This window comes from Lampris incognitus, chromosome 5 (assembly GCF_029633865.1).
Source record: "Lampris incognitus isolate fLamInc1 chromosome 5, fLamInc1.hap2, whole genome shotgun sequence".
Taxonomy (NCBI): domain Eukaryota; kingdom Metazoa; phylum Chordata; class Actinopteri; order Lampriformes; family Lampridae; genus Lampris; species Lampris incognitus.
This window is the reverse complement of record NC_079215.1, coordinates 29,177,507-29,238,454: the sequence shown is the minus strand read 5'-3', so window position 1 is coordinate 29,238,454 and position 60,948 is coordinate 29,177,507. Positions and strand designations below refer to the sequence as shown.

At 44.1% G+C, this 60,948-nt stretch overlaps 2 protein-coding genes across 2 annotated transcripts; one reads left to right on the top strand and one right to left on the bottom strand.

The window, feature by feature from the left end:
• Nucleotides 1-15,629: 15,629 nt before the first annotated feature.
• Nucleotides 15,630-35,975, bottom strand: LOC130112940 (bMERB domain-containing protein 1-like). The gene is made up of 6 exons (XM_056280462.1): nt 35,961-35,975; nt 35,637-35,791; nt 22,084-22,157; nt 20,092-20,206; nt 19,482-19,552; nt 15,630-15,745 (listed from the first exon to the last, which is right to left on the bottom strand). Exons 1-6 carry the CDS (start codon nt 35,973-35,975, stop codon nt 15,630-15,632), a joined length of 546 nt encoding a protein of 181 aa, XP_056136437.1.
• A 6,523-nt stretch (nt 35,976-42,498) lies between these two features.
• Nucleotides 42,499-44,671, top strand: LOC130113452 (uncharacterized). The gene is made up of 4 exons (XM_056281062.1): nt 42,499-42,714; nt 43,246-43,688; nt 43,804-44,120; nt 44,291-44,671. The coding sequence occupies exons 1-4, from the start codon at nt 42,631-42,633 to the stop codon at nt 44,590-44,592; spliced, it is 1,146 nt and encodes a 381-aa protein (XP_056137037.1). The 5' UTR covers nt 42,499-42,630; the 3' UTR covers nt 44,593-44,671.
• Nucleotides 44,672-60,948: the final 16,277 nt, after the last annotated feature.

Below are 60,948 nucleotides of genomic sequence, written 5' to 3'. Positions count from 1 at the left end.
GGTCGGGGCGCCTGTTCGGTGGGAAGGGGGAATAGCGTGACCCTCTTACACGCTACGTCTCCCTGGCGAAACTCCTCTCTGTCAGATGAAAAGAAGCGGCTGGCGACTCCACATGTATCGGAGGAGGCATGTGGTAGTCTGCAGCCCTCCTCGATCAGCAGAGGGGGTGGAGCAGCGACCGGGACGGCTCGGAAAATAGGGTAATTTGCCAAGTACAATTGGGTAGAAAAAAAAGCGGGGGGGGGGATGCTGGGAAACAAGACTAGAGATGAAGAGGGGCAGGAAGAATTATTTTAAATGCTGGACCTTGTCTGGATACAGTCCAGTCTGCAAACCCATTCAATAAATTTCTCAACTCTCAAAGGCCACCTGGATGTGCAATTCTTGCAACAGAATGTTTTGAAATCAGTTGGTTGTATGCAGAGTAAAGGCAATTACATACCAAAAGATGGGAAGCCCACTACCCCCCACCAGAACACACACACACACACACACACACACACACACACACACACACACACACACACACACACACACACACACACACACACACACACACACACACACACACACACACACACAGAGTTCATCACCCAAGCTGTCTATTATTATTTTTATTCTTATTTTTTTGGCATGAACTCATAACCTCTAGCAACAGTGTATGAATTATAAGTGGGTGCAAGAGCTCTTCATCCTAAATGATAGACCTCCCGCTCTGTGGTAACTACCTTGCTTGGCAGCGGGCTTATAAATATTGCATTCTTGTGAGCAAGCCCACGTTTGCATGAAGTTGTTGTTAACATAATGAGAAGGCGATAAGCAGGAAGGCAGACTGAAGACCTGGCACCTTCTTGCATCCTAATCATCTGATTACTCAGCTGGACACATGCTGAGGGCTATTTCGGGGATGCACTGGACGGGCAGAGATGAAAGAAGCAAATGAGAGACGCAGTGGAATAAGAATATAAGAGGGGGGGAATAAGAGTTGGATGACTCAGAGTTTCATCTTTTTAAAAAGCCAGCGTCCGTCTGGTTCTTTTTTTATTTGAGTATAGGAGAGTGTGAATGGAGCCTGGAAACCTGCCTCAGACTTGACCGAGTGCTTTCCACACACCAAGTACCACTGGTTGCAGTTTGGAACGAGAGACGTCTGGGCCACAGAAAAGTTGACGCATTACCATGGACCAAAAAAAGCTATAAATGAAAATGGACAGAGACATTGTCTGTTCATCAGAGAAATACCAAAAGGAAGGGGGAAATGATGAAAGAAATCAAAATGGCGAGGGAAAGGTACAGGAGATTTACAATACATGCATTCTTTTATCATCATCATTATTAGGGGTCATTATCAACCATCCCCATCACTACTTTCTTCTGTATCACAACTGTTATTATCACGGTCATCTTCAACCATTAAAAAGTGCATACAAAACACACATCTGATTCCATCTCATTACAGACATGAAAGCATTGAAAGCAGCCCCCAGCTATCAGAGTATCAGAAGTTGGCACGTTCACAGATCAGTTGCCAGCTGATTGCTAATTAGCTAGGACAGACAGTGTTCAAACACCTCCAGTCAGCGTGGGGATGAACAGTGATAGTGCCACCAGACGTTATCAAAGTCTACTCCTGTATATTAAAATATTCTGGGCTCTACATTTGTTGGTGCGTTGTGTGCTGATCCCCCTACTTTATGCACTGTGCACACATGACTGCCAACCCATCCACAACTCAAACACTATTGTTAAGTTTGTGGATGATAGGACAGTCATCAGGCTCATATCAGACAACAACGAAGTGGCATACAGGGAGGAGGGTTCAGAACCTGACAACGTGGTGTGCTAACAACAATCAGGTCTTAAACAACAAAAAGACCAAGGAGATTATCATGGACTTTAGGGCCTCCAACTAGATCACACAGTTCTGTCCACGTCGACAGAGAGGCTGCAGAGAGTCCCCATCTCCAGGTTCCTGGGAGTCACCATCACAGAGGATCTCTCCTGGGCAGACAACACCTCAGCAGTGGTGAGTAAGGCACAACATTGCCTTTATTTTCTGAGGAGGCTAAGGAGAGCCAATCTCCCCCAAAAGCTGCTTGTCAACTTATATAGATGCTCCATCAAGAGCATCCTAACAAACTGCATGACAGCCTGGTACAGCAGCTGCACCAAAGCTGACAAAAAAGCCCTCCGGCATGTTGTGGAAACAGCACAGGACATTGTTGGCATTGAGCTGCCCTCTAGAACATCTTCACAGCACTCGCTGTGTGAGCAGGGCTAAGAACATTATAAACGATATCACACACCCTGGACAAATTTTTGATATTGGGCTATATAAATAAAATTGACTTGACTTGACACTGTCTGTTTCAGCCCCTCCCATCAGGTAGGCGCTTCAGATCAATCTGCACACACACAGACTGAAACAACAGCTTCTTTCCAAAAGCTGTGGCACTAATGAACTCAGACATCGCCTCAGTCTGACAAGACTGATGTGCCGCCACCATTGGGCACATGCAATATTTGTAATATTTACTCATATGTCAATTTAAGCCACATCATATCTGTCCACCGCACCTTTACTGAATTTTTACAGATGATGTTTTTGCACCTCATAAGTTGTATTTTATCATTAACTGTATTAGAATAAGTGGCTTGGATAATGGATGGATGTATTGTGTTTTATACCTTATACTGCTTATATTTTGCATTTATGTTTAGACTATACTTATTATTGCTGATTTCATATTTTCTTATCTCTTTTATGTATGCACCATTTTGAGGTTGACACAATTACAATTTCATTGTGGTTGGCACAATGACAATAAAGTTCTTGAATCTGAACACATTCATTGGTCCTGGGCTGTTAAATGATATAAAGTAATGATAATGCTGGAAATACTCATGGCTTGTCTGAAAACAATTATTACCGGCAGCCATACCAACATGTACCCTGGCTCTGCCAAATGACAGAAGCTAAGCAGGTACGGGCTTGGCTAGGTGCTTGGATGGAAGACTCCCAGGAAAACTGAAGTGGTGTTGGTGGGCCAGTAGGGGACAGTCTTCCCTATGGTTCTAAAAAAAAAGAAAAAGAATATAGATATATATATATATCTCAGTGTAGTGACAGGGACACTTTGCTGTAGGAGGTGCCGATGAGACGTTAAACCGAGGTCCCGACTCACTGTGGGCATTAAAGATCCCATGGCAGTTATCGCAGAGTAGGGGGTCCCCCCGGTGTCCTGGCAAAATTCCCAACTTGGCTCTCTCCATCTGGCCACCTAATCACCCACCTGTGTAATTCGCTCAATAATGCCTCCCTCTCAAGCTGATGTGTGGTGAGCGTTCTGGTGCAAAATGGCTTCTGTGCATCACCCATGTGGGTGCTACACAGTAGTGGTGGTTGAAGTGAGTTACCCCCTTCAATGTGAAGCGCTTTGGATGTCAAGATAAAGCGCTCTATAATTGTAATCCATTATTAATATTATTGTCACTGTATTGTTAAGGTAAAAATGGTGACAACATGGACACCGGAAACACTGTCTTCAAAGTTTTATTTGCATTGTTTTTTGTCATTTATTCAACATTATTACTGTTCCTCTATTTCAATGATCTGTTCTGTGTTGTCAGTATGAGTTCTGTAGAGATTTAATTGTAGCAGTGTTTACCTCCTGTGCTAAGGAAGACAGTGACAGCTGTTACTAATATTTGAACCGACATTGACTTTACGTTACTGACTTAGCACAGTAATACATAAAACACATGGGTCTGGTAGGTTTAACATAGAGAGTCATGCAATTTGACTGTACTTTAAGAAATATTTAGATTAATTCTTAAATAACAAAAATATCACTGTGTAGTACATAAAATCAACATATCAATCAAAAACGACTATGAAACAACAATACATACGGTGTTTATGGACAATTATTACCCTGAAATATATAGCGTATACCCAGTCATACTTCCAAAATAAAAACAAGTACACGCACACACACACACAACCACACACACACACACGAACAAGTGCATTGTGGTATGCAGGTTTGTTGCGTAGCAGCAAAACATTTAAAGAAGGAACAAATTTGAAAGGCGATTGCTGGATTCACTGACTATTTAAACATATAAAGCAAGGGTGGGGTGGTGGCACAAAAAGGATAACAGCAGGCAGCGGTGGAAAAGAAGGAAAGACTTTCATTGTGATGGAATGTAATGAAAACCAATCCTGGGCACTCATTTAATATACGGGCCTTGCTATCTAATCTGATGTTTGAAATGTGTGGAGTAGAAATCCACATCAATTTCTTCTTTTAAAATCCTCTTTTTCAAATGGTCTAAACCTGACAGCAGAGCTCTAAACTTGAGTTTATATGCATGCACAGTACGGCAAACTTGATTAAAAATGTGACAAGTCAGGTCAAGTCAATTCTATATGTATAGCCCAATATCACACATTACAAATTTGCCTCAGAGGGCTTTACAGCAACACAACGTTGATGAATGACATTAAATGTTAGAAACATTAGCCCAAAAGAATTAAGCATGTAAATGTATTTTGATATGAGATGGCAGATTTAATCTATAAACATTTTTGGTTAGTTTTCATTAATCAGGCCCCTGGATGTTATCTGCAGCAAAATAACATCCGGGCCTACATGAACCGATATGCTTCCCTCACATGCACGCTATGTACTTGTGTATGCATGCAAACATCACTGTGCAAATTGCAACGAGTGCACGTTGAAGCCTTACGACCTCATGGCATCGTCAGCGTCCAACCGGTTGGCTCGGGCCTAACTTCAGTGATCTGTGTTGCATGTTGTTCCCTCTCTCTCCACCCTGTGCTTGGTGGTTATTCCCTGTCAAATCTAACAAAAGCATCAGATCTAGAAAAAGAAAAGATTTGTCATATCCTTTCATAAGTTTGTACTAAAATTGACATACCCCCCCCCCCGCTTTTTTATTTTATTTTATTTCCCCCCTTTTTCTCCATAATTTTATCCGGCCAATTATCCCCCTCTTCTGAGCTATCCCAGTCACTATTCCACCCCCTCTGCCGATCCGGGGAGGGGGAGGGCCACATGCCTCCTCCGATACATGTGGACTCGCCAACCGCTTCTTTTCACCTGACAGTGAGGAGTTTCGCCAGGGGGATATAGCGCATGGGAGGATCACACTATTCCACCCAGTTCCCCCTCCCCTCTGAACAGGTGCCCCGACCGACCAGAAGAGGCGACCAGGACATACACCCACATCCGCCTTCCCACCCGTAGACACAGCCGATTGTGTCTGTAGGGACGCCCGACCAAGCTGGAGGTAACACGGGGATTCCAACCGCCGATCCCCGTGTTGGTAGGCAACAGAATAGACTGCTACGCAACCCGGATTCCCAACATACCCCTTTATCAGTAATCTGCTGTGCACTCCAAAAAAAGAAACGTTGGATTTACTTAAAAATTTTATGTAAGTGGTTCCACACGCCTGTGTTAAGTAACAATTAAGCAGCTTGATTTCTCAGTAAGTGCTCAAGGAGTTAGAATTTACTCAACCTAGTTGCATGGAACAACCTGGCATAACATTTTTAAGTAAATCCACCATATCCATTTTTTTTAAGTGTACATGTAGTTCCAGCAAATTTCCAACAAAAACCTGAAAAAATATTTCTTTCGGGCTCCAAAGTACGTTTGGATTAAAAAGAATTGCATTTGTAATGGCTGAGCCAAACGTACCACCAGAGAGTAGGTATGCCATCAAATCGCCTCAGAGGTAACCATGGTAACAAAGAGATGACGGTTACTTGTCAGCTGCATGTCACATTTTTTTTTTCAAGAAAAAAGAAAACGACACAGACACATAAACACAAGCCTATGTGCACACACACGCACACTCTCCCTCTCTCTCACACACACACACACACACACACACACACACACACACACACGCTACAACTCTGGGTCTGTGTAGCATTCTCAGTGGATTATGTTGTGTGACTGACAGACTTGCCCTTTTTCTCTTTTGTTCACCAAGGACTGGCTTGATAGAAACTCAGTGTTCCTTCCACAGATGACTCATAGTGAATATTAGATCTCTTGACACCTCCTCTTTTTATGAGCCCCCCCTTTCCTAAAATCCGCCTTTTTCTCTGTCTCTCTCTTCTATCTGTCTCTCTCCTCTATCTGTCTCTCTCCTCTATCTGTCTCTCCATCCCTCTCTACCCATCTCTCTTAAGATCATTCTCTCTCCCTCTTTCTGTCATTGTTTTTCTCTCATCTCTTTCTGCCTCTCTTCCTTTTCACTTCCTGCCTTTGAATTACCTCCTTTCTCTTCCTTTCTCTCCCATGCTGCCTCTTTCTCTCCCTCCCGTCTGTGTCTCAGTTCTTAGCTGGTAAAAAAACTACTGCCATGTCTCTGAGGACACTCCCTAGAAAGGCCTTGATTAGAGTTAAACTGGTATCCGTTCCCTGTCACTGGCCTTCCCAAACCCAACCTATCAGATCTCAACGCCAAAGCCATCACACGCAAAGCAAACACTATAGTGCATGACCCCAGCCCCCCCCACCCCAATCTTTAATCTACTCCCATCTGGTCACAGAAACAGCTCGACCCTCTGCCATTGCAGCTTTAAATAAAGTACTCTGGCCTGGGGATAGTTTTCCTCCATGTGTGTACACATGTCCCATATAAACATCATACACGTTTGTATGTAGGGTGCAGTAGTACCTGGGAAACTGTGTCTAACTGTATTAAGGGACATACTGTGTATATATAGTGTGTAATATAAAAGTGTACTAGAAGAACCCCGCTACAATGTAGCGGTTTGGTTATCCACCCGTCTAAATCTCCCTCCTCTTCATCCTGCCAGCTAACTGCCTTCCCCCTGCCCCTAAACCCCCCCCCACTCCAACTCCCTCCCTCCAAATGCTCAGAATCATCTGAAATGCCGAGAAAAGTGGTTTTTAGCCATTTTTAGAAAATGCATGTTTTGCATAATTATGCATAATTATTATAATTATTTTAATTTTCTGCTATTTTTCTGGTCCTCTCTGGAACAATACCTACCACCTCCAAAAAAAAAAATTAGGATCATAAGTGCATTTTTGCAAAAATGCCAAAACATTTCAGTCCCAGAACATTTTTTTTATATAGGTGAAAAAACCAGAGATGCTCAGAATCATCTGAAATGCCGAGAAAAGTGGTTTTTAGCCATTTTTAGAAAAATGCATATTTTGCATAATTATGCATAATTATGCATAATTTTAATTTTTCTGGGATTTTTCCCTTACTCTCTGAGACAATACCTACCACCTCCAAAAAGAATTAGGATCATAAATGCTTTAGTTTTCGGTCCCGCTATCTACACTAACTAACACACACACACACACACACACACACACACACACACACACACTACCACACACACACACATTACGAAAATATATGAGTAGATTAAAATGAGCCTGAATTTGCCATGAAGGGGGTTAGGAACATGGAAATTTCTTGTTGAAGCATTGTGTATGCCTCCAGAACATTCTAAAATGACCAAATTAATTCCGCATATTTTTTGCATATTCCACATATTTTATGCATATTCCGCATATTATGCATTTTTAATTTTCTGCTATTTTTTATAGGTGCCCCTGATCATCCCCAATAACCTCCAAAAAGAATCAAGGCCCCAAGTGCTTTAGTTTGGCCGTTTAGAGACTCTCACACAGACACACACCACACACCAGACACACATTGTGAAAATACAGGAGTAGATATGAAGGTGAACTTGCATTCTTTTGTTAAGAACTTGTATCTTGATGTTTGGAAGTGGACTTGTGTTTTGATCTAGTCTGTGGCAACTAATTTCCTCTTGTACGACAATAAAGAATGTATGTATGTATGTATGTATGTATGTATCTATCTATCTATCTATCTATCTATCTATCTATCTATCTATCTATCTATCTATCTATCTATCTATCTATCTATCTATCTATCTATCTATCTATCTATCTATCTATCTATCTATCTATCTATCTACCTAACATAACACAGACATATAGGGGTGGATGGGAAGGGGGGTTATGAGAGGGAGAAGCGGTAGCTACACACGACGCCAGCAGTACTCGCCAACTTAAAGGACAAGAAAAACAAAAAAAGACAGCACCGTAGACGATGATTTTCTGTAGGGGTTTACTTCCGTAGCCTATTCCTCTATATGTGGAAGATCTCGAGCGTGTGCCCCCAAAGACAAGAGGACGAAGTTGTGTGAGTGTGATGTGATCTGCATCTCTTCACTCTGTATAGGTGTGGGTCTTTCTATAGAGGTTGCTATGGCAACATTTCTCTTGGCAACACAGAGAACTGCATACTATCTGCAGTTCGAAAGCTATCCCAGTGGCAAAAACACAATTTTAAGCTCCCTGAGTGACTTAAGGCCATTTGGGGACAATATTATCTTTACTGCAAATCAAAACTTGGGGTTTCAGATTTTTTTTGTTTTTTGTTAATGCCGCACAATCTGCCTCTCTGCCAAATGTAAGGCAGATCGATGCCGTCTTGGAAAAGAGTAAAAATCATGATGATTTTTATGTTGCAATTTTTTTGTTTTGTTGATTTTTTCCCCTCCCTTTTTTGCCCCAATTGTATCCAGCCAATTACCCTATTCTTTTGAGCTGTCCCGGTCGCTGCTCCACCCCCTCTGCTGATCCGGGCAGGGCTGCAGACTACCACATGCTTCCACTGATACATGTGGAGTCGCCAGCCGCTTCTTTTCACCTGACAGTGAGGAGTTTCGTCAGGGAGACGTAGCGCATGGGAGGATCACGCTATTCCCCCCAGTCCCCCCCCCCGAACAGGCGCTCCGACCAACCAGAGGAGGCGCTAGTGCAGCAACCAGGACACACACCCACATCCAGCTTCCCACCCACAAACACGGCCAATTGTGTCTGTAGGGACGCCTGACCAAGCTGGAGGTAACACGGGGATTCGATTCAGTGATCCTCATGTTGGTAGGCAACGGAATAGACTGCTATGCTACCTGGACACCCTTGGTTGCAATTTTTGATTATCGATTTTGTTCATCTTGACCTATGCGTCATAGGCCAGCACATCTTACATCCCTCAGTTCTCTTAAATTATTCGTTGTGCTGCCACTTACTAGTATCCAGTAGGCTATACATGGAGCAAGTTGTTTAAAACATGCAATTAGCCAACACTCGTTAGTTTGTTAGAAGTGCAACTCTCTTAGACATGGCTGGTGTCCGTTGTGGTGCGATATCTAGGACCCTGAAGAGTAAGCGTATGCAAAAATCCCCCAAGAGGAGATTTTACTGCATGTGTGTTTATTTTTCCATCGGAAAACACCAAACTACTTGGTTTGAGCAAGATCCCTTTTGCAGTAGCCATTTCCTGAATTCAATTCTGCTTTTTTTTTCCTCAGTACTTTTTGCAAAGAATGTGAAGCTGGCACAAAATTGACATTCCTTCAACCAACTACTACTACTACTACTACTTTCGGCTGCTCCCGTTAGGGGTCGCCACAGCGGATCATCCGTTTCCATTTCTTCCTGTCTTCTGCGTCTTCCTCTGTCACACCAGCCACCTGCATGTCTTCCCTCACCACATCCATAAACCTCCTCTTTGGCCTTCCTCTTCTCCTCTTCCCTGGCAGCTCCATATTTAGCATCCTTCTCCCAATATACTCAGCATCTCTCCTCCACACATGTCCAAGCCATCTCAATCTTGCCTCTCTTGCTTTGTCTCCAAACCGTCCAACCTGAGCGGTCCCTCTAATATAATCGTTCCTAATCCTGTCCTTCTTCATTACTCCCAGTGAAAATCTTAGCATCTTCAACTCTGCCACCTCCAGCTCCGCCTCCTGTCTTTTCGTCAGTGCCAATGTCTCCAAACCATATAACATAGCTGGTCTCACAACCATCTTGTAAACTTTCCCTTTAACTCTTGCTGATACCCTTCTGTCGCAAATCACTCCTGACACACTTCTCCACCCACTCCAACCTGCCTGCACTCTCTTTTTCACCTCTCTACTGCACTCCCCGTTACTTTGGACAGTTGACCCCAAGTATTTAAACTCAAATGCCTTTGTCACCTCCACTCCTTGCATCCTGACCATTCCACTGTCCTCTCTCTCATTCACGCATAGGTATTCCGTCTTGCTCCTACTGACTTTCATTCCTCTTCTCTCCAGTGCATACCTCCACCTCTCCAGGCTCTCCTCAACCTGCACCCTACTCTCGCTACAGATCACAATATCATCCGCGAACATCATCGTCCATGGAGACTTCTGCCTGATCTTGTCCGTCAACCTGTCCATCACCATTGCAAACAAGAAAGGGCTCAGAGCCGATCCTTGATGTAATCCCACCTCCACCTTGAACCCATCTGTCATTCCAACCGCACACCTCACCGTTGTCACACTTCCCTCATACGTATCCTGCACTACTCCTACATACTTCTCTGCAACTCCTGACTTCCTCATACAATACCACACCTCCTCTCTCGGCACTTTGTCATAAGCTTTCTCTAAATCTACAAAGACACAATGCAACTCTTTCTGGCCTTCTCTATACTTCTCAATCAACATTCTCAAAGCAAACATCGCATCTGTGGTGCTCTTTCGTGGCATGAACCCATACTGCTGCTCGCTGATCATCACCTCTCCTCTTAACCTAGCTTCTATTACTCTTTCCCAAATCTTTATGCTGTGGCTGGTCAACTTTATACCTCTGTAGTTGTTACAGTTCTGCACATCGCCCTTGTTCTTGAAAATCGGTACCAGTATGCTTCTTCTCCACTCCTCAGGCATCCTCTCACTTTCCAGGATTGTGTTAAACAATCTAGTTAAAAACTCCACTGCCATCTCTCCTAAACATCTCCATGCCTCCACAGGTATGTCATCAGGACCAACTGCCTTTCCATTCTTCATCCTCTTCATAGCTGCCCTCACTTCCTCCTTGCTAATCCGCTGAACTTCCTGATTCACTATCCCTACATCATCCAACCTTCTCTCTCTCTCATTTTCTTCATTCATCAGCCCCTCAAAGTACTCCTTCCACCTTCTTAGCACACTCTCCTCGCTTGTCAGCACATTTCCATCTCTATCCTTGATCGCCCTAACTTGCTGCACATCCTTTGCAGCTTGGTCCCTCTGTCTAGCCAATCAGTACAAGTCCTTTTCTCCTTCCTTAGTGTCTAATCTGTCATACAACTCACCATACGCCTTTTCCTTTGCCTTTGCCACCTCTCTCTTTGCTTTACGCTGCATCTCCTTGTACTCCTGTCTACTTTCTTCATCTCTCTTACTATCCCACTTCTTCTTTGCCAACCTTTTCCTCTGTATAATTTGCTGTACTTCCTCATTCCACCACCAAGTCTCCTTGTCTTCCTTCCTCTGTCCTGATGACACACCAAGTACCTTTCTAGCTGTCTCCCTCACTATTTCTGCAGTGGTTGTCCAGCCATCTGGCAACTCTTCACTACCACCCAGTGCCTGTCTTAACTCCTGCCTGAACTCCACACAACAGTTTTCCTCCTTCAACTTCCACCATTTGATCTTCGGCTGTGTCTTCACTCGCTTCCTCTTCTTGGTCTCCAAAGTCATCCTACAGACCACCATCTGATGCTGCCTAGCTACGTTCTCCCCTGTCACCACCTTGCAGTCTCCAATCCCTTTTAGATGGCGCCTTCTACATAAGATATAGTCCACCTGTGCGCGCTTTCCTCCACTCTTGTATGTCACCCTGTGTTCCTCCCTCTTCTTGAAATATGTATTCACCACAGCCATTTCCATCCTTTTCGCAAAATCGACCACCATCTGTCCTTCCACATTTCTCTTCTTGACTCCATACCTTCCCATCACCTCCTCATCACCTCTGTTCCCTTCAGCAACATGTCCATTGAAGTCCGCTCCAATCACCACTCTCTCCTCCTTGGGTACCCTCTCCACAATGTCGTCCAACTCACTCCAGAATTCTTTTTCATCCATCTCACACCCAACTTGAGGGGCATATGCGCTGATAACATTCAGCAATAAACCTTCAATTTCCAGCTTCATACTCATCACTCTGTCTGACACTCTCTTCACCTCCAGCACGCTCTTGACATACTCTTCCTTCAGAATTACCCCTACCCCATTACTCCTCCCATTCACACCATGGTAGAAGAGTTTGAACCCACCTCCGATACTCCTGGCCTTACTCCCCTTCCACCTGGTCTCTTGCACACACAGTATGCCTACCTTTCTTCTTTCCATCATGTCAGCCAGCTCTCTACCTTTACCAGTCATAGTGCCAACATTCAAAGTTCCAACTCTCACCTCCACATGCCTACCCTTCCTCCTCTCTAGCTGCCTCTGGACATGCTTTCCCCCTCTCCTTCTCCTTCGCCCAACAGTAGCATAGTTTCCACCGACACCCTGCTGGTTAACAGTACCGCTGGCGGTCGTTGGTAACCCGGGCCTCGACCGATCCGGTATGTAAGTCTTATTTATGATCCGCATATTTGATTTGGCAAAGATTTTACGCCGGATGCCCTTCCTGACGCAACCCTCCCCATTTGTCCGGGCTTGGGACCGGCACTAAGGATGCACTGGCTTGTGCATCCTCAGTGGCTGGGTTGACATTCCTTCAACCAACAATGATAATAATCTGCGCCTGGTAAGACTGTTCAAGACTGAACCATTCTGTGGCTTCATGACTTGGCCTGCTAGCCTAAGTCACATGTTTACTATTCCATGGTAGAGCCCCATCACAAGTCTATGGACTGTCAATTTCATATTTGCCCCCACTGATCAGGATGTGCATTGGGATGTATATCTTAACAACTGTATATTTTCTAAAATATATATTTAAGATATATTATGTTTAGAGTTTATGTTTGTTCCCCTCTAGTATTTGTCTTCAATTTGTCTATCAAAGGTCTGTAGTGAGAAAAATAGACGTGCCAACACTTCTTGATAGCGTTGCTAGATGTGATATAATTTATAGTGGATTAAATGTATTTAATCAGTGGAGACACTGACAAAAGTGCATGTCATTGACATATTGCTCATTCTATGTGTTGTCTAAGCCATTTCTGAAAGAAAAAGTCTCTAAGAAAGGTCTTTATCATCACAATGACCTGGTTCCCTGGACTCAACACACCACTATCCTAAAGCCCTACTGAGGAATATCATGATAATCTTTCTTTAAGTTTTAAACTCTCTAAAGCATAAATGAATAGATAGCATCTAAAGTGCAAACCGCATGGTTTTGCATGAGTTACAGTGGGCTGAAGGGTCATGCCCTTTGCCAGTCAGTTTGTATCACTCTGACGGCCCTTGACAAGGACGCTTTCAAATGCTCTCGCTACCCTTTTTGTTGGGCCCAAATGAGAGTAATGCAAAATACTGACAGTAGAGGGTAAGAGAGCCTTGCCTGAATTAACATCTAAAAAGCTTTCTAAAGGGCCCTGAATTAACATCTAAAAATCTTTCTAAAGGGCCCTATCATGATTTTCCTACCACGTGACCACTGAGGAGCCATTCAAAAGATGCTCCATTCAGGCACATATCAATTTCTGATGCAAGTATTAACTCTGGTGGCTTGCTGAGCCAGTTAAAGAGATGCCATGTGGAATAGTCATGTCTACATCATTTGTGTGGAAACATGCCTACAGATATGGGACAAAACTGTGGCTGATGTTTCCACTGCTAATGCCTACTGTAGTCCATTCATCCATCCATTACCCAAGCCACTTCTCCTACTCAGGGTCGCGAGACACTGGATCCTAATCCCACTACCCTACTGGAGCCTTATGTAGTCTCTTGTCAAATTTGGCCGTGATATTTTATATGATTACTTGCAATGCTTTTTATATGTATTTAACCCAGCCACTGAGGATGCACAAGCTATTCTTACTGCCGGTCCCAAGTCCAGATAAATGGTGAGGGTTGCGTCAGGAAGGGCATCTGGTGTAAAACTATTGCCCAATCAAGTATGTGGATCATAAATCAGATTTCCATACTGGATTGGTCGAGGCCTGAGTTAACAACGACCGCCACCGGTACTGTTGGCCAGCAGGGTGACAGCGCTACTGTTGGACAAAGGAAAAGGAGAGGGGGAAGGCATGTCTAGAGACAGTGGGAGAGGAGGAAGGGTAGGAGTATGGAGGTGAGAGTGTTGATATGATGACTGGTAAAGTGAGACAGCTGGCCGATATGATGGCGAGAAGGAAGGTAGATATACTGTGTGTGCAAGAGACCAGGTAGAAGGGGAGTAAGGTCAGGAACACTGGACCATTTTTATATGCATTAGCTCTTTTAGGTTAGTTATGTTAGGTTAGAAAGGTGTTATAATAAATAACTTCAGCGCTTCAGTGAACTAATGTGCATACCACATGGTCACACGTCCTTGGATTAAAATCTCTGTCAGTGCTACAGAATCATCCCCTCAAACACACACACACACACACACACACACACACACACACACACACACACACACACACACACACAAAATATATTTGTTAATCTGTCAATATTAAGTGTGATGCCCTTAAATATGAATAAAATAATCTCAAAAAAATCTCTATTTTCTCTGCAAAGACATAACATGTTGGTGAGGAAGGTGTCAGGACTAAGCCCACAGTTAAAAGATGCATGTTTTGTTGCATCATCAGTATTTTAAGTGGGAGGGTTTGCAATTAGCTTTTAAAATACTTCTCAAATAGATAAATCTAAAGTTGATAATGGATAGTAAAGTAGCATGATGAGTCATCCTTAGGTTTAGTCACATACCGCCAGTCTACGCAAAGACACATTAATTTAGATCTGGTGTCAAATCAGAAGAAATTTCTTCCTTATATAATAAACGAGATTAATGTGATAAACTGATTAATGTGAGCTTCATTAATGTTATCGCATAATGCTAATTATAAAGTTCCAGGGGTGAGCCTGCTGACTTCCTTTCTTGCAAAACAACTCCCTTTTTTTAATGAGGAAATGAACAGTAATCAAGGGTAGGTAATGCCTTTAAATATTAAACTGGTGAGGACGCCCTGGTGGCTCAGTCAATTAGTGTGTAAACCATGTCTGAGTGATGACCCTCGTGCTATGCTATGGTTAAACTCCTCAGCTTGTTTTTTCCTCCTAAATTGTAAGCTCAAACAAAAAAAACAAAACAAAACAAAAAAACAAACAAAAAAACCGCACTGTTTAAAAAAGGGTGGGACGCCTGCTTCTCCTTCAGGAAAAACCATTAATCATGAGAAGTTGGCTGGGTATAGACAGTGGCAAAGGATGTGATGGAGAAACATTAGCATGAGAAAGCAGAGACGTGAGGGGGGAAAAAGGAAGCAAATAGAGAAAGAGTGAAAGGCACAAAAAAAATCTCAGACGAGACAAACTCTGGAAATGGGAGAAGAAGAAAAAACACAAAACAAGAAATCCCACATCTTCTCGGCATCCCATCCTGCCCCTTTCAAAGGTTTCTCACTTGAAATCGACATCGGTCCATCCATTCGTGTCATGTTCTCCTCAGGTTGCAAAAGAGAAACTTGAAACCGTGATTTTGCAGACGGTTATTGCAGTTCTTGGTCTCAAAGTCGAGTCACAGTGGGACCCTTCATGTTGCGTCTTCATCCTACATGATGGAGCAGGTGAAGCCACAGCACTCCTTCAGCAAGGTGAGCCCAGTCTTGGTGAAGGGGGAGGAGGTCTGCTGGACCCCTGATGCTAGCCTTCTGGTTGGGACACGGCCTGAAATACAGAGGTCAGATCACATTTTGAATATTTTGAATTTTTTTTAAACAACTTTAAATCTGACCTAAAATTGAGACTATCTTGTTACTGTGATGCAAACTGAATGGGTAAAGATGTAAAACATGAAATTCGTACATTGTGGGTGAAAAATTATTACTTTACTCATCATATAATATACTGCAAGTTGTCACCCTCCCCCCTTATTTGAAAAAAACTGGTATATGAATAAAAACAATGTGAACCACAGTTTCAGCCACCAAACCTGTAGGCTTCATCAACTTGTCTTCGCACAAATTGTAGATACATTAAAAAGTTTAAAAACATTTAAAAGCCTTACCAGGAGTATCAACAAAGCTGGTTACACTCTAAATGTTTACTGGTTCAATGATGATTTCTATTGTGCCCCCCCCCCCTTTTCCCCGTTTGAATCTGGCCAATTACTCCACTCTTTCAAGCAATCCCGGTCCACCCCCTCTGCCGATCTGGGGAGGGCTGCAGACTACCACGTCTCCTCTGATACATGTGGAGTCGCCAGCCGCTTCTTTTCACCTGACAGTGAAGAGTTTCACCAGGGGGACGGAGCGTGTGGGAGGATCACGCTATTCCCCCTAGTTTCCCCTCCCCCCCGAACAGGCGCTCCGACCGACCAGAGGAGGCGCTAGTGCAGTGACCGGGACACATACCCACATCCGGCTTCCCACCCGCAGACATGGCCAATTGTGTCTGTAGGGATTCTATTCTGCTTTTATTTGCATTTATTTATCTCACAAACATCTAATGTCTAGGTGTACATATATGTACAGGTATACATATACATATATCATACGTGTGTAAGCTAACATGTATCTGCTATTTTCTCAAGACAAATGGGACATCCCATAAACTAGTTTAATAGTGTTAATACAATGTTTCATTTTGGGTCATTAAGAAAAATATTTTAGATGATATGTGTTAGGAGGTGTCTTAAAGTGATCACTATTCATGTAGATTGTTGTTGTGTAACACAAAATTTACAATAACAGGGCACGGATTCTTTAAATACTTTTATGAGTGGTTTGGATTTTGTTCTAACTATTGTCTAATAGGTTTTCAGTAGTGTCTATGCATGTAATGGAGTTTGTGAGCATCTGTGTGTCGTTTGTGTCTCATTTTGTCTTTGAAGTCTGGGGTTTAGCCCAGTACAGTAATTTTTTAGATTTAATAAAGTTTTGGGAAAATGAAGCATTGATAAGTTGTTAAAAAAAAGTAACTGCACTGAATACACCACACATTATGTTTAATTTACTTAAACATCTATTGATTTTTTTTGCATGATTATAAAATTATAATTGCTGCAGAGAGAATAATAATCAATTGTGCTTATATAACAACACAGAGTGTGTTGATGGATGTTCAGCAACCCAGGGAAGGAAATCCGAGAAAGTTGAATCAGTCCATCTGGACTAATTCAACTTTACCTGCAGTCAGTTTAGACTGAAGATGTCACTTAGATGAGTTATGAAACATTTCTCTCACTAAACGTTGTGTCCAGATGGACTGATTCAACTTTCTGGGATAATAACACAGAGGTTAGCAGAATGGTACACAAAGGCAAAGACAGACACGCACACACACACACATATACAGGCAGCTATAGGAGTCATATGGGTTTGAATACCAACTGTTAGCTGTAAAACAAGTTGACATTCAGCACTTTGATATTGGAGTTTTCAACGCAAGGCAAGCAAGAGGCCAAATAGTCAGTGCCCAAAACTGCAGGTGCATCTGTCACAAAAACTGCAAAATCATTTAATGTGTCAAGGGGAACAGTTTCCACCCCCATGACAACAAACCAAACACAGACAAAACTGCGCCGGCAAAGAGTAACACTGGTCTCAAGTTAAGACTCATCGACCGGGATAGATGGACACTCACTCATAGTAATTGCTAAACATTATAAAACGACAGCCTCAATAATCACCACAGAGTAGACTTAGCACCTCTGTAACCAGTCTCAACAAAAACTGTAGGTTTAGCTGTTGCCGACTGTGAAACCTGGTGGAGGATCCATAACAGTATACGGGCAGCCATCTCATGGGAGTCATTCGCGCCGACGATTACTCTGCCTGGTCATATAATTGCCAAGGAATATGAGGCCATTTTGCAGGAGAAGGTACACCAAGTGCACATAGTGTTCCCTCATGATCTTGTAAGACAATAATGCACCAATCCACACAGCAAAACAAATTCAAGAGTGGTTTCATAAGTCAAACGTCTTCCATGCCCTCACTCCAATCACCAGATCTGAACAACATCAGAAGTAGATTTTCACCTCCTTCATCCCTCAAAGAACTGGAGGCTTTTCTATTTTAAAAGGTGGTCCAATACTGAAGCAGACACAGTTTAGGACTTACACCGATCAGCCAAAATGTTAAAACCACTGACAGGTAAGTGAATAACATTGATTATCTCGTTACAATGGCACCTGTCAAGGGGTGGGATATATTAGGCAGCAAGTGAACAGTCAGTTCTTGAAGTTGATGTTGGAAGCAGGGAAAATGGGCAAGCATAAGGATCTAAGTGACTTTGACAAGGGCCACATTGTGATGGCTAGATGACTGGGTCAGAGCATCTCCAAAATGGCAGGCCTTGTGGGGTGTTCCCAGTTTGCAGTGGACAGTAACTACCAAAAGTGGTCCAAGGAAGGACAACCAGGTCATGGGCGCCCAAGTCTCATTGACGTGCATAGGGAGTGAAGGCTAGCCCAGTTGGTTCGATCCCACAAAAGAGCTACTGTAGCTCAAACTGCTGAAAAAGTTAATGATAGACAGGTATCAGAACACAGTGCATCACGGCTTGCTGTGTATGGGGCTGCGTAGCCGCAGACCAGTCAGAGTGCCCCTGTCCACTGCTCAAAGCACCTACAATGGGCACGTGAGCATCAGAACTGGACCATAGAGCAATGGAAGAAGGTGGCCTGGTCTGATGAATCATGTTTTCTTTTACATCATGTGGACAGCTTGGTGCATGTGCATCGTTTACCTGGGGAAGAGATGGCACCAGGATGCACTATGGGGAGAAGGCAAACTGGTAGAGGCAGTGTGATGCTCTGGGCAATGTTCTGCTGGGAAACATTGGGTCCTGGCATTCATGTGGGTGCTTCTTTGACACGAACCACCTACCTAAACATAATTGCAGACCAGGTACACCCCTTCATGGCAATGGTATTCCCTGATGGCAGTAGCCTCAGGTGATTTAAATGTTTTGGCTGATCGGTGTATATGACAGTATTCACAATAGGACTGAAGCTATTCTGAAGCGAAGGGCTACTCCTTATTAAATACTTGATGTGAACATATTGTTCGGTGTTTCCATCTTGTCCACGCCCTCTATATGTACAGGTACAGAAAAGATGGTCCGGTCTTCTGAATATGTGATTACTTCTTAAAAGCAGTTCACAAATGATTTTGCAAGCAATGCACACAGAGGTCCAATAAACTGATATTCACATCCTTTTATTTTCTTCCTCTTCACCCTTTGGAGTTCATTTCAGTGGACACATCCTATAAAAGCCTTATCTCTCTAAAGACCTTGGGAGACCAAAGCTTTGACTCATAACAAACAGAGGTAGAGGAAGACCCCTTTTCAGGTTGTGCTGACACCATTCTCTGAATGGGTATCGAGTCGATCAGGGTTTTGCTTCACAGCTGTTGAGCCTTTAGAAGCGCACAAAGCCGTTTGGTGCTTGGAATACCTTTACTCTTCGTATTTTTAGGGAACTTGGACTTGAGAAAATCTGCCATTTCTCTGTCTTCTTCTTTTTCTCTGTAAGAGGAAGGAGAAAGCAGACTGTTATTAGGGATAGCGCAGCTGAAATGATAATAAAAAAACAAGATAATGATTTCAGGTTACAAACACAGATGCATTATTGAAGAAATTCCTTCCTTTCTGTGCTGATAAAAAAACAATCAAATTATTACAAAGTTGTTCTCTGACTTCCTGCAAGAAACGCTTTGAAATGTGTGTGTGTGTGTGTGTGTGTGTGTGTGTGTGTGTGTGTGTGTGTGTGTGTGTGTGTGTGTGTGTTTTAGTCCCTTCCCGCCCCAGTTCCCTGTGTTTGTGTGTGTGTGTGTGTGTGTGTGTGTGTGTGTGTGTGTCTGTGCTTGTGTCTATATACATGTGTGTGTCATGTGTCTGTGTGCATGTAGAGGAGCAGACAGACAACTTCTTGCAGAAGGCAAAAAAACTAAAAACAAAACAAAGAATATTAGAGTTCAGAAGCAAAGGATCAAAATTGTAACAGTTTCTCTATGAGTAAAATGACACAAATAGAAAGCAGCAAAACCCAGGAAGTAGAAGTACACCTCAGGCGTTCGAACTCCACGTCATCCACCAGGAAGTCTCTGGCCTCAACCAGCTTCTGGATCTGCTGCAGGAGCTCTTCCTCTTTCTGGCGGTCTTCCTTGGATTTGTCATTATCTGAGGCAAAGAAAATGACATCTAAATATCTATAGCAGGCAACAAGCAATTTAAATGACTTGTATTGCATAGCATTTTTATTCTTTATTTTAATTTCAATAAATACTTCTCTTGCCTATAATCCTTGTGAATTTGTAAATTTGCATAAAAACCAGCAATGCTGTCTTGTTAATGAAAGCAGTGACATTAGACTAATTTAGCTGATGATAGAATTGTTCAGCATTAAGTTCAAGGGGAAATTGAACAAGATAGATCAACTTTGGGTAAATGATGAATTTCAACAAAGTGGTCTTACCAGGGATTTTAATATCACATTCTAATTAGATGCTGACATCTATTATTCTGTGGTGGCTGTGAGTAATTAATATGATACTGCTGGGATGGGCTCCAGCACCTCCACGACCCTCAGAGTAGGACAAGCGGTTTCGATAATGGATGGATTTCTTAAAAAAAAACAAAAAAAACAACAGCAATGCTACCCCCCCCCCCCAATAATTTGCTTGTTAATGGCTGGATTCTACACATTTAAAATCTCCTGAGTTTGACTTGGGTTGTTTGCATCAGTCATGTTCACTAATGTAAAGAAATCAAAACTGTTTTCGAGTGTGAAGTTTGAAAATGCCAGATGGTCTGCTAAAGGCAACCGCGAAACTGAATTGTCCTTCTGGGATAAATAAAGTTGTCTGAATCTGAATCTGACTAGCGACATTACCAGGCTCTCCTTTTAAGGCGAGCGGTGGAAAGTGAATACTGTAGCGTGAACAGCAGGCTGACCAACGAATATCCTTATAGGTCAGGTCAAAGTTCAAACAATTTTTTTATCCCCTCCCCCCCTTTCTCCCCAATTGTATCAGGCTAATTATCCCACTCTTCCGAGCTGTCCTGGTCACTGCTCCACCCCCTCTGCCAATCCGGGGAGGGATGCAGATTACCACATGCCTCCTCTGATACATGTGGTGTCACCAGCTGCTTCTTTTCACCTGACAGTGAGGAGTTTTGCAAGGGTGATGTACTTGTGGAAGGATCAAGCTATTCCTCCCAGTTCCCCGTCCCCCTCGAACAGGCGCCCCGACTGACCAGAGGCGCTAGTGCAGCAACCAGGACACATACCCACATCTGGCTTCCCACCCGCAGACATGGCCAATTGTGTCTGTAGGGACGCCCGACCAAGTCAGAGGTAACACAGGGATTTGAACCAGCGATCCCTGTGTTGGTAGGCAACGGAATAGACCGCCACACCACCCGGATGCTGCACATTTAAGTTTTAAGATGAAGTGGCTGCTAACCTGGGAATCTTAAGTCATTCTGTAACATCCAGTACTGTTCAGCTGTTCAATTTAACTACCTTGGTTTAAGGGAAACAAGCAATCATACCTGTCTGCAGTTCTGTGCAGGAGTCATCATTATACTTTTATTATACAGGAGTAGTTATAATACAATGAGATGAAACACTATCTTCAAGGTAACACTTTGCAATAAGAGTACATTTATTAACTGTTAGTTAATGCAGTAATAAGCATCAACTAAAAGTTAATTAATACAATAATATGCATTAAGCAACTGTTAAAAAATTTCTCTTGTTAATGTTTATTAATGGCTTACAGGTTAATTAATGTACTAACTAGTGTTAGTAAATGCTGAACACCATTAGTAAATGATTAATAGTCATATAAATTAACTGTTAATTAATTATGCTTATCAACTACTGTTAATTAATGTACCTTTTTGTAAAGTGTTACCATATTCCATTCTTCAGGTACACATATATGGGATTAAACACTGATTCATATCTGTTTAACCATTTTCCTTGTTTAATTCAAACAAATGTCTCACTGGACAAAATGACTGATCACCGGAGGACAGGTGGCGGTCCATACCTGGAACAGACACTAATTTTTGCAGTTCCCTCTTAAGTCGAGTAATCTCTTTGCACAGCTGCATGTCATCCATCCTGTGAGGACATGGGACAGAAATGCAACCAGCACACCATTCATGGACACACACACACACACACACACACGCACACACGCACGCACAAGATTCAAGATTTATTGTCATTCAGACTATACACAGGACAGTACACAGCAGAATGATTTTTTTTGTGCATCCGGCTATGACTGTAATAGAAAAAACTATTAAAACTGACAAAATTAACCAAAAGATGATAAGTTAAATACACTGATCAGCCAAAACATTAAAACCACCTGAGGCCAGTGCTCAGGGAATACTGTTGCCATGAAAGGGTGTACTTGGTTTGCAACAATGTTTAAAGTAGGTGGCACATGTCAAAGTAAGATCCACATGAATGTCAGGACCCAAATTTTCCCAGCAAAACATTGCCCTGAGCATCACAATGCCTCTGCTGGCTTCTCTTCTTCCCATAGTACATCCTGGTGCCATCTCTTCCCCAGGAAAATTATGCACACGCACTTGGCCATCCACATGATGTAAAAGAAAACGTGATTCATCAGACCAGGCCACCTTTTTCCATTGCTCCATGATCCAGTTCTGACTCTCACATGCCCATTGTAGGCAGTTTCGGTGGTGGACAGGAGTCATCATGGCCACTGTGTCTGACTGTGCCTACGCTGCCCTATACACAGCAAGTTGTGATGCACTGTGTTCTGACACCTGTCTATCATAGCTAACATTACCTTTTTTTTATTTGGATCCCCCCCCTTTTTTTTCTCCCCAACTGTATCAGGCCAATTACTCCACTCTTCTGAGCTGTCCCAGTCGCTGCTCCACCCCCTCTGCCAATCTGGGGAGGGCTGCGGACTACCACATGTCTCCTCTGATACATGTAGAGTCACCAGTTGCTTATTTTCACCTGACAGTGAGGAGTTTCGTCAGGGGGACGTAGTGTGTGGGAGGATCCCGCTATTCCCCCCAATTCCCCCTCCCCCCCAAACAGGCGCCCCGACTGACCAGAGGAGGCGCTAGTGAAGCGACCAGGACACATACCCACATCTGGCTTCCCACCCGCAGACACAGCCAATTGTGTCTGTAGGGACGCCCGACCAAGCCGGTAACACGGGGATTTGAACTGGTGATCCCCGTGTTGATAGGCAACGGAATAGACCTACACACTACCCAGATGTCCAATATTAACTTTTTAGCAATTTGAGCTACAGTAGCTCTTCTGTGGGATTGGACCAGACAGACTAGCTTTAGCTCCCCATGTACATCATTGAGCCTCGGGCACCCATGACCCTGTCACTGGCTCACCGGTTGTCCTTCCTTGGACCCCTTTTGGTAGTTACTGACTGCTGCATACTGGGAACACCCCACAAAAGCTGCAGTTTTGGAGATACTCTGACCCAGCCGTCTAGCCATTACAATTTGGTCCTTGTCAAATTCGCTCAGATTCTTATGCTTGCCCATTGCTCCTGTTTCCAGCACATCAACTTCAAGAACTGACTGTTCACTTGCCACTTAATGTATCCCACCCCTTGATAGGTGTCATTGTAACAAGAAAATTAATGTTATTCGCTTACCTGTCAGTTGTTTTAATGTTTTGGCTGATTAGTGTATATATGCATACACTATAACCCAGACACGAGGATAATTAAAAAAAATGCACACAAGAGTACGACTGCCTTTAATAGCGGCTGAGTATTTAATATAAACACACAGGTTAAAAGCGGTTTGTAGACTGGCACAGTCTGAGTGTGTATGAGTGTGTGTGTGTGTGTGTGTGTGTGTGTGTGTGTGTGTGTGTGTGTGTGTGTGTGTGTGTGTGTGTGTGTGTGTGTGTAGGGGGAGGTTAAATGGAGTTAAGGCGTCTGATGGGCTTGGGGAAGAAGCTTTTGCAGAACCTGGCAGTCTGTATGCTCCGGTCCCTCCTGCTGGAGGGCAGAAAGGCAGGCAGTCCATTAAAGGAATGGGTGGGGTCCCCTTGATGAATCAGTGTTTTGTGATATGTCCTGAATGGATGGGAGTGAAGTCCCGATGATCTTCTCAGCTATTCTCATCACTATTTGCAGGGACTGAGGCATTGCATTCTCCATACCAGATAGAGATGCAGAGGGCATCCAGGTAGCGTAACAGTCTATTCCATTGTCTACCAACACAGGGATCAGCGGTTCGAACCCCCATGTTACCTCTGGCTTGGTCGGCCGTCCCTACAGACACAATTGGCCGTGTCTGTGGGTGGGAAGTCGGATGTGGGTGTGTGTCCTGGTCGCTGCACTAGCGCCTCCTCTGGTCAGCCGGGGTGCCTGTTCAGGGGGGGGGGACTGGGGGGAATAGCGTGATTCTCCCACGTGCTACATCCCCCAGACAAAACTCATAACAGTCAGGTGAAAAGAAGCGGCTGGCAACTGCACATGTATCGGAAGAGGCATGTGGTAGTCTGCAGCCCTCCCTGGCTCAGCAGAGGGGGTGGAGCAGCAACTGGGACGGCTCGGAAGAGTGGGGTAATTGGTCAAGTACAACTGGGGAGAAAAAGGGGTAAAAATCTAAAAGGAAAAAAAAAAAGGGATGCAGCTGGTCAGTACACTCTCTACGGTGCCTCTGTAGAATGTGATAAGGATGGGGGGGGTGAGCTCTCTTCATCTGTCACAGCAACTGCAGATGCTGCTAGGCTCTCTTGGCTAGCGATGAGGTGTTTAGGGTCCAGGTTAGATTGTCCATAATGTGCACCCCCAGCAACTGTGTGCTCTTGACCAACTCCACAGTGGTGCCGTTGATGTAGAGGGGAGTGTGATTTGTGTGGTTCCTCCAGAAGTCAACAATGATCTCTTTCATTCTATCGACATTCAGGGACAGATTGTTGGGGTTTCCCCAGTCCAGTAGTTGTTCCACCTTCTCCCTGTAAGCCAGGTCCTTGTCATCCCCGATGAGGCCAATTACTGTTTTGTCCGTTTACTTTATGATGTGGTTTGTGCTGAACTCGGCACAACAGTCGTCGGTCATCAGCATAAACAGCAGTGGACTAGGGACACGGCCCTGAGGGGAACTGGTGCTCAATGAGATGGTGTTGGAAGTACTGTTTCCAACCTGTACTGACAGAGGTCTGTCTATGAGGAAGTCCAATAGCCAGTTACAGAGGAGGGTGTTCAGGCCCAGGCCCATCCTCCAGTACCCAGCCCAAGTGCTGAGGGATGATTGTATTGAAAGCTGAATTGAAGTCAACAAACAGCATTTGCACATGGGTGTTTTCCTCCAGATGATAGGCTCAGGTGGAGTGCAGAGGATATGGCATCTTCAGTGGAGTGGCTGGGACGGTATGCAAACTGGAACGGGTCATGCAGAGGGGAGTCTGGATATTGTGTAGTCCTTAACCAGCCTTTCAAAGCACTTCATCATTATGGGACTGAGTGCTACAGGCCGGTAATCATTGAGACATAAATTTGTAGATTTTTTTGGCACTGGTATGAAGGTGGCAGTCTTGAAGCATGGAGGAATGACAGCCTGGCTCAGTGAGATGTTAAAAATGTCTGTGAGGACATGTGCCAGTTGGTCAGCAAATTCTCTGAGCACACGGCCTGGTATATTTTCAGGACCTGCAGCTTCCTGTGTTGACTCTCCTTAGTGTCCTCTAGACATCAACCAGGTCAAGACTGAGTACCCAGTCATGGTGATGAGGGGCGGCTTTTCTCGTAGGTGTGTAATTGAGTGCCTCGAACTGTCCAAAGTACTTACTGAGCTCATTAAGGAAATCAATGTTTTCATCACAGAGTGGTGGAGTAGTCTTGTAATCTGTGATATTGGATTCCCTGCCACATGCACCTGGTGTCCCTGGAGTCATGAAAGTGACTCTGGATTTTCTGACCATGAGTGCCCTTTGCTACCCCGATGGCTCAGTTCAGGTTGGCTCTTGGTGATCGTAGGGCCCCCATGTCACCGGATTTAAAGGCAGCATTCCAAGCTCTCAGCATTGCATGCACCTCAGTGGTCAGCCAGGGTTTCTGGTTTGCACAGACATTGATGTTCATGGTGACCCAGACATCATCTATGCACTTGCACATGTATCCGGACACAGACTCAGCATGCTCCCCCAGGTTGATGTGTTGATTGTCAGGGGCAATCTCCCTGAACATGGCCCAGTCAGTGCACTCAAAACAGTCTTGGAATGCTGACATAGCTCGCTCTGGCCAGACCCAGGTTTACTTCACAGGTTTTGTTCAGGTGAACAAGGGCCTGTATGCATGAATTAGCCTTACAGAGAGATGGTCTGAGGTGCCAAGGTGGGGGAGGGGGGCTGCCTTGAATTCCTCCTCATAGGGTTTTCCATTGGTACTTTTCGCCGTGCTGAGTCAAACCATGCCCTCTTGATTTGTGTTCTCATCACCAGTTTAAACACGCTGAGTTGTGTCAAATCTTGCCTGAGATGGACCTCCTTTGGAGCCAGGCCAAAGCGTACAAGATCTGCCTCTGGGCAGGCCATGGTGACATCAGATGGGCTTTGTCATCATTCAGGGATGATTCAGCTTTGTTGTTCAGTGACGATTCAGTTACATGTTTAAAAAGCCTCTGCTGCCAGACATAGCAGATCGTCATCCCATCTTGGTTTTTCAAGCAATAAGTGGTAGATGCCAAGCAAAATCGTAATAACAGCCTTAAAATTCATGATGATATGTAGCTCTGCTTTTCAATGTCATCGAAAACAGGGCGCTGTTTTTAAACATCATTGACTCAAGACAAGCCGCCATCAGGTAAAGACACACCTTCAAGAGGGTAGCCTTGTTGTAATGGAAATGCAAATCCCAGCCGTGCTGGGCTGACATACCAAGTCAAACCAAGTCAAGCCAAGCCAGCACATGAGCACGGAAAAGGCCTATTGATGTTTGTGTTGGCTAGGTCCTATGTGTTAACCCCCCTTGTAGCAAAGTCCACATGCTGGTAGTAGTGTTTGAGGACTGTCTTCATGTTGGCCTGGTTAAAGTCCCCAGCAACAATGAACTCACCATCAAGATGAATGGTTTCACTGATGGAGCAACAGAGAGCACACACAAATGTAAACACTAAAAGCATATAATTTATATATGTCAAAGTGGTTATCATTCCTTCTTATAAAAAAAAAAACATTTATTGCCTTGAAAAGGTGTACAGATGATAAGGGACCCTAGGGAGAGGAGAATCATTGCCTGTTGAGGAAAAATCAAATTGTCGTACATCACACAGGAGATTACTCAGTCTAACACAGTCCAGGAACCATATGTTTGCTTAATAAGGCAGCTTTCTCAGCATCTCTTTCTGTCTAGTGGTCTCTCTCTTTAACGTCCTCTCATTAATTCAGTACTGAAGAACCACTGAGGTAGACAGAGAGAGAGAGAGAGAGAGAGAGAGAGAGAGAGAGAGAGAGAGAGAGAGAGAGAGAGAGAGAGAGAGAGAGAGAGAGAGAGAGAGAGAGGATGAAAGAAGGGATTACGGATCCCCCCTACCCTTCTCTATAGGTTGAAGGTTCCCTCACATGTATTTTACATAATCACACACACACACACACACACACACACACTGGTAAGCAGGGTCAGCAACACACATTCATCAAAGTCAGCAAACTGAGAGCCTTGCTACTGTGTATTGTCTACCTGTCAGGTAAGGAGTCTTAACCAGACAGGTGGAAGAGGAGCCGTGAGGTCTAGAATACAAATAAAGGGGAAACAGCATACTTTACTTTAACTACTAGGAGACTGCGAATTTAGGTATGGCAGGCTGTTTTATCATTTATTCATTTTAAGGCTCTAGTCATTAAAAATTAGACAGTACCTACACTACCGTTCAAAAGTTTGGGATCACCCAAACAATTTTGTGTTTTCCATGAAAAGTCACACTTATTCACCACCATATGTTGTGAAATGAATAGAAAATAGAGTCAAGACATTGACAAGGTTAGAAATAATGATTTGTATTTTAAATAAGATTTTTTTTACATCAAACTTTGCTTTCGTCAAAGAATCCTCCATTTGCAGCAATTACAGCATTGCAGACCTTTGGCATTCTAGCTGTTAATTTGTTGAGGTAATCTGGAGAAATTGCACCCCACGCTTCCAGAAGCAGCTCCCACAAGTTGGATTGGTTGGATGGGCACTTCTTTGAGCAGATTGAGTTTCTGGAGCATCACATTTGTGGGGTCAATTAAACGCTCAAAATGGCCAGAAAAAGAGAACTTTCATCTGAAACTCGACAGTCTATTCTTGTTCTTAGAAATGAAGGCTATTCCATGCGAGAAATTGCTAAGAAATTGAAGATTTCCTACACCGGTGTGTACTACTCCCTTCAGAGGACAGCACAAACAGGCTCTAACCAGAGTAGAAAAAGAAGTGGGAGGCCGCGTTGCACAACTGAGCAAGAAGATAAGTACATTAGAGTCTCTAGTTTGAGAAACAGACGCCTCACAGGTCCCCAACTGGCATCTTCATTAAATAGTACCTGTTAGAGCCTGTTTGTGCTGTCCTCTGAAGGGAGTAGTACACACCGGTGTAGGAAATCTTCAATTTCTTAGCAATTTCTTGCATGGAATAGCCTTCATTTCTAAGAACAAGAATAGAATGTCGAGTTTCAGATGAAAGTTCTCTTTTTCTGGCCATTTTGAGCGTTTAATTGACCCCACAAATGTGATGCTCCAGAAACTCAATCTGCTCAAAGAAGTGCCCATCCAACCAATCCAACTTGTGGGAGCTGCTTCTGGAAGCGTGGGGTGCAATTTCTCCAGATTACCTCAACAAATTAACAGCTAGAATGCCAAAGGTCTGCAATGCTGTAATTGCTGCAAATGGAGGATTCTTTAACGAAAGCAAGGTTTGATGTAAAAAAAATCTTATTTCAAATAAAAATCATTATTTCTAACCTTGTCAATGTCTTGACTCTATTTTCTATTCATTTCACAACATATGGTGGTGAATAAGTGTGACTTTTCATGGAAAACACGAAATTGTTTGGGTGATCCCAAACTTTTGAACGGTAGTTTATTTTTTAAACACTAGTCACTATTGCAGTCGACTAGTTAATATTTAGATACCAGCTCTATTAGAATAAGCACTAGTTACTAACTTGGACTATTAATTTTTCTGTAGAAGTAACAATTCAGCAAACACCAGTTCCTTTATTTTAGTTACTAGTACCTAATTCAAAGGCACTTGCCACTATTATATTCTTACTAGGACAATTACAAGCTGCTTATCAGTTGAACCTTATGAGGCTCCATAATTACTAATCACTATTTAAATAGCACTAGTTGATAATACAAATTCTACTAGTCACTATGGATTAATTACTAGTGACTATTAATCAATGACTAGTTGGTATTCTGGGTGGGTGTAACTGTGATGCTTTTTGGACTTCCAGTGAGACACCCTCCTCTTTCACTCTTTGTCTCTCTATCTTTCTTTAGCTGTTTTCCTCTCCTTTGCTGATTATCTGTTTCAACTGCACAAAAATACACACACACACACACGCACGTACGCACACACATATCCATCCATCCATTATCCAAACTGCTTATCCTGCTCTCAGAGTCGCGGGATGCTGGAGCCTATCCCAGCAGTCATTGGGCGGCAGGCGGGGAGACATATGCACAACAAATACACACACGCGCACACACACACACACACACACACACACACACACACACACACACACACACACACACACACACACACACACACCTCTCCTTGCATCCATTCTGTTGTCAGACAGTGTTATGTTTGTTTGTCAGAAAAGCAGATAGTTTTACATCCGAGCGCTGGTCTGCTTGGTGAAAGCAGAGGTAGGTCAGTTGAAATTTTAATGAAGCGCAGCTGGTCGAGGAGTCACATGGGACCGCTGAAGAAGATGGACATCTAACAGCATTGCTCCGCATGAACCCCCAGAGTTTCTTCGTATGAACGCTTCAATTGACCCCCCCAAAACTTATAAAGTGTGGTTAATATACGTGTGAATACTGCCCCAAGTTAATGCTCATTTGCTTTGCTGACGTTCAACATGACAACAGCGAACACTAACCCAAAAATGAGAGCTGCTAAGCAGGGCACTAGCCACGTTAGCATGGCAAGCAGGGCTACATTCAGGCCTACTGAAAAAGAATCGCAGTCTCCACAAGCTTTGGTGCCACCTGGGTTTGCTGAACTGCAGGCTGTGTTGCAGAGAGAGATGGAGGAAATGTCATGGTTCAGTGGCACCCTATCAACCCTGCAATTGGATGTGACCAGTGTCAAGACTACTCAGGATAAAATGAAAACGGATGTTGCAGCCATTTTTCAACGACTCGACGAGGCTGAGAATCAGTTCTCTGAACTTGAAGACGAGAACGGGTGCATGCAGAACTTGCTGATAACAGTGCTAAAGTGTGCAGAACTTCGGGAATCTGTGAATCTGGCTAACAGTGAGGCGCTTCAATGCGGGGCTATTTGGGCTGAAAGAAAAATATGAAAATAATGTCAACCTTTGGGAGCGTGTGAAGCAATTTTCTCTGAGACTCTTGGGGTGGATCTAGCCAAATCGCAGTTGCAGATAGTGCACCGCTCTCTGAATAAGGTGCTAGCAGAAGGCGCTCCGCCTCGCCCAGTCATTATGCGCTTTCATAGTTTTCGAAGGCTCGTACCAGAGGGATCCAATGGGGCGGGTCTAAACTTTCAATTTTCCCCTACATGACGAAGGATGTGGCAGATAGGAGGAGGCGGTTCACCGAGGTCAGGAAGAAGCTGCATGAGTTCGATGCTGGCACTTTATGAGCCACAGTTGCCCCTGATCATAACATGTGACGGCTCCCCATACGGATTTGGAGGTGTTTTGTCACATAGAATGAAGGACAACTCTGAGAGGCCCATCTGTTACATCTCGCTCTTTGTCACCAGCAGAAAAGAACTACTCTCAGCTGGAGAGAGAAGCGCTAGCTGTAATTTTTGCTGTGAAGAAGTTCAACCAATATGTGTATGGCCATAACTGCACCATCCAAACTGACCACAAGCCCCTAGTGGGTCTACTAGGTGAGCTAAAAAACATTCAGCCAGCTGCATCACCACGCCTTCAATGTTGGGCACTACTACTGGCTCAATATCAGTATGTCCTCAGATACAGGCCAGGACCCTCCATGGCAAACGCTGATGGCCTCAGCAGGCTTCCATTCCCAGAAATGCCCAGGGACACACACAGGCCAACCGAGCTGACATGCTTATTGAAACAGCTTCAGACTGCTCCTATTACCAGTCATCAGCTGAAGCAGTGGACTTGTAGGGATCCTTTGCTTGCTAAAGTGTGTCGCTTCCTCAAAGAGGGATGGCCTGCAACCTGCCCAGCTGAGGTTTTAAGTCTGTTCTTCAGAAGGCAGGCTGAGCTCTGTGTAGAAGATGGTATTCTACTCTGGGGGCTCTGTGTTGTGGTGCCACCACAAGCCCGTGAAACCCTGCTGGAGGAACTTCATGAACCACACCCAGGAATCTCGAGGATGAAGGCAACAGCCAGAGCTCATATGTGGTGGCCTGGATTGGATAATGAAATAGAATTTAAAGTGCAAGCCTGTACCACATGTCAACAGGTACGCAACACCCCTCCCCAAGCGTCAGTCTCACCTTGGGAATGGCCTGGCAAACCATGGACACGCATTCACATAGACTATGCAGGTCCATTCCTGGGTGAACTGTTCCTGATAGCAGTAGACGCGCATTCGAAATAGCCATGTCAGCAGCAACAATTGAGCGCTTAAGGGAGATGTTCAGCACTCATGGCCTTCCCCCATACAGTCGTGTCAGACAATGCAGCAATTTTCATGAGTGCTGAGTTTAAGGGATTTTTGACATCCAGTGGCATAAGACACACAACATCTGCCCTCTAGAAGCCTTCCACAAATTGAATAGTTGAAAGAGCTGTCCAAACAGTTAAGAGGGCCCTGAAGAAAATGGTGGGGTCAGGAGGATCGCTAAAGACACACATATCAAGGTTTTTGACGGCAGGTCACCATCAGAGATGTTATTCGGCCGTCCTGTCAGAACCAGGTTTGACCTGCTAAGACCGGATGCCCATGCTAACGTATTCCAGAACCAAGAGCGCATGATCTGTAGAAAAAACAGCACCAGGCCAACAAGAACACTGGCATCAGGTGCAGAAGTGTGGGTAAGGGATTTCATAAGCCATAAGAAACGGCTACCCAGGGTGATCACCAGCACAGGTCCTCTCTCCTACAGAGTGGAGGTGGAAGGCCAGGTGCTTAGACGTCATGTGGACCACCTATTATTAAGAAGAGAGTCAGACAGATGCCACCTGCACAAGGAAGACCAGCGGCAGAACCCCGAGGCCAACTTGGACACTGATGGCTATCGAGCTGAGCAGTCAACTCAGCCACCGTATACAGAGCCTGGGGACCAGGTACAATGACCACAAGCTGTCGGGGGGGATGGCGGAAGTGAAGCTGAGCAGCCGCCTCAGTTGCCCAATACTGAGCCCGATGTTAGGGAGGAGGAAATAGGGTACGAGGGCCTCGCTGTTCCTATAGGTCAAGGAAACCCCTTGAAAAACTTGATTTGTAGTTAGAGTGGCCAGAACTTGTTGGGGCACAATAATCCCTGTTCTGAGTCCACCAGAGCTGAGGCAGTCTACCCACTGCCCCCCCCCCATAGTGGGCGGCGGACTAACTACAAGATATAACAGAAATCTATATGCAAGTTTTGAACTGGACTGAGACGTTAACACTGCTGCTGAGATTTGTGTGTGCACACGGAGCATGCAGGACAGTCCTAACAGACCAAGTTAAAGTACGATGCCAGAAGTTGTGAGTATGGCCTGTAACAGGTGTTTATGTAGGCATACAGGTGCAGTTATCTTTTTTCTTGTACATTTCTTTCTTAATCTTATTCTATTTTATTCTTTTGATTATTTATGTGAGCTGGTTAATAAGCAGTATGGTGTTAAAATGAGGACTCGGTTCAAGTTCTGGTTAAGATGTTCAGCAGTAGTCACAGAGTTATGACACAAGAGTGACATATACTTAAGATGGGGGGGGGGTTTGGAGGGATATTTGGTTGTTGCACCTCACAGACCATGTATGGGCAGGGATATCCTTTTGATAAAGGGATTGTTGAGGACATAGTGGCACCTATTCTAACCGATGTGTATACAGAAGCGCTGGCTGAGGGACAGCTGCCACCAACATTCAACGATGCTGTAATCACAGTACTGTTGAAAAAAGGCAAGAACCCTCTTGATCCAAGTAGTTTTCGCCCAATCACGCTGGAAAATGTAGATGGCAAGATATTGACAAAGGTATTAGCAATGAGAATTGAAAAAGTTCTATCACAAATTATTAATGATGACCAGGTTGGCTATATTAAAGGTAGATCAGCAGCAGACAACCTTAGATGCCTACTCCACCTATTTAAACGGTAAAGAAGATATTCCGGGTGCTGCTTTCTCACTGGATGCCATGAAAGCATTTGATAGGGTGGAGTGGGGGTATTTGGTGTATACTTTGCTTGTGGGCTTTTGGCTTGGAGGCAGGTTTATTAAATGGGTCAAGGTACCATATTAAGCACCACGAGCTGCAGTTCACACGAATGGTATCACGTCCCCCTTCTTTAATCTGGGACGTGGAACTAGGCAGGGAAACCCTTTGTCCCTGTTACTCTTTACTCTGTTTGTGGAGCCACTAGCAGTGTCAATCAGAGAGGATTTGAGAATTAAGGGGGTCCTAACAGGAGGCAGGGAGCATAAAACGTTTTTATATGCGGATGACATTTTGTTGACAATATCAGACCCAGCTTCCTCTATTCCAGGTGTCATGGACATTGTTGAGAATTTCTCTGAGATTTCAGGTTATAAAATCAACTGGCAAAAATCAGAGGTAATGCCAATCTCAGTGTGTTGTTCCCCTGCTGACATTGGTGCATTTCCTTTTAAATGACTATCGTTGGGGATGAAATATCTAGGTATAATTCTGAATAAAGACTTTCAGGAGAGCATTCAAATTAATCCAGTGCTCCAAAACATTAAGACTAGCTTTGCCAAGTGGAAAGTGTTGAATTTATCTCTCTGGGGAAAAATGAATATGCTTAAAATGATGGTGTCCTCAAAGGTTAACTATATTAATATGATGCTCCCTTTAAACCTTCCTGCATCAGTGCTTAAGCAGTATAACGAGGTAGTTAGGGACTTCCAATGGAATGGAAAGAAACTCCGAATTAGCTTTAATAAGCTATTCACCAGTAGAGGGAGAGGTGGATTGGCACTGCCAAATATAGAATTGTACAACACTGCCTTTGAGATGGTGAAACTATGCAAACACTCGTCAGAGAGTGGCTCACATCTGGGGTGGATGGAGATAGAGAAATCGCTTACTTCTCAGTTTAGATTTTTAGTTGCTCTGTCTCAAAAACCTTCAAAGTCTCATCCTGAAAGGGAAATCAATCCAATACTTCAGCAGTCATGGGAGGTCTGGAGCAAGGTTCATAAAAATGTTCAGCCTTTCTCAATATAAATAAGGTTACTCTTCTTTATGGGAGAATCCTGCGATTAAGATAGGGAAGAAAACAGTATGCTGGGGGGGGGCACAGTAAGGGGTTAGCCACAATTGCTGATTTATTTGATGAAGGAGTGTTTTATTCCTATCAGGGGCTAAAGGATCATTATAACCTGACTGATAAAGGACACTTTTGGAAATTTCTCCAATTATGGAGCTGTGTACAGTCTATCAGTTACAATACAGAGCAGGATGAAAATGTATTACAGAGGTTCCTAAAGCTTCCCAATATTGTACAATCATCCTCTGCATTTTATAAAATGGCAGCCAATGCTCTGTATGGTGAAAGTGAGAGTCTGAGGATAATATGGCAAAGGGACCTGGACATTGAGCTTGATAAAGAGGTATGGGAGAATATTGTTCAGAATGTGGGCTGGTCAGTAAGTGATAGTAAGAGCAAATTTATACATTATAAAATAATTCATAGGTATTATTTGACTCCAGTCAGACTTAAAAATCTTGGTCTAAATGTAAAAGTTCTATGGGTACACCTCATGTGAGATTGTGCGCTGGTTTCCCCATTTTGGACATGAGTGGTTGGGGCAATTGAGGAGTGGTTGGACCAGCCCTTGCCAAGCTTGCCACATCTATGCCTTCTTGGAGACAAATCTGCTCTACCAGCTGGACTCACAAAGGCACAGTCTGGGTTAGCCCTTGCAGGCTTCCTTAATTCAGCCAGGGTTATATTAAGGAACTGGAAAAATACAAGCACACTGTGCTCTAAGGACTGGATCGAATTCATGATGGCTACAGTCTCATACGAGTTGATGATAGCTAAAGTGAGAGATTCTGTGTCTAAATTCACTGAAATGTGGGGTAGCCTTCTCAGATTTATTATGCTACATCTATAAGAAGGAGGATCTGAGTTGGTACCACTCCCATCATTTTGATATGACACTAAACTGCTGACTGGGATGCAAAACAACAAACAAAAGCTTATGACATCATGAGAAGACAAATAGATGGAGAGCCACTCACATGTATCGGAGCTCTGACTCCCTCCTGACCAGCACATCGCGGATCCTCTCAATCTTGAAGAGCTCATTTTCGATGTCATCAACAGTAATGCTGGAGTCAGCCATGGACACCACGTCCTCCTCTGACCCGACAGAAGAAAGAAACAGAGGGTCAGCCTCAGATGTGTTTTTTTTTTTGTTTATGTTACAGCGTCAACTCAGATACCTGGCTCTTTTACATTAAAACACCTTCTCCTGACAGAGGCATTACTGCATATTGATCACATACAGTAACATGATTTTCAACATGTTGCTCTGTGATTCTTTTATGTTTTGTTTTACTCGCCAGCAGTTTCCCCATAGCACTTGGAGATTTGACCCAACAATTATGAAAATGAAAATACTTAGTCAAATGGGTGTGAAGGGCAATGGTGGAAGAGAGGAGGGGGCAATTTCCCCCCACTCTGAAAAACCTTGGAAAGGACCCTGTCACTAGCTGGTTACATGCAAAAAAGTTCATGGATAAGTTTATGCATTTATTTTAGCTCAGAGGAACATTTGTAATATTTTTGTTACCTCAAAGATATCGGTATACAATATGGTTTTATTTAGATCCTCTGAGAATAAATCAGGCTACAGCATGAGATATTTGAAGAAAGAGAGAAAGCCACTTTATTTTGTCATTTGTTGCTTTGAGTGGTCAGTAGACTAGAAAAACGCTATATAAAATGCAGTCCATTTACCATTTTACCATTGTACAGGTTACAATGAAATTTGTCTTCTGCATTTAACCCATCCTATTGTATAGGACCAGTGGACAGCTGCAGCTTCTGGGGACCAACTCCAGTTCTTCTTTCCATTGCCTTGCTCAGGGGCACAGACAGGAGTATTAATCCTAACATGCATGTCTTTTTGATGGTGGGAGGAAACCGGAGCACCCGGAGGAAACCCACACAGACACGGGGAGAACATGCAAACTCCACACAGAAAGGACCTGGGACTGTCTGGGGTTTGAATCCAGGATCTTCTTGCTGTGAGGCAACAGTGCTAACCACTGGTCCACCGTGCCCATATTCAAGTCCAAAAGTCAATTTATAAAACGACTAAAGCACAATTTGGCAAAATTCAAAAATCTTGACTTGAAAAAGGTGACAACATACAATAAAGTAAAATAATAATGATCATCATCATCATTGAGGTCAAACAGCTGACACCATTAACAGCTCTGTTAACCTTTAAGTCAGTGGGGAGGATTTAAGTCATTTCTGTTTTAGTTCTTGTTTATATATATATATATATATATATATATATATATAGATAAATAACATTTTATTTTGTTTTTTTGTGCTTGTTCATTTGTATTAATTTTTCTTAAAGAAACGCAATAAAAACTTAAGAAAAAATAAGTCAGTGGGGAGAGCAGATTGAGAATTGAATTCACCTGATATCTGATATTGGGCCGATACCAGGTTAAAATGGAGTATCGGTATGTGAAATTTTACCCAAGGCTGAAAGCTGATACCAAAACCCATGAGTAACATCATAAATTAAAGCAAAGTGACTGGATTTCCTGCATTTTTTTTTTTAGCACATGGAAGCTTGTATTTCTTTAATGGTGAGGGAAAACAGTCTTCTGCTTCTGGTGTGGGAAGATGGCGGGGTGAATTCACATCTGCGGCGGCCTCACCCAGTGCCATCGATGCAGTGTTTTTGTCCACGACCGCATCTAAATTTTCATCGTCGTTTGTTGGCTGGGAGAGCTGCCGCTGGATTAGCTGCGAGAGCTTGGTCTGCTGCGCTGTGGGCCCAGGGACTGCAGCCTTGCCCAGAGCTGCACCCGAGGAGGTAACACCAAGGGCGGTTTTACACGACGCGGAAACGGGGCAGGCTAAGCTAACTGCTAGCCCATGCAGACCAGCAGTTCCGATAACACGGAGGGTGGTCTGGCGGCGGCCTCACCTGGCGTTGACTAGTGTTTGTGATGTTGTCGTGTGGAGTGTGGGGAGGTGTGTCAAGGGTGTCTGGCTGGGAGGGCTTGGTCTGCTTTGTCCGGTTGCCACAGGGACCACGGCCCTTGGCTGGAGCTGCGCCTGAGGAGGAAACATTGAGTGCGGTCTGACAGGATGCGGTCTGACAGGATGCAGGCTAACTGCAAGCCCATGCAGACCAGCGGTTCTGACAGTCATCCTGGCTGGTGTTTGTTTCCTTGGATAGTGATTTTCTTTTCTTTTCTTTTTCTTTTTTTGTTTGGTTTGGATATTAGTTTGAATATTTGTGTTTTTTCCATCCATCGATCCATTATCCAAACTGCTCATCCTGCTCTCAGGGTCGCAGGATGCTGGAGCCTATCTTAAATGTCTTTTTGTCTGTATGCTGCACTGCTGCTGTGGGCTGGGGGAAACGGCATTTTGTTTCACTTCATGTGCGCAAGTACATGAGGTGTTCCTGATTCCTGAAATAAAACTGATTCTACCTCAACTATTTTGCCCATTGACCCCAAACTAATGATCTAAGTCCTTACTGTTCAGTAAAAGTAATGGATTGAATTGGCACTCAGTATCAGCCGATACTTGAAGATATCGGCAAGTGAAAAAACAATGTAGGTGCATGCCTAATGTATACACACAGGAAAAAAACCTGTCACAGCAAATGGGCAAGTACAATATCAATTATTTATTAAACACCATCAAACAGTACTGTACACTGGAACTGAGAGCCTAATCAGGCAAACCAGGCATTGCATGCAATTTTTACAGAGACTTGTGCTCTGCTTGAGCAAAGACCTAGGCACACTATATGAGCTAAAGCACTTTGCTGTTTTCCTCTCGAAATTAATTGTAGGGACTAATGCATACCTGCAGCTAAATGTTAAAAAAAAACATCAACATCAACAACAACACTCAAAGAACATTACATCCGGAGGGGGGATTAATTGAGGCAAATAAAAAGGGCCTTGTGCTTCATTATAATTAGGTGTTATTTTTTTGGGGTGGGGGTTGGGGGTTTGGCTTCCAGTCCATCTGTGTGGAGTTTGCATATTCTCCCTGTCTTTGCATGGTTTTCTTCCGGGATTCCTCCCAAAATCCAAACACATGCATGTTAGGTGAATTGGTGATTATAATTGCCCATAAGTGTGTGAGTGACTGTATTTGTGCCCCTGCGATGGACTGGTGACTTGTCTAAAGTGTTTCCATGCCTTTGGTCCAATGCCTGCTGGGATAGACTCAAGCCACCCACAACCCTGAATTAGAAAAAAGTGGGTACAGTATAGATGAGGGATATTTGTATTTTGTGCTCTGCACAGTAAGTGGTGCATCACTTTAAATGACCAAATATCTCCGTCAGAACAGTTCAGTCTGAAACTAGTTCACAGGAGCCAACATTCACTTTACAGGGTGTAGTGTTGGCTAATGAGAGAATAAAGCCTGTGCTTATACAATAAAAACCCAGACTATCTAATATTATACAGTAAAAACTGGAATCATAGCTATCCATAGTTCTTCTAGAGCAGAAAATAATCACTGCATCAATATTTTCTTCATTTTCTTTATAGTTCCTTCATCCTTTGAGTTGTAAGTCATATTTAATCATATGTTAAGTCATTGTTAGGGGTGGTTTATGGCTCCATGAAGAAAAGCACAAAACATTTATTGCTGTTCAAATTCTGCTCACAAATTCCAAGTTTAAATTCACACGCGTGCGCACGCACGCACGCACGCACACTAACATTTCTTCTCAATTACAACAAAATAGCGGATTTCATGGTTACTCAAAATCCCCACAGAGTCAAACATCTAGCATCAAATGTTAGTTCTGCCTGTTACTAATTGATCACAGGGTAATGGTGGCTCTTATGTATGATGACTGGACTTAACAGCATTTCACTACACTTGGCTATGACTCAGAGCAGGCAGCAAAATCAAACATTTGACTGCAACCACTACAAAGACTACATTTTGTTTTCCTTGCGGTCCAGAGGAGGAATAAATGTCGGGATGAGGTTAAGATGCTCCGAGATTCCGTTGTGACAAATTGTAACTCTATTCATTAGAGAAAATCATCGAAGCTTGCCTTCCCACAGAGAAGAGACTCACCTATAACCCCAGCGGGCAATGCTGATTAACTCTTCTCCTGCTGAGAGACTCACAACATGGAGGCTAAGATGTACAAGAGCAGGGAGATAGCAATACTACTGCTTACTGAACTGACCGATCCACAGTGACTCCTGTTTTAACGGTGGCTGTGCATCCATTTTATGCACACCAAGCAGTTCCTATTTATTTATGTGGAAGTGTGTTCTGATTGAAAGCACAGAAAGATCCCTATTCTGGTCACACTCAGCCTTTGGGGAGCTCAAGGTGGCTGGGTTTGAAGTATAGATATGTGCTTTGAGCTTGCAGAATAGAGATAAGATTGATACACAAGTGCAGACCAGGCCTGGCCAGTGTCCCCTCAGGGTAAGCGTTGAAAGCAAAGGGAAGCATTAACTGCACTCTGAACACTTTATTTAGGGGTTAACATGGGCTCGCATCCGTGATGGCACTGAAGCATTTGTTAGCTATGTGAGCTGGACCTCTCTGCTCGAGAAAAAAAGGCTTTTCTCTCCCACACCCTCTGCTGATCCGGGGAAGGCTGCAGACTACCACATGCCTCCCCCGATACATGTGGAGTCATCAGCCACTTCTTGTCACCTAACAGAGAGGAGTTTCACCAGGGGGAGGTAGCGCACAGGAGGATCACGCTAGTCCCCCCATTTCCTCCTACCCCCTGAACAGGCACCCCGACCAACCAAAGGAGGCGCTAGTGCAGCGACCAGGACACATACCCACATCCGGCTTCCCACCCGCAGACACAGCCAATTGTGTCTGTAGGGACGCCCGACAAAGCTGGAGGTAACATGGGGATTCGAATCGGTGATCCCCGTGTTGGTAGGCAACAGAATAGAACGCCATGCCACCCGGATGCAGAAATCCATTTTAAAGAGAGAGAGAATGTGTTCAGTAAATCCTCATGTCATTGTGATGGAAAAGAGAAAAAAAGTGGTGTGAGTTCATGTTAGTACTGTGTAAGGACTTAGGGAAATTATCCAACAATGTGAATACAAAACATATACTTTAACTGTAAACATGCCAGCTAATCATGACCACATCCTCAGGTTTGCATTGTTCAACTTGGAATTAAGTACATGACCAAAACCCTCATTTAGACAAAGCACTGTGGGAGACATTGTGGGAACCTCCAGTGTTTCTCAAACAACCACTTTCCAGGTCCTCTCTTATCTTCTGGTAGCTAAAAAATGAAAAGCAAACGGGAAAATTCCTCTGTGTGTGAAGCAACAGTAAGACAGAGATGCTGTAGAGATTAAATGGTAGATACTAGACTTGTGTTGTGTCGCATTTTCTCTCTCTAACTCACCTCGCCTCCTTAAACCTTTGAACTTCCTGTCTTTTTGAGGACAGCTACTCTTACATCTACAAGCATCACCTGTCTGTTCTACCTCCTGCTATGTCTTACTCGATCAGGTTCCTGTGTTAGATAACTGAACTTGACAGTCTGAGTCTCTCCCTGTCTCTGTCTCGCTCGCTCGCTCGCTCGCACGCGCGCACACACACACACACACACACACACACAAAAGATTGATTTTGGGATGCAGAAGCTTATTTCACTGCTGACATTAAATTGCACTAAGCTAGGCAACATTTTAATTTTTCGCTCTTATAGCTTCATGACCAACAAGAACCAATCGATATCTCAACAAGATAAAGAAATGCGTAATTTTGGTGTAAGCGAGAGCAAAAGTAGTCAAACAACAGGACTGAATATAATTAAAAGCTATCTTCTTACACACTTAGGCATTTTTCCATTGATCTGAAATGTGGATGAATCCAATATTAGGACATGAAAATGATGACACACAAAGAGAGGTCTGTTAGTATGGGTGGACTGGGCCTCTTACACCATTTCTGTGAAGACTTTTGGAGGGTTTGGTGCTATTGCAGGAATGTCTTTCTGCATCTAACAAGCACTGTCAGTATAGATCTTAGGCAGCATAGCATATGAAACAATTTGTGTGTATGTGTGTCTGTGGTATGTGGCTCATTCACCTGCCCAGCCTGCACACCTGCCTTCCATCAACGCAACAGTACATCTAGTCCGGTTCTCCATCCAGTGCTTCCAGCAACACTGCTCTCTGGTTCCCCTGCCTGTCTGCCTGCCTCGCCCATCCTCTGCCAGCCACGCTCACTCCAGCTCTGCCATCCACCACCGCCTCCCTACTTTCTGCCTTGTCTGGCATTCTCATTCCCCTTTATTCCCAAAAGAAACCCCTTTTCCATACTAAATTCCATTGTCTGTGTCTGCCTTTGGGGCCATCTGTGCTGATCATAACAGAGAGGCAGAGACAATGAAAGTGAGAAGGAGTTGGTGTGAGGAAGACAGAGTGAGAAAGAGACACACATCCACAAGTCTTTTTACTCTCTCATTCCCAACAGTCAGAGGTGGAAAGTAACGAAATACATTTACTCAAGTTACTGTATTGAATACTTTTTTTGTGTATTTTGTATTTTTTAAGTACAATTTAAAATCGGTATTTTGTATTTTACTTGAGTACGTTTTGACTCAAGTATTGTACTTAGTTACTTTATAAATCCTATCCGTTACTGAGTAAAAATAACAATTCAACCTACAGGGGAAAAATACACGCCAGCACCATAGACAGTAAACCAATGGCCAGAACCAACAGTGACAAATGATGATGTGATTAGCACTGGTGCGTGAACATAGAGGGCACGTGTGGACAAGCTAGGTTAGTGGGCGCGAAGTTTGTAGTGCTAGAATGGAGGTCGACAAAGCAGGCACGGCCAGCGGCCAGCGGTCCAGAAGACCCGGACCTAGAAATAATAGATGAAGCTCAAGCTGAAACATCGAAGTCTGTAGAACTAGATGCAGAAAAAAATCCTTGGCCACATTTGGAAGATTTCTTTTTGTTCAAGCGTAGGAAAGGTAACAGCATCATCATGCAGTGCAAGATGTGCCTCCCAGCAGTGAAGTACCTGTCTGCTTTCAACAACTCCACTTCAAATCTGCAGAAGCATGTTTTGGTAAGTATTTCTGCTGTCTCATTAGTAGTTTTATTTAATATAGCCAACCCAGGCTCACCCCATTTCGTGGGCATTTTTATGCTAGCACCTGCAACCATTGACAGTAGAAGAAACCCACAGCTAGCCAGCACATTCTAATTAGCTGCTATGCTAACATAATCAAACGTGACACATCATTAAGTACCAAATGAACTCGCTCCAGCCGACAATCCGCATGTTTATCGTACTTCAAACAGATACAAAACGCGTAATGTATATTTGCAGTCTGTTTAAGTCTTTAGAACATTGGCTAAATTTGCATAACAGCTAGCCCCTGGTACTTGAGTGTGTAAAGGCTAGCTGTTAGTTGCTAGTAGTCTTGAGTGGACTCGGGGAAATTAGCCTTGGTTAAGAGGGTCCCACACCTTTGATGTCCTTGCAGGGGCACTTGACGACATACACTGTCAGTATAGAATTAGGGGCAAAGTGGTGAGAACCACAACAGATAGTGGCTCAAACTTCGTTAAAGCTTTTAGTGTCTTCGGAGAACAGAGCCAGTCTGAGGATGCAGAATCAGATGCTGAGTCGGACAGAGATTCAATTGATGATGAGCCCACAGCCAACTACCTGGACACATTCAGCATCCTGGAGCAAGATAATGGCCTGGAGTACCAACTTCCTACACACCAAAGGTGTGCATGCCATCTTCTCAACTTAGTTGCCATAACAGATGCTGAGATAGCAGAAAAGAAGATGGACACATACAAGAGACTATCACGTGCAGCCTTTGGGAAATGTCAAGCCATGTGGAACAATACAGGTCGTTCATACATGGCAGCAGAAGTTGTGGAAGATCATTGCCGACTCCAGCTCATCCGACCAAATCAAACGCGGTGGAATTCAACATTCATGGCTGTGGAGAGAATCATACGGATCATACAAGAGAAAGGGGAGGAGGCAATCAGGAATATTTGTGAAGAATTCAAATTGAAAACGTAAGTTTTAATTTGCACTTCAACAGTATGAAAGTGTGAATGTGTGTTTACATACTTGAAACTTAACTTTTCCTGCTTGATTTCCTAACAATTGTTTGTATTCTATTTATGCCAGGCTGACTCAAGCAGAAATTGCTTTCCTGACTGATTACTGCTCGGTGATGAAACCTCTGGTAAAGGCCTTGAACATACTTCAGTCAGAGACCAACACACACTTAGGGTGGCTTCTTCCAGTGATATGTCAGCTACAAGCAAAACTCAAAAGGCAGGAGACCTCATCCAAGATGTGTCTACCACTCATCAAAGCCATTCAGGATGGTGTCCAAAAGCGTTTTGGTGAGATGATGATGGACCCAGAACTGATTGCGGCAGCAATACTTCTACCGAAGTTCAAGACCACCTGGACAGAGAGGCCTGATGTCATAGAAACAGGTATGATTGCATCTTATAATAAACTGCTTTTCAACAGTTTATTGGAGATCTACTTTGTTTTATACTCAATACAATGCGGTCAGTGCTATAAGGCATTATGCATTATGGTGCACTCTTGGTAAATTAATCAAGTCTTAATTGTCAGAAATGTGTTGTTTGTCACTCGACAGGTCTGGCTTATGTCAGACAACACCTTGACCAGATGGCAGAGGTAGAAGTGGAGCAAGTTGGACAACATTCCTCAGATGAAGATGATTTCTTCTCCTCAATAAAGTCCAGAAGGTACAGGGGAGTTGGAAGGGTACCTAGCCTGTATCCCAAACGATATGGATCTGCTAAACTCCTTTCCAAATTTAAAAAAACTCTCTCTGAAACTCAACACTGGCCTGCCTGCTTCAGCTGCCTGCGAGCGGCTTTTCAGTTGTGCTGGATTACTGTTCACTGCAAAGCGAGCAAGGATGAGCTCAACTAACTTTGAAAATCAGCTGCTGCTTAAACTGAACAAGAAGTTTGTAGACTAGGTTATAGGTGATTTAGGGTGTCACAAAACTAGTGGCCTTGATTTGCAATATTCCTCTCTGGAATATTGCTGCTCTTTTATGTTAGTTCCTTTAATTTTGTAACACTTGTGAGCATCATCATGTGGACATTACTTTGTAGTTTGTACCTCTCTGAGAGAGAGAGACAGAGAGAGAAAGTAGGCGTGCACAAGCCTGTTTAATGTTTTTACCACTAAATGGATGAGCTCAATTAACTTTGAAAATCAGCAGCTGCTTAAACTGAACAAGAAGTTTGTAGACTAGGTTACAGGTGATTCAGGGTGTCACAAAACTAGCGGCCTTGATTTGCAGTATAACAGCTGTTGCTGTTGGTGTTGACATGTATGTTGTTGTAATTACACTTACATTTGTGTAGGTATTCTTTGTTGTTATCGCACTTACACACACATGCCCTCTATAGCGCTCTTGCAGCTGTGGAGATGGCATTACCACATTCTCATTCTTTGACGGTTAACAAACACACACACACACACACACACACACACAAGCATGTCTCCTCTGGAATATTGCTGCTCCTTTACGTCAGTTTGACTTTGTAGCAACACTTATGAGCGTCATCATGTGGGCATTACTTTGTACTTTTTACCTGTGTGTGTGTGAGAGAGAGAGAGGGTGAGAGGGAGAGAGAGGGAGAGTGTGTGCATGTGAGAGAGAGCGTGAGAGAGAGAAAACGTGAGAGTAAGCATGTTTAATGTTGTACCACTAAATGGATGAGCTCAACTAACTTGAAGATGCTACTTAAACTGAACAAGAAGTTCAGTTGTTGTGAAGTTATTGTTATTGCGCTTACATTTGTTACACTTGTTCTTTAATTTAAAACAAAATAGTTATGGATTTCTGACCCCTTGTCCTATTTTTACTACCCTCACACCCCACACAAAGAAAGTAACTAAGTAACTTTTACTTAAAGTACATTTCAAATGAACTACTTTTTACTTTTACTTGAGTACATTTTCAGATGAGTACTTTTACTTCTACTTGAGTAATATTTCATCAAAGTATTGGTACTTTTACTTGAGTACAATATTTTTGTACTTTTTCCACCTCTGCCAACAGTAATGCCCTCAACTATACCACACAGGAAAAACACTGTGTATAAATGAAAAAATCATCAGAGAGGATGTCTCAAAACTGAAAATTTGGCTCTGGGCCTCCTTTCTCACTTTCTGAGAAGCTTTCTAACCTATTCAACTGTCTCAACCTAATACAGCGATCCCATCAACTCGTTGTTTGTTTCAGCTATCATCGGGTTTTTGTGGCTACTGCCGATCATGGGTTTAGGTCAAACTATAATTCAACTTTGTATAGTTTGGACATTGGCACACAGAGCTATTCACTCAGCACATACATATACATACACACATTTATATATGCACATATGTATCTGCACACACACACACACACACACACACACACACACACACACAGACACACACACACACACAATATCTTTTGCATTCGCCTGCACACACACACACACACACACACAGCCAAACTTTTTTTTCCCACGTGTGTGTGTGTGTGTCTGTCTTTCACACATGCACAATTCGATGTCGTCCAGTCATATATTTCTCAAAAGGCTGTGTGTGGTTGTAGCTTTACAGCCTGGCCACTGCCACTCAGACACACATATGATTGGTATTAATTCATTCATTAGCTTAGCAGAGTGGCCCTGGCTGAAATCTTAATGAAGACATCTCCATCGGCTAGAGGGGTGGGGGGGGATTTCTTTTGGCTGACACACATGAAGACTAATCAGTTCCCTGTGACAGAGACGTTGGTTTTGATCGATGACGCCAGCATATGTACTGCATGCAGGATGCATATACACAATACATACATGCAACACTGGACATACATTGTGCGGGTCTCTAATGTAGATTACTATCCGTATAACCAGAGATGACATACCATTTGACTCTCTTAAAATGTTTTCTCCATTGCTCCCTCCCTCCCCTCATTTCCTCTTACACATGATCCCTCCCCTCCCTTTCACGGGGGCTGCTTTTCCTTTGCCCAACCCTATTTTTCACCCCTATTGCCCTTCTGCCTCTCTCTATCTCACCCATTTCCCTCTCTCATCCTTTCTTACTCTCAAAACACTGTCACAAATCAACCACACCACTAACTGATATGGCCATAACATTATTAACATTTCTGATTGCGTTCACACAAAATGCAAATGTAAAGCACATTTTTGCAACCCTGTAAACACAGACGTTATACAACTGACACAACAATCAATGAAGTAGGTCTTACTAATCAAAATGGATGATATTGTTTTTGAGCTGAATCCTATCACTCTCACATACATGTATACATACATACACTATGTACATTGCACAATTTCATGTGTCCATTGCTTTACATGCAAAATACTAAAAACAGCAATTGATACACTGACACTGTGATATGGATGAAATGTTGTGGTCAAACAGAGAGGAGAAACTGGATGACCAGTGAGATGTTTTGATCAAATTTGCAGTATAGTTGACATACTGTAATACTAAAAACTGAAAAAAATTTCAGTATTTTCTTTACAGGTTTTTACAATTGTTTTACGTAACACTAAAACTGGAACATGAGATACAATCACTAAAACCTGAAACTCATGCATCAAATTCCTAAACCAAGTCTGACAAAAATAAAATTTCTGCTTTTCATTCAGTTTGCAATTCTAAATCACACTTTTTGCAAACATTACACATAGTTTTATACATAAGACACACTATGTCCAAAAAGAACATATCTTGTATTCATTTTGAAAGCAATGCAATTCAAAATGTTACACTTATTTACCAATTGGCTACATCCAGTCCTCACATGTGCAAACACTTGTCTTCTGTTTTGGACAACAATGGAAGCTAATGGTGCTGCAAGAGAAAGAGAAAGAGGAGAATGAAAGGAGGAAGAGGAGGACAAGGACATGGAAGAGGTCAAGGAGGAGCAAGAAGAATGACCTCAGATGAGACCTGGGCCACTTTGGTTGTCAAGTGGTCAATCAAAGTTGTCATCAACCAGGATGGTGTCCGCCATTGTCATATCACCGTTTGTGCCTACAACACTGCCCATATCATTCCTGGACACAATAAGCAACATTCTCATGCCAGCAGACCAGAGGGGCACCTGACAGCAGCCCAGGTTTGCTGTCAGGCAAATTTGTGTGTACACACCCATGGAATTTTTTAGTCCTAAGATTATCTGACAGTCATCAGCAAAGCATCATGGTTATTTGCAATTCCTTCCTCTTAACATCTATTGTCTACCTCTTGCAACAAGCAATCATCCAGGCCTCCAGAGACATCAGTGTCAGCCAATCAGTGTCCAAATTCAGGGGTTACCCAGGTTCTACACTGGTCTCTGAGACAAACTTCATCGGACTGTTAGTGATCACGTGTTCTTGAATTTTTGAATGTCGCACCTCTCCCTTCCCCATTGGACATTGTGCATGTGATGTGCACGACGAGGCAGTACATGGTATGTTTCACAGTAGCTTTAGTGACAGCTGATGATTGCTTATAGCATGAAACAGGCTTGTACTGTCTCATAAAGAATTTACTTGACTCACTGGATTATTTTGCTCCTTATTTGTTGAGCACTTTCCCTACCATTGAATGTTTCTTTTAACAGTTTTATATACATACATACATACATACACGCACACACACGCATATACATACACACACACACACACATATATATATATACACACACGTATATACACACATATCTGCACAAACATGTATACACATATTCACGCCTATATAAAATCAGGTTTTATAGTTGATACACGGGTAAGCCATTTTGACCAGTTCTCATCAAAGAGATAAATTTGAGTTCTTAGTTTAAATGTAATTCTCTCCATTGTGAATATCTTGTACACTAAGTCAATCCACTCATTTATGGTTGGTGTATCTTTCCCAAGCCATTTTCTGGCCAAGGCCTTTTCTCAAGCCACTAACAACACCCTTAACAAGTATTGACCACTCTTTACACAGTGGAGCTCTTCCAGATCACCAAGGTACATGGTTTTAAAATTAAAATTGATCTTCATCTTAAAAACTGCCTCCAGGACACCATGGACATTTGTCCAAAATGGAGCCACAGAGGGACAACTCCAGAAAATGTGAAAGTGGTTTGCCAATGTACTTCCATGGGACCTCCAGCAAAGTTTGATTTGAGTAGTTAGTCTTTTGTGCTGGAGTATAGAAGAATCGAGTCACATTCTTCCAGCTGAATTCTCCCTCAGGAGGGAGAGCTTATTATTAATCATTGCTGTCTGCAGATCCTGCCCCAATCTTCCAGTGTTATTGTGAAATTACCCTCTGTTTCCCCATCTTGCTTTAATATTCAGGGTATGGTCTCCTTTTAAATTTTGAAGGGCAGAATATAATTTAGATATTATTTTTTGGTAAGTAGCATCTTTATAGGCTATTTGAAAAATATCAAGGATTTCCTTTCCCATTGTAGTGTCATCTTTTGGAAATGTCTTGCCAATAAAATCTCTGATTTGTAAGTACCTAAAGTGAGCCTGATTTTGCAGGTTAAAATTATTGTCCTTAAGGTCCTGGAAGCTCAAAACTGTACCTTGATTTAAGAGTGTTCAGTACACGGTAAGACAACTTCCAGTCCAGCTTCGAAACCTAGTGTCATATTTACTGGGCGTGAAGTTTGGATCATAGGCAAAACATTTGAAAATTTCCTTCCTGCCCTTCAATTTTTACCTTTTAATTATTTCAGTCCATATCTTTAGGGAACTAGTTATCCAAGGATTATTGGGGTCTGAAAGATGACTAATTAATGATGGATCCCCAACTAATGCGTTAACTGGTAGTCCCTACCCATTGAGCTTTCTATCTCTTTCCGTCTTCAATAAAAAAAATTTTTTGGCTGGGTTTACACCAGCCCACTAGTGACTGAATCTGAGCTGCTCTATAATAATCCCTCAGGCATGGAAGGGCTAATCCGCCTAATAATGGTGGGATAATAATTTATCCCACTCCAAGAAATACTATTCTGGTTTTTCAATAGGTACCGAATGGAATAAATATAAAAGTCTTGGTAAGATATTCATCTTTACTGAATCTGTACATGAACTGATATTTAGGTAAGGATTTAAATTCCATCTATTTATATTTGTTATAATTTCCTTTTTGAGAGGACTGTAATTAATTTCTTCTAATTTGGATAAGTCTATAGGCAAAAATATTCCAAGGTATTTTACAATTTTTTTAAATATCCCAGACCATTTGATAACTAGAACGAAGATACTGAGGGGGCTTATAGTTAAAATTAAGGACCTGGGTCTTTTGCTCATTTAGTTTATAGCCTGAGTATGACCTGTATTCATCCAGCACTGACATGAGCACAGGTAGAGAGTCTGTTGGACTTGAGAGATACACAAGAATACCGTCTGCAAATAAGGCCAGTTTTTGTTCCCCTGATGCCATTTTTATAACTTTAATCATGTTGTTCTGTCTAATCCATTGTGCCAGTGGTTCGATAAAAATTTTGAATAGAACTGGACTTGACGGGCAGCCCTGTCTTGTGGATCTCTCTAATAGAAAAGAATCACTAAGCTTGCCATTGATTTTTAGCTTGGCTGATGGCCTGCTATATAGGGCTTCTAATGTCTTAATAATTACTTGGTTAAAACCAAACTTCTCCATAACTTTAAATAGGAATTTCCATCTAACAGAATCAAAAGCCTTTTCGGCATCTTGTGACGACCCCTCCGCTCCACTAGGGGCGCCTGTGGTTTTGTGTTCTTCTTTGTCTTGCAGGATCTTGGTCAGGAGCAGAGGCTCGTCAATTTTTGCTCATGAGCTGAGTACTGACTACCACGTTTATTTCGTTGTTCTTATCGTTTTTTAAAAATAAATGTGCTTGGGCAAAATTGCAAACTCGTCTGGTCTCCCATCTTTGTCGCAGCCTACGAGCCGGGCTGTGACAATCTAAACGCATCAGCATAGCCTGTATTTTATTTTGGTTTATCCCTCCATCCATCCATTATCCTAACCGCTTATCCTGCTCTCAGGGTCGCGAGGATGTAATTTCTAAAGCTCTTCTAATGTTATCGTGAGACGTGTCAAAACAAATCCTGTCTAGTCCGTATTATTAATTTCGGGTAACATTTTTTCAAGTCGTTTGGTGATGACTGAGGTAAACAATATGTAATCAAGGTTTAGTACACTAATTGGTCTGTAGTTAGCACAATCCAATTTATCTTTACCTCCCTTAGGTATGACTAAGATAATCACTTCTTTCCATGAAGCCGGAGTTTCCCCATTTGTCAGAGCCCAGTTGATTTTTTAGTAGAATAGGTGTTAGAGCTTCTTTCATACTCTTGTGCCACTCCGAAGTGAATCCGTCCATGCCCAGGGATTTATTAGCTTTCAATCTGGCTATAGCCGAGTAAATTTCTTCTTTTGTTATCTGTGAGATTAGTGCTTTATTTTGATCTTCTGTAAGGGTTGGCAAATTTAACTATTTGAGTAGTGCCTCTATTTTCTGGTCATTATCGACCACAGGTTGTGAATATAATTTTTTGTAATATTCCTTAAAACAATCTCGAATTTCCCTCTTTTGTTGGTGAGTGTCCTTAGTTTTGGGGTCCTTTATCTTATATACCGTGTTATCTGCCTGTTGTTTTCAAAGTTTGTAGGCCAGTAATTTTGTATATTTGTTGCCACGTTCACAGTACTTTTGTCTAGTGAATATCATTTTCTTTTGGAATTCTTGTGTATATACATATATTACATTACATTACAGTCATTTAGCCGACGCTTTTATCCAAAGCGACTTACAGTAAGTGCATTTAATGTAGGAAATCAGGAGAACTACTAGTCATCAGGGGTCATAAGTGCATCTTTTCTCTAAACAAGGATCTAATAGCAAAACCAGTGCTAAAGTAAAAGTGCAAGAAATAGATTTTTTCTTTTAAATGAGTGAATACAATAAGTGCTAAGAGCAAGTAACAGGGTAGTAGTTCTTGAAGAGGTGAATTTTCAACCTGCGCCGAAAGATGGGCAGCAACTCCGCTGTCCTGACATCAGTGAGGAGTTCATTCCACCACTGTGGGGCCAGGACAGAAAAGAGCCACGACCGGGTCAATCGGCAGCAAGGGCCTCTGAGCGACGGGGCAACCAGGCGTCCCGAGGCAGCAGAGTGAAGTGGGTGTAGGCTTTGACCAAGGCCTGGAGATAGATGGGAGCTGTTCCTTTCACTGCCCTGTAGGCTAGCACCAGAGTCTTGGACTCTGGATGCGAGCAGCTACTGGGAGCCAGTGTAGGGACATGAGAAGGTGAGTTGTGTGGGAGAACAAGCGCCAGAGGTTTGATGGCCGACACCGGGGCGCCAGCAAGGAGGGAGTTGCCGTAGTCCAGCCAGGAGATGACCAGAGCCTGGATGAGCACCCGTGCCATCTCATCGGTGAGGAATGGGCGAATCCTCCCATATATCTTCAATCTGGTTTCTTTTTCTCATTAGTTCTTCTTTAATTTTGGGATCTATTGAGTTCTTATGTGCAGACTAGGTTTTTCAGTTCAACCTGAGGGGTGTTGAGTTTTTCTGCTCTTTGTTTCTTAAGAAAAAATGTTAATGCAATCACCTTCCCTCTCATTACTGCTTTACAGGTATCCCAGACCACAGGTGGAGACACCTCTCCATTATCATTATATTCTAAGTAATCTGATACTTCCTTTGCAAACTGTTCAATCCTATGTTTATTCAATATGCTAGAATTAAATCTCCACTGTGTAAGCTTCCTTGTATATGTTGTTGTTAAGGACAGGTACACTGGGCAGCGATCGGAGAGGTCCACTGTTCCAATATGACATTTTCGCACCCTGCTGCTATCCGTTCCAAATAATAAGAAATAATCGATTCTCGAGTATGTTGAATGTGAGGATGAAAAGAATGTATAGTCTCTAACTGATGGATTTAGGTGTCTCCAAACATCATTCAGTCCTATCTCTGATATTATTGAGTTTATTTTCTTTGTTTCTGGATGAGTCAAGGTGAGGAATCAGAGTGGTATTAAAATCACCACCACATATAAGAGTACTGTAAACGACTAATAAGACACGTTAGTCCCTAGCTAACGGATCTGACCCTTTAGCCGAGCGGTTAGTGGTGTCGCCTTGTGGTGCAGTACACCCCGTATCGAACCCCGCACCGGGCAAGAAAATAACCGGTTACATTGGTGGCAGCGGCGGGATCCGGAAGTGTGCAGATCCTCAGAAGTCTCTTCGGAGCGCGGGAATAACAAAGCGTGAGGGCGCGCTTCCGGGAGAGGGTGACGACTGTAAACTACTAATAATACACGTTAGCCCCTAGCTAACGGGTCTGACCCTTTAGCCGAGCGGTTAGTGGTGTCGCCTTGAGGTGCAATACACCCCATATCGAATCCCGCATCGGGCAAAAAAATAACCGATTACAGTACCTTGTGCTTCTATGGCAATCCTATCCAGTGTTTTTATATAAAAATCTTACTCTGAGCTGGAGGAAATATATACATTGTAGAAAGTAAACAAAATTCCATCAACTTTTCCCTTTATCAGTACGAATCTGCCTTGTCTGTCCTTGTTAGTAGATATATGTTCATATCGCACTCTTCTAGAGATCAATATAACTACCGCTCTTGTATGTTTTGATCCATTTAAGGAGGAAATACATATTTAAAGCCTTGTCTTTTGAATTTTTCATGTTCTATCCCTGTCATGTGAGTTTCCTGCAGGAATGCAATATCTATGTTTTCGCTTTTTAATTTTGTAAGATTTTTGGTCTCTTTGACTGGGGCTGAGAAGCCCATTGTAGCGGCCCTTGGCATCAATAAACACAGCGTTGAGTTCGACTGGTATGATTTTATTCCTCCAGAGTACCGTGAAACTATAAAAACACATAACACAGTATCACAATAACATCAAATAAGCACAAAGACTCACACATTTGTCACATTAGCTTAAAAAAATACACACACACCGTTATAACGACTTGGCCGACACACATTACACAAAGCAATTCAATACAAAAGAAAACAAAGAAAACACGCCACTAATACAATGCCACATACCTCTCTCCGCCTGCCAAGGGTGCAAACTGGATGTTACGGACTGGATGTTTACAGGCTTCATTCAAGCAACGGCGACAGGTACCCGACTTCGGGCCAAACCGCACTTGGTAACAGTTGGTAACAAAATGAAACAAATAACAAATGAAAACACGCTCATATAAAGGTTGTGCTTACATCAATGACTTAAAAACAGCACAAGAAACAATTAATTACTTTGGGTTCATCTGCTCTCTTCCTAACATGCTCGGTGCATGACTGACAAGCGGCGCGTAGCAAACTGGCGTGTGACGTCACTATTTACATTTTCGTTTAACCCTTTCCGGCGTGCGCCAAACCCCGCACCATGAATAGGACATAACAAATTTGGAGAAGGCTGGCCACTTACACTCCCACCAAATCATGTTGCGATTAACAACTTAAACCAAACAAAACGAAAATTACACACATGATTTCAAATTTGCCCACAACTCTGTTGGTCATCAACGTAACCAGTTAAATCATTATATCATGTCTGATCTGAGTGTTTCTTTTCAAACACATTAGATAGATTAATCACTTTCAAATAAAAGGACTAGCTTTTGAATGGGTCGTTCGATGATTGAGGGTTTTGAAGGACAGTTATTTGTTGCCGCCTTGCGCTCTCCAACTTGAACCTTGACCCGGCGAACCAATCTATCAGGCCCTTCTGTGGTTTCAACCACTCGACCCAAGTGCCACTGACTTCTTGGAAGAGTATCCTCCTTGATAATGACAATGTCATTCACCTTCACGTTGCGCCGAGGCACATGCCACTTTTGTCTTAAAGCGAGGTTCAGGAGGTATTCCTTCTTCCATCTGCTCCAGAACTGTTCGGTTAAGTACTGTACTCGATGCCATCTTTTCCTGGCGTACAGATCTTCCTTTACGAAGTTTCCAGGAGGTGGAAAAGTGATCTTGGACTTCATCAAGATGAGATGGTTTGGGGTTAAAGGCTCGAGTGACTTTGGATCATTGGTTCCATCAACATTGAGAGGACGGCTGTTTACAATAGACAGTGCTTCATAAAACAAGGTTCTGAGCGATGCATCACAAAGTCTTCCTGGACACTGGGCAATAGTAACATTCAGGACATTGCGAATGGTGCATATTTGCCGCTCCCAAATGCCACCTGTATGACTCACTGAATGAGCATTAAACTTAAACTCGCACTGCTTGTCTGCCAGGAAGGCCTCAGGTGCTCTGATGTCACATTGGTTAAGAGCCTCTTTGAACTCATTGCTGGCACCAACAAAGTTCGCGCCTTGATCACAGCAAAGTTGAGATACTGCTCCTCTCAGGCTAATAAAGCACCCTAAGGTGTTGATAAAGGCATCAGTGGACAAGTCATCGAGCATCTTGATATGGACAGCTCGGGAAGACAGACATGTGATGATCAGCCCGTATCTCTTGATCTCCTTACGACCATTCTTCACAACAAAAGGACCAAAACAATCCATTCCACAGAATGTAAACAGAGCTGAGAATTCACAGCGTTCTTCGGGGAGACTGGACATTTTTGTTCTTCCGCTGGTCTTCTTTGCTTACGGCACTGCACACACTTGTAGATCAACTTGGCAACTGTTTTGCTCCCACCCATTACCCACAACCCGTTGACTCTGAGCTCCATCAGGGTTTGATTTCGACCTTGGTGGCCGACTTGACTGTGGAAGTGGGACAAGATCAACTTGGTGATGTGGCTGTCTTTAAGGAGAATAATGGGGTGCTTTTGCTCTTCACTGATGGTTGATCCTTTAAGCCTTCCACCAACACAAAGGAGCCCTCCCTCCAGGATGGGATCGAGAGTAAAAAGAGGACTTGACTTTGGAAGACTGGCTCCCTGGGGCTTTCCTTGAAGAACCTTTAGCTCATTTGGAAAGGCCTGCTGTTGCAGTAGCTTAAAAACGTCCTCAGCAGCTCTGTTATGTTCCGCTGCATTCACAAGGTCAACATACTTGAGCTTTGACCCGAGTCTCTTTATTCTTGCGATCACCTTAATGAGTGTAGTCCAGGTAGAGAACCTCTCCAGTCGACTCAGAATGTCTGCATGTTCACTGACGTTTATTGCAGACACATGAACTGACTTTAACTCAGGGTCACCAACAAGAAGCTCAGTAGGGGGTTTGGGCGTTGGGAGCACTTCCAGTTCCCATAGAAACTTAGGACCAGATAACTAGCCAGCTGAAGGGATGTCTGCAGCACGAAGACCCCTAGAGGAAAGATCAGCAGGGTTTTGTGTTGTGTCGACATAATGCCAGTTATTTGGATCAGTTTTTTCTCTGATAAGTTAAACTGGATTTGCCACAAACACATGGAACCTTCGTGCCTAATTATTTTTGTAAGCCAACACAACTTGTGAGTCAGTCCAGAACCATTCTTTGTCTATTTTCACCTGAAGTTCTTCCTTTAACATGGCACTCATGATGTTACTGCAGCTGAGAGTTCCAATCTCGGGATGCATGTGATTATTGTATTTAGAAATCACGTCAGGACACAGCGCTGTCGCTCGACACAACCTCTCCGTGGCATTCTTTATTTAGACTGACACAGCATCAAAGGCAGACCCGATCAAACAACCCAGAGCCCGCAGGCATCACCAATCGATCCCAGCACAATAGAACAGCACCAAATCAAATGCAGCACTGTCGATGTGTGCATACATAACATTTCTCTCCCCCCCCCCCCCCGGCAGGATTTCAAACATGAAAGGTTGACACAAAGTCCTCTAGGTGGCCAGGGCGTAAACGTGTGCGAACAGGTCGCGGAGCGGCCTGAGGCTGGGCAGGCCGAGGTGGGGAGGGAGAAGGCAGGGGAAGCTGAGGCCCAGAAATGTCTGGGGCCTGTGTAGGAGCTGCATGAAGCCCCGGGGCGTCTCGCCATGCTGAGGGAATGGCTATGGTTGTGTCACCAGCTGTGTGTGGCGGAGCTGACACCTTCCGTAGACGACTGGAGTGCCACTGAGTGCCATCGCTGAGGAGGTAAGTGGCTGGGCCCAGCTGACGGGTGACTTGGAGAGGAGAGGACCAGTATGAAGCCATTTTATTGTCCCTGTGGGGCCTGCGGACCCTGACCCAGTCTGACACATTGATGTCTGGCACCCTGGTTCGTTTTGACTGGTCAAACCGTTGCTTCATCCGCGTCTGCTGACGAGTGACTGAGGCTCTGACCCCAGAGGGAGGTGCCTGAGGTGTGGAGGGGCGGAGCCTGTCAAGGGGCATGCACAGTTCCCGGCCTAGCATGAGAGAGGCTGGGGAGACGCCTGTGGTCGAGTGCTGTGTGGCCCGATAGTGCAGCAGAGTGTGACGGATGGCCTGCGTGAAAGAGCACCCCTGGGCCATGTGTGCTCTGAGGCCGTTCTTCAGTGACTGGTGAAAACGTTCAACGCCGCCATTGGCCTTGGGGTGGTAGTACGCAGTGCGTATATGACGGATGCCCTTGCTTTCGAGATAAGCAGTGAACTCAGCAGAGACCAGCTGAGGGCCGTTGTCAGTGGTGATGGCCTTTGGGAGGCCCCAGCGAGAGAAAAGAGAGTCCAGGAAGTCGATGATGATCTGTGAGGTCACAGTGCCGGAAGTGGTGAGTTCAGGCCATTTTGAGTGTAGATCGTAGGCGACCACCATGAAGCGTTGGTGGTGGGGAACTCCATGGATCTCACCACAAATGTCCAACTGCAGGTGTTCCCAGGGCTGAGAGGGCCAGGCGAGAGGTTGCAGGGGTGGGGGAGCCTGGTGGCCAGTCTTGCCACTCACAAGGCAGGCAGAACAGTCCTTCACCAGAGCCTCAATATCTCTGTCTATCCCCGGCCACCACACCAGGTCTCGGTAGCGCTGTTTCAGTTTCACAATGCCCAGGTGGCCTTCATGCGCCGTATTCAAAACACGTGCACGGAGAGCAGCTGGGACCACTGTGCAAAACCCACGTGCCACGCAGGTGTCGTTCCAGCAGGAGAGCTCCTGTCTGACTCGGGCGAACGCAGCCAGCTCCTCTGGGACCTTGTGAGGCCAGCCGTTCTGGATGTAGGTGCGGAGCTGGGAGAGGACAGGGTCCTGTTCGGAGGCTGCCCTCAGCTCCTGCAGAGAGACAGTGGCCTGGAGGGGTGTGTGTAGCATTTGGACAATGTCCTTTTCCACACAGTCAGTGTCCGTCTGTGGAGCTGGGGTGGAGACAGAGCGAGAGAGCAGGTCGGCGACAACATTGTCTCTGCCTGGGGTGAACTGCAGGCTGAAGTTGTACTGGCGGAGGCGGTCAGACCAGCGGTGCAGCCTCAGGGGTTTGTGGCCTGTCCCAGATGTGGACAGCAGCGCTGTCAGGGCCTGGTGATCTGTCCTGAGGGTGAAGGAGCGGCCATAGAGGTAGAGGTGCCACCTTTCCCAAGCCCAGATACAGGCTAACGCCTCACGCTCACCCACGGAGTACCGCTGCTCGGTCAGGTTGAGGGCACGGGAGGCGAAGGCAATGGGCTTCTCCACACCGTTCTGGGTTTGAGACAGCACGGCCCCTATCGCTGTGGCTGATGCGTCACAGGTCACAAAGGTGGAGCTGGAGATGTCGAAGTGAGCCAACACTGGTGGTGAAGTCAGTTGAGTCTTGAGATCACGCACAGCGTCACTGCATGCCTTTGACCACACCCATGGCTCGTCCTTACGCAGCAGCTGGCGCAGGGGGGCTGTGGTCGCAGAGTACTGGGGAAGAAACCTCAGGTAGTAACTTGTCATACCCAGGAAGGAGGCGACCTGGGCGGCCGAGCTGGGCTCAGGGATGGCCTGAATGGCGTCCACGTTGGATTGTAGTGGAGTTACACCGCTCGCTGACAGCCGGAACCCCACGAAGTCGATGGCTGGCACAGAGAGGACACATTTCTCAGCATTGAGAGTTAGCTTGTGCTTGGACAGGGCTGCGAAGACCATGTTAAGGTGCTTGTCGTGGATTTCACTGGTGGGCCCGTGTACCACTATATCGTCCAGATAAATGGCCACGCCCAGTATGCCAGCCAGTACGGAGACCATGATTTTCTGGAAGCAGCTAGGGGCGGAGCTGAGATCGAAAGGCATCCTGGTGTAGCGAAACACTCCTGCATGTGTCACAAAGGCTGTGAGGTTTCGGCTGCTGGGGTGGAGGGGCACCTGTAAGTACCCCTGTCTGAGGTTGAGCTTGGAGAACACCTCAGAGCCATAGAACTGAGCAGTGAGTTCTTCTGAGGTGGGCAGTGGATACTTATCAGGGACCACTGCCTTATTTACTGCACGTAGATCGACGCAGACACGCAGGCCCCCCGACTTCTTCTTAGCCACCACGAGGTTTGAGACCCAAGGTGACGCGTCCACCGGTTCAATGATGCCAGCTTCCAGCAGTTGTTGCAGCTCGGCGGAGACCCCATCACGGAGAGCCAACGGGATGCGGTGCAGTGGTTGGATGACAGATTTCACAGCAGGGTTGAGGAGAGGTTGATGGGTGAAGGCGGAGAGGCAGCCCAGCCCCATAAACAGCAATGGCCACTTCTGCTGCCAAGGTGTGGCGACAGTCAGGATTGCTGCCCCCCTTGTGTCTAAGAGGGAGAACCCCAGAGCGGAGAACAGGTCCAGGCCCATCAGGTTGGCCCCACGGCGTGCCACATGAAAAACTGCATTGGGCACCAGCTTGGTTCCATAGCGGACAGTCACTTGGAGAGAGCCAACCAGATCGATTTTGGAGTCACCATACCCACAGAGGACAGCTGAGGGTGCGGACAGTGGCAGTGAACCGAAAAATTGACTGTAGGTATCAACATTCAGGAGAGACACACTTGCACCGGTGTCCAACAGCAGGGGGATGCACACATCATTAATGTTGACTGTGCATGATTTGGATGACACTGGCCCAGAGCTCACCTTGTGAATGACGGCGGTTGAAGACTGGGGGGTGTGGCCCTCTGACCCAGCCGGGGAAGATCGACAGACGTTGGCAAAGTGATTGTGCTTACCGCAGCTACGGCATGTCTGGCCACGGGCAGGGCAGTTCTGAGCCCTTGAAACATGAGACCGAGACCCACAGTTACCACAGGACTGTTGAGGGCGGGGTCGTTGCAGTTGCAAGACGTCCCCAGTGGAGTCGGCGCCCGCCTCGCTCTGGTTGGGTTGCGTCCCGAGGGGCAGCCGTGAGTAGAGGGAGGAGTCGTTGGCAGCTTGACTGGAGGTGGCCACTTGCTGTGTATTTAGCATAGCAGCACACTCAGCTGCTCCCTCAACCTGTAGTGCGATGGTAATTGCTGTGGACAGCAGCAGATCGTCTTTTTCCAGCAGGAGAGTCTCACGCACCTTTGCGTTGTTGGTGTGTTCGATTAGCTGGTCGCGAACCATCTCGTCCTGAAGCGCGCCAAACTTGCATGAGCTAGCTAGCCCTCGCAAATTAGCTACGTACTGCCGCACAGACTCACCAGGCAGTTGGTGTCGCTGACGGAATATAAATCGCCGAAGGAGGGCACTCTGTGGAGCAGCGAAATGGGTGCTCATAAGTCCCACAGCTTCGGCAAAGCTTGTGACGTTCCCCAGAGACCCGAGCACACGATGACCCTCTGCTCCCAAGCAGTGTAGCAACAGAGCCGTCTTCCTAGCCTGGCTCACGTCGTCGAGCCCTGAGGCGATGATGTAATTTTCAAAACTATGTAGCCAGCGAGTCCATGGTAATGCCAGGAAGGGGGCAGGTGGTGGGAGAGAGATATCAGCCATCCTCGTCGCCAATATTGTATTTAGAAATCACGTCAGGACACAGAGCTGTTGCTCGACACAACCTCTCCGTGGCATTCTTTATTTAGACCAGCGGTCGGGAACCTATGGCTCGCGAGCCATATATGGCTCTTCCGGTGACGGCATATGGCTCCCAGACAATTTTGAGTTGAAAAAAAATCAGTTTGGAACTGATTTTAAAATACTTGTGATATTTCTTAATAATACTGTGTCATTTTAAAGTAAACAGAAATTCGTTTTGAAGATAAATTTCACGGGTCACGGGTCACCCGTGGGTCGGGTCGGGAACCAATGGCTCGCGAGCATGTCCGGGTCATTGTAAAGGTGAAGAAATTAATTTTATCAGATAGCCAACTAGTTTATCCGCTTCAACCCTTGTAACGGAGAAGATGGCGAAAAGAAAAAAGACGATGATTACCGTGCATTCCAGGCTGCGTGGACAGAGGAATTTGCATTTG

Coding starts and splice junctions, on each gene's coding strand:
- LOC130113452 (XM_056281062.1), top strand. CDS start 42,631: ATGCAGTGCAAGATGTGCCTCCCAGCAGTGAAGTACCTGTCTGCTTTC. Junction 42,715..43,245: donor ATCTGCAGAAGCATGTTTTG/GTAAGTATTTCT, acceptor TTCGGAGAACAG/AGCCAGTCTGAGGATGCAGA. Junction 44,121..44,290: donor GCCTGATGTCATAGAAACAG/GTATGATTGCAT, acceptor GTCACTCGACAG/GTCTGGCTTATGTCAGACAA.
- LOC130112940 (XM_056280462.1), bottom strand. Junction 22,158..35,636: donor GAGTCAGAGCTCCGATACAT/GTGAGTGGCTCT, acceptor ATGTCCTCACAG/GATGGATGACATGCAGCTGT. Junction 15,746..19,481: donor TAAAAATACGAAGAGTAAAG/GTATTCCAAGCA, acceptor TCTGTATTTCAG/GCCGTGTCCCAACCAGAAGG.